At 46.8% G+C, this 72,089-nt stretch overlaps 1 protein-coding gene across 1 annotated transcript; it reads left to right on the top strand.

Annotated features, from left to right (window-relative positions):
• Nucleotides 1-16,866: 16,866 nt before the first annotated feature.
• On the top strand, nt 16,867-25,261 carry LOC123044568 (eukaryotic translation initiation factor 4G). The gene is made up of 12 exons (NM_001426747.1): nt 16,867-17,086; nt 17,241-17,443; nt 17,556-17,731; nt 17,838-17,981; nt 18,162-18,226; nt 18,336-18,395; nt 18,660-20,141; nt 20,235-20,436; nt 20,520-23,334; nt 23,891-24,085; nt 24,161-24,508; nt 24,669-25,261. Exons 2-11 carry the CDS (start codon nt 17,289-17,291, stop codon nt 24,492-24,494), a joined length of 5,628 nt encoding a protein of 1,875 aa, NP_001413676.1. The 5' UTR covers nt 16,867-17,086; nt 17,241-17,288; the 3' UTR covers nt 24,495-24,508; nt 24,669-25,261.
• Nucleotides 25,262-72,089: the final 46,828 nt, after the last annotated feature.

Genomic DNA, 72,089 nt, shown 5'->3' with positions numbered 1-72,089 from the left:
TCTTCGCACGCAAGGAAGTGCCTCCTTATGACGCACAAAAAAAATGAATACTCCCCCTGTTAGCTGGGACCCAATATAGTGGTAGGCTGACTTGTGGGCCTACTAAGTTGACAGGGACGGAGGGCTTTGTCAACTTAGTCAATATGCACGATTCTAGCTCAAGTGACCGTACGATGTCCATCCAACGGCCGTAGTGCTTCTTCAACCTCTGGTCTTCTTGCTCCAGCTGCCCAAACCAGCGCCGGTCGTGCCTCGTGCTCCTGCCTCCCGTGGCCGTCTGCGATGCGGCGGAGGCCTCACCGCCCCCTACTACTCCCACCGCTGGCCAGGCCATCCCTCTACTCACCCACACCCCCTGTTATTCTGCGGTGACGGCAGCCTCACACCGCAACGAACCAGTGAACCCTCGTACTCCTCTATGCGTGAGCATCCATTGTCGCGTCTTCCCCGGCTCCAGGTCATCCCCTTCCTAGGCCTCGTCATCGTCCACCGCCCTGGTGCTCTCGGCGCGGTGTGGTCAACGTGGTCAAGGAATGGCTTCCATCGGACGTGGACTGTACGTAGAGAGGCTGACAGCTGGGTCCACGGCCGCAGCAAGGAAGTGCCTCCTTATTACACGCAAAATAATTATTCCCCCACCTGACAGCAGGGACCCATCGGACGGGCCACCGTATTTTGCGAAAAAAACATTTCCCCTGACTGCTGGGACCCACCAGTTACATCTTCGCACGCAAGGAAGTGCGTTCGGGCAATAAAAAAACGATTCTCCCCCTGACTGCTAGGACCCACCAGCTACATCTTCGCAGGCAAGGAAGTGCCTGACAGTCGGGACCCACCTGGTCGAAGCGTACGTAGCGTTGTCATTCTGGTCGTGAACGTGTATGTATATACTGGTCGTTGTAGAGGCGCGCACGTGTCGTAGTAGAGGCGCGCACGTAGCATGTATACGTACGTACAGCTGCAAGGGTGCAAGAAAGAAAATACGGCCACGTACGTACATACGGGCAGGGTCTTGAATGCCTACTCGCGCATACGTACGGCCAGGGCTCGTGTACATGGCTGGGTCGGAACGGAGAAACAACATCGTCGTTGTGTTCATGGGGAGGCAACGAAATGCGTCGTGTTCATCGAGAGGCAACGGAATGCGTCGTGTTCATCGGGAGGCAATGAAATGTGTCGTGTTCATCGGGAGGCAACAGAACGCGTGGGAGCCAACCGGCTTGGATGGAACAAGCGATGGAAACGAGGCCTGGCGTACCGCACAACGGAGGAAACGGACCTCCTATGTTCGGAATGGGGTCATGTTGATCCGGAGGGGTGTGGCGTACCGCAAAACGGAGGAAACGGACCTCCTACGGTCGAAACGGGGGTCCTGTTGATCGGGAGGGGTGTGGCGTACCGCAAAACGGACGAAACGGACCTCCTACGGTCGAAACTGGGGTCTTGTTGATCGGGAGGGGTGTGGCGTACCGCAAAACGGACGAAACGGACTTGTGTTGGAGCGCTACGGTCAAAACGGGGGTCCTGTTCATCGGGAGGGGTGTGGCGTACCGCAAAACGGGACTCCACGGGATACTGTTCACCTCCACCGTCGACCTCCTCCAGCCTCCACGGGCTACCGTCGACCTCCTCCAGCCTTCACGGGCTCCTGTTCATTCAGCCTCCACCGCGCGCTACTCCACCGGCTCCTGTTCAACCACCCCTCCACGGGCACCCCTCCACCGTCTACTATTCATCCAGCCCTCCACACCACGGGGTCCTGTTCAACCACCCCTCCACGGGCACCCCTCCACCGTATACTGTTCATCCAGCCCTCCACACCACGGGGTCCTGTTCATCCAGAGGCAACGCCACCGCTCACTGTTCATCCACCCCCCCCCCCACGCAACGCTCACTGTTCATCCCAGAGGCAACATCGATCGGCTTCAGTTAGAACTAGTAGTGAAGGAATCGCTCGATCGGGCTCAGTTAACAGCCATCGATCAATCGCTCGGGTTCAGTAACGCAGAGCCTGCAGTGCAATCGCTCGGGTTCAGTTAGAGCCCAACGCCTCGCTCGGGTTCAGTTAGAGCCAACGCCTCGCATGTGTACGAGAGAAACGCGCATCGCTGGGCCCCCGACCTCCCACCGTAACCGGGAACTCCGCGAAATTTACCTCCCCCTCGCTTCTACCACGGGTTTTTTCGTCATGGACGGCCCAAAGAATGTCATGCAGCTGCGTCTCCGGCCCGCCCAGGATGAAAAGCCCATTTTCTGTCATGATTTTTTGTCATAGAAGTAGGAGCCCACCATATCTATGATGATACCGGGTTTTGTCACAATTATCATCATAGAAGTGTCATATGTATGACAGAAAAAAATTTCGTTCGGCCCAAAATGTCACGGATGTGTTTTTTTTGTAGTGTGAGACTCTACTAGAGGCAGAAAGAGATGGTGTGTCTGCCATGAATGAGGTAATCTTTATCTTGAGGCTGGAAATTATGAAATTAGCGGCATACATTATGCAAGCAACCCAAGAATTGGAGGAAGTAAGAATGTTGCATTTGAAGACGGAGGAGGTTCTGCTATTTCTGCTATCTGAAGCCCAGGGTAATCCCGGTTCTTCTTTAGATACCAGTTGAAATTGTCATTAGATTATTGTACTTGCATGTTGTGTCAGGTCTCTGAATGGATTATGTTGTAAGACCCCTTATGTTGTCCATGTGTTGTAATGGTACGAATTTTTTAGGCGAGGTAATCCTCAGTACTTGTATGATTGACATAAGGTGAACTATTTTTCATGTGAGCGTATTGTATTGTATGAAATAACTGTTTGACTCAAAGTGTATCCAACCTACTGAATTCGAAGATCATGGCATTTCTAAATCATAATCATATATAAAGGTGGAATAAATCTTTGTTGTGGTTTTGAAGAAATAAATAACAAAACGTAGAATTATCAGTGGATATTCGTAATCAAATACAAATTGGATTTGAATTTAGTTGCCAGGGCCCAGGGCAAACATGAATGCTAATTCTCCCAAGTTTTGAATGAAGCGGCTAAACACCCACTATAATTTGTGGGCTGCCCGAAGCAAGTGTTTGCGAGATGGAAATTACTGTCTACCCCTAACACTTGACATCCTTACGACCGAATTTACACTGCTGTCGATATGGGTAGACTAGTAACTTCAATCAGACGTGACACGATGGCCTCTGAGCCCATTCAGACACGGTGGGCGCCAAACGTGGGTGGCAAAACACATTTGATTCAAGCTCGTCTGAAAGACATGTGTCTCTCCCTCCATTTCCCCATTCATACACGGTGGGCGACAAAACAAACTCTCCTCGTCCGAAATCAATGTAGGCTAATATTTTAAATAGGGGCAGATGTGTAACTCCCCTCAGACGTGACACAACCGCCCTACCTGTTAACCCCGTTCATACACCATGGGCACCAACCATGGGCGGCAAAACACCCTCTCCTCGCCCGAAATAGTTACCGGCAAATATTTGGGAGATGCGAGATTACCGTCCTATCCCCAACGGACGTGATGTCCGAAATTTTAAACGGGGGATAAGTTCGTAACTTTCCCACATTTCAGAGAAGCGTGTCCCAAAGTTTGAGATCCCCCTCCCCTCCATTTCCCCATTCATACACCGTCGGCGCCACGACAACCTCCCCACTATGGCAAGCCTCCTCTGTCTGCCACACCATCCTCCACCTTGCCGGAGCCGCTACCCCTACCCTGTCGTCCACTTCAAGAGATGGACGTCTCTCATCCATGGTGCTGGACCAGGGTCCTTTCATCGCGTCCTCTCGCTTCATCGGCGCCGTCGTCCACCTTGTCGTTGCCACTCCTACAACCGCCTCGTCCACAGCAACAGGATTTATTCCCCGACCCGGCCGTCTGCCGTCTAAAGTCTTCTTCCCCGCTGCTGACAACCATCGCACCCGCATCACCCTCAACGTATCAGCAGAGGCCTACATGGCGTCGCAAGAGAGGTGGTACTCTTCCATATGTGCTTAAGTTATTGATCTCACCCGGAAAATAGATCGTAATTTGTTTACTGTACTTTTCTTGTCCGTACCAAATCGTAGTGGCTAGTTGAAAGCAAACATTGGTTGTGAAGTAGCTTTATCCGGTTTGCACCTTCAGATCCACCATGGCACGGGCACTATACTCGTAAAGCTTATGGTTTCCCCCCTTTATATTCACTACCATCATCGTAGGTGCTTCGTGTCGTGCTAGCACTGCTCCTCAAGACCTCAACCCAAAGCTTACGTGTTGAAATACGAATCTGATATGATGCTCATATCACTAAAACAGAGACATTTAATTGGCCACCTTTGCAAGTCTCTTCGAATTATCCTTTTTGGTTTGGCCAACTAGATTGGTAGTTCTTGCAATGGGAGAAGTGTTTAGCTTTGGGTTCAATCTTGCGGTGTCCTTACCCAGTGACAGAAAGGGTTGCAAGGCACGTATTGTATTGTTGCCATCGAGGATAATAAGATGGGATTTTTATCATATTGCATGAATTTATCCCTCTACATCATGTCATCTTGCTTAAGGCGTTACTCTGTTTTTAACTTAATACTCTAGATGCATGCTGGATAGCGGTCGATGAGTGGAGTAATAGTAGTAGATGCAGAATCGTTTCGATCTACTTGTTTTGGACGTGATGCCTATATACATTATCATTGCCTAGATATACTCATAACTATGCTCAATTCTGTCAATTGCTCAACAGTAATTTGTTCACCCACCGTAGATATCTATGCTCTTGAGGGAAGCCACTATTGAAACCTATGCCCCCCCCCCCGGGTCTATTCTCATCATATCAATCTCTATCACTTTATTTACTTGATTTGTTTTTACTTTTGTAACATCCCAAAATTCTAAATTTTGGAATGTTATAATAAATAGATAGATTTGTTTGTTTGTTTGAATTGTTGTGTGATTGATTGAGTGAAATTTGAAACTTTTTGAAAGTTAAATGAGAGGGAATAAAAGGACTTACCCAAACTTTCATTTTTGCTTTCTGATCTCCGTGAATTCAAATATTTCTCATCACAAAACCCTGGAGAGAGGATAACATGACTTCTTCCATTTAAATGAAAAAGGGGTGTTGAAAATATTTGAATTTCATTTGGAAATATTATCTAATTCATAAACTTCATGCAACTCAGTGATTTTCACGAGCGAAGATAAAATGACTTCTTCAAATTATATGAAATATGAGTTGGGAGTTTCAAAGAATTAAATTCAAAGTTCTTTTGAATTTATTTTCAATTTGGAGTTATTTGAGTTTTATTCAAATTATTTTTCTCCAAAAACAAAATATATGGAAAATAGGGTAACATGATTCCCTACATCAGAAAATTGGAGAGAAATTAATTTGAAGTCATTTTGGTATTTTAAAAATGATTTTTATTGGATTTTATTGGACCAGTAACACTGTGTGAATTATTAGAATTTTTGTGAATTTTATTTGAAGCTAAAATAATGTTCATGTTGTAGAAAATCTTTTTCTGCAAATTTTGGTATATTATATGCTTATATAAAAGTTTTAGTCATTTTTTTTAGTTCTCTGAAATTTTTTGTTTAAAAAAAAAATACCGCAGCGCCTTGGGCCAAAGGCCCAAGCCGCCAAAACCACCGGCCAGCCACAAGGCCATCACACGCGCCGCACCAAGGGAGCCAGGGAGCCGCTCCTTTTCCTTTTTCCTAATACTAGTAGGATTTGATCCCGTTTCGTTTATTCCGATTTGTTTCTAGATCTTTTCCCTTTTGTTTCCTAATCCTAATCTATTTCTTGTCCCCTACCCCAAGCAAAACCCTCCCTTCCCCAATATAAATACCCAAGCACCCCCCCTCTAGCACATCAAATCAACACCTCTCCTCTCCTCTCCTCACCCCACGTCGCTGCGCCACCTCGCCGGAGTTCGCCGGACCACCGCCGCCATTGCCGCCCCGCCCCACCACCTCCGGCCATCCTAGCCACCCACCGACCCTACCGTCCCTTCCCCGACGCCAGAGGGCCACCGGAGGACGTCACCGGAGCTCCACCAGAACCCCATCATCGGAACTGCTACAGTAAATCCCGACCTACTTTTTTTTTCGTTCTGTTTTTTTTCAGAATAGTTTCAATCTTGTAAAATCCATAGTTAATTATCTACGAGGTATTTTTGAGTGATTCCAACTGCCTTGGATCACAAATTTTATGAAGTTTCTGTTAGTTCAATTGTATTTCATATTTGAGCAGTTTAAATTTGTGTTTGTATGAATTTTCTCAAATCACTAGATTTGAGATATTTTGAGTTAGGAATATTATTTTCGACCGATTCTTTTTGCTCCTGGTCTCTAGGACCTTTGTTTATCCAGTAGTATTTAGTATTTTATTTTCAGGTTAATTTAAATTAGGTTTTTAGCAAAACAGTACTGTTTTAGTTATAGTTTTGGTTTAGTCTTTTCTTTATTGTTTTTATTAGTTTCAAATTATTTTTTTTTCACTCTTGAAAAATTTAGTTTTGTTTCTGTTAGTCAACAAAAGAAAATTTTGTTTTTATTTAAAAAAAATTTCTTAGTTTTGTATGAAAACTTGTTTAGGTCATAGTTAGTGTTTTATAAAAGCTTTTTATTTGTTTCTTTTTGCAAATAAAATTTTATGGAAAAAAATACTTTCTGTTAAATTAGTTATTTTACATTTTATTTTCTGTTAATTTATTAGTTTAGTATTTTAATTGTTGTTAAATTTTTACTTACGGCAAAACTATATTAGATGTTTGTAGCAAAGTCATAGATCTTCGTTAGTAGTTTTTCTTTGTAGTTTTATTTGAAGTTTCTTTTGATTTTTGTTTGAGTTTTATTATCGATTTTCCTTGCTGTTTTGATTTTTATTTCGAGTGCTAAAATTGTTTGCTAGGATGTTTGCTTATGTGAATGCTATGTTTGACTATATAGATTTTAAACGGAGTGACGATTAGTTCTACCAAGTCATTTTCTGACAGCGTTGTTATCTTCATCAAGTATTACCAGGCAAGTTCACTTTGACCATGCTTTCATACCTATGTTTTATTGCATTTAGTGTCATCTTCGCAACAATCCCTCCAGTAGTGATATTGAATTCTTGTAGTTGATTAGTATGCATGAGGTAGGAACCCATCACCCTGTTACCAAGCCCGGGACGTTATTTATTTTAATGCTACGCTATAGTAGACGGGGTTTGGTATGAGTGCTCGAGAGTGGTGTGAAGAAGGAGGACTCTACGTCAATGACGACAACTCCATGATGGCATCTGCAAGGACTGCATTTTCAAGGCCTCAAGACTTCAAGACTCGAGACAAGAATTCAATACACACTACTGGGTGAAGGACGGTTGACGGGCACCCTGGAGAAACCAGTGGTTGGCCGGGATGCATGGAGAAGCGCCATGACATCTTGCGGAAAGCTTCACCCAGACTCAAAGAGACGGAAGAATACTTCATGCCCGGAAGCTTACCTGTGCAACCGCAAGTCACTATGGGCTCTGGCTTGGTTGACCTTAGTTGTGACTCTGGCTGGGACGGTGCTAGCAGATGTAGAACTACGGTAGGATTGGATGAGCACCGGACAGTGGTCAGAGGAACTCTTCGGAAGACCATGTTTCGGTCATCTTGTTCTCAAACACCCTGAAGTGCGAGAACGTAAAGAGAGGGATCGAATCTTGCGGGTAAAGTGTACAAACCTCTGCAGAGGGTTTAAACCTAATCGATTAGCCGTGTCCCCGGTTACGGACAATTTGAGCATCTGGACTTGGATCTATCTCGGAACTCTCAACACCGGACTGATAACTTAATTGTGGGCAACTTATGATGATTTTGGGCTATGAGACATCGGTTGGCGGAACCATGTCATGATAGAAAACTCCATAGTACAGACTTCATTTATTCCTTTGATGTAGGGAAAACAAATCAGCTTTTACGCAAACAAAATTCAGATACAGAGCCACAAAGCCATAATGCATATAGTATAGTTTTATCATCTGTTCTTTTTATTGTGATCTTGCCGGTACATTCAATGTACTGACCTACACGGCTGCAACGTATCATGTTGCAGATATTTCCTCGACGAGTAAGAATTACGATACAGGGTTACGGTCTACACTCAACCTGCCGATGGCGTTGATGGGACTCCACACCCGTTTGATTGTTTCCGCTGAGTATTATGAGGTATATATCATTTTACGTTATTTATACATGTGATTGCACTTTGATATATACATTGATGTACTGTGTGTGCCAGCATACTGATCCAGGGATGGCACAGTAACACAGAGGCTTGACCGTCTGAGGTCGGGTCGCTACAGAAATGGTATCAGAGCACATGTTGACTGTAGGACGTGACCCTAGACATCGGAAAGCCCTAGGACAGGATATCTCAAAAACTCTATTTACAAAAAGACTCTTACTTCTCATCTCTTCTGACACTCTCACCTCAAATAGTTAGAATATACCCCTTTTCCCTTTTAATCAACCGGAGGATCAACTGAAGACGCTCCAAGAAGGAATTGATGACCCTTTCAGAGTAAAGAGGATTTCACCATGTATTAGAAGCTACAACAGTTGAAGACTCCGAAAACTTGAAGGATCTGAAGAGATTTGACCTTTAGAAGACCAAACCCCTGTTACACACTTACGTTAGATACAACGATTTGTGAGCTGTCATTTGTTTGATGTTTTCCGACAGCCACAAAGTAAAACTTGTTTCTTCAAAAACTATCGTTTGTATTGTGTGTATCCCTCCCCACCTCTCTCATATCTCATCCCAAAACTTTTGGACCCCATAGATGATGAATGAAGTTGGACTGATATTCTCTGGACCGAAGACTCAGCCGGAGGCAGAGCTATGGATTCAGAACATGGAGAATCACTTCGGGAGCAATTTGGTTTCAAGGAAGAATGAAGTATCGTACGCTCTTCAGTACTTTGAAGGAAGTGCTGCAACCTGGTGGAAATGCATCAAGCCATACAAGGATTTAATGGAGCAAGAACTTGGGAGGAATTCAGGAAGACCCTGTTGAGATCACGTCTCATCCGGAAGCACTATGATAACCCGAAGAAGAAACCTTGTGCCTGCAAGATTTGCGGAGAAATAGGACACACCCAGGAGGAACACAAGGATGGATGCCCTCATTGTGAGGAGAAACACCCAGCTGAGGAATGCCCAACTAGTCAGGTGACTTGTTTCTTGTGTGAAGGAACCACCCACTACCCGACTCAGTGTCACATTTACCCCATGGTGCAACAAACTATTCAGGAGCAGGAAGAAGGAATGAAAGAAGCCCTCCGAGAAGTTATGAAAGAACCTGTGATGAAGGAATGTGTTGAAGACCCTGATGGAGAAGGCCTCAACAGATTTTACTCCAATGCCTGCTATTCATGTGGAGAAGAAGGACATTTTTCACAGTATTGCACCAAGGAAAGAAAAGAGTATCTGGGATACTTCCCGACGGAAGCAATAGAGTTTGATCCACAGGGAATAAAAGGTTTGATCAGAACGAAGAAACCCCGGAAGAGAAAAAAACAAAGACACCCTCAGAACAACCCAATTTTTGCAAAGAGGGACAAGAGTCATATTACCTGTTTTGAATGTAAGGACGTCGGGCATTATGCCAATCATTGTCTTGAAAGGAAGCAAGGAACTCAAGGAGCAGGCACCATCTCCAAGAAGCCCAAAGACTTATCGAAAGTTATGTGTTTTCATTGCAAGGAAGCAGGACATTATGCTACTAAATGTTCCTACAAGAAGGAAGCTGGAGTTGAGTAGTTGGAATTTTGATATGGATAATAAGAGTGGTAGAAACCAATTTTTCTTTTCATGATTACAATAAGTTGAGTTATGTAATGGGTGCTCAGAGTTTGTAATGGATTCATGAAATCAATAAAGTTAAGGTGACATGTTTTCATATGTTTAATTGTATGAGTTGTTACTCTATGAACACGGATTTTGACCATTTTCGAGGATATGAGAAATATGGTCTATGGATGGATTTGTGAATTTCATTTTAAGGGTGATAGTACCCTATGAAGAACACTAGACCAATGGAAATGGAAATGTGTCCCACAGGTTGGAGTTTGGAAAAAAAATGAGTTGAAGTTTTATCTTTGATATGATGGTATTAAGAAATGAAATGTTATTGGATTTAAAGTGGTGTAATGTTGGAAAATGGAGCAATTGTAACTCCAAGGATGAGTGAAAGTGGTACAAGTGTTGAAGTGGGCTCATAACCCACAGGCCCAGGAATTAATAAGGATCAAGTACCCACTGGAGAAAGAAATTTTGGGAATAGACTACGATTTGATCAACCGACGATTCTATAGGAGTTTACGCAAAACCTGAGAGTTGTTAAGGAACGATAGATGTTTGTTTGGCCTGCAGAATCAATGGATTTTTCCGAACTTGGTTCGTCGACAAGAGAAATTCTGCAATGCTTGTGAGGATGACCGAGTGTTAGAATGCGAGATTCGCTAAACCATGTACAAGGTAATGATTTGGGTGCGGGATGGATTGATCACCATGCCGACTTACTCTTATTATTCGCCTTGCTATATGGGATGGTAAACCTGAGTGACTTACCTATAGTAGAGAGACAACGATCAAAACCTTGTTTAAACCTTAGAATGGTATAGGTATTTCTTTTCCCCTTGTACAAGGCAGTTGTTGCCAACCGTAGAAAATACGGTGAGGTTCAAACCAGACCCGTTTTCTGCAGGAGAAACCATAAATCGTTGACCACCATGAGATATCGATAGTTGTTTAGAATTGGCGCCAGACCTATCGGCTATGAAGACCCAATCTCGGAATAACCTTACCAAGATGAAAGGACAAAAGAATTGAGGAAAAGCTTATGCCACTACCGAAAGAGCCCAGAGAAGGATTTATCCTTACAATCTGAGAAGACCAACACTGTCAACGATAAGGATGGAGTATATGAGTTTTGATGGAATTGTAACGATGCTTCTAAGGGTGGTAGCACCCGAGACCCCGGAGATGATCGATGGATTTTTGAAGACCCCCAAACCCTAACCTATTTCTTGCTAGCCTCTCCGAATCTCGAGGACGAGATTCATTTTAAGGGTGGTAGATTTGTAACATCCCAAAATTCTAAATTTTGGAATGTTATAATAAATAGATAGATTTGTTTGTTTGTTTGAATTGTTGTGTGATTGATTGAGTGAAATTTGAAACTTTTTGAAAGTTAAATGAGAGGGAATAAAAGGACTTTCCCAAACTTTCATTTTTGCTTTCTGATCTCCGTGAATTCAAATATTTCTCATCACAAAACCCTGGAGAGAGGATAACATGACTTCTTCCATTTAAATGAAAAAGGGGTGTTGAAAATATTTGAATTTCATTTGGAAATATTTTCTAATTCATAAACTTCATGCAACTCAGTGATTTTCACGAGCGAAGATAAAATGACTTCTTCAAATTATATGAAATATGAGTTGGGAGTTTCAAAGAATTAAATTCAAAGTTCTTTTGAATTTATTTTCAATTTGGAGTTATTTGAGTTTTATTCAAATTATTTTTCTCCAAAAACAAAATATATGGAAAATAGGGTAACATGATTCCCTACATCAGAAAATTGGAGAGAAATTAATTTGAAGTCATTTTGGTATTTTAAAAATGATTTTTATTGGATTTTATTGGACCAGTAACACTGTGTGAATTATTAGAATTTTTGTGAATTTTATTTGAAGCTAAAATAATGTTCATGTTGTAGAAAATCTTTTTCTGCAAATTTTGGTATATTATATGCTTATATAAAAGTTTTAGTCATTTTTTTTAGTTCTCTGAAATTTTTGTTTAAAAAAAAAATACCGCAGCGCCTTGGGCCAAAGGCCCAAGCCGCCAAAACCACCGGCCAGCCACAAGGCCATCACACGCGCCGCACCAAGGGAGCCAGGGAGCCGCTCCTTTTCCTTTTTCCTAATACTAGTAGGATTTGATCCCGTTTCGTTTATTCCGATTTGTTTCTAGATCTTTTCCCTTTTGTTTCCTAATCCTAATCTATTTCTTGTCCCCTACCCCAAGCAAAACCCTCCCTTCCCCAATATAAATACCCAAGCACCCCCCCTCTAGCACATCAAATCAACACCTCTCCTCTCCTCTCCTCACCCCACGTCGCTGCGCCACCTCGCCGGAGTTCGCCGGACCACCGCCGCCATTGCCGCCCCGCCCCACCACCTCCGGCCATCCTAGCCACCCACCGACCCTACCGTCCCTTCCCCGACGCCAGAGGGCCACCGGAGGACGTCACCGGAGCTCCACCAGAACCCCATCATCGGAACTGCTACAGTAAATCCCGACCTACTTTTTTTTTCGTTCTGTTTTTTTTCAGAATAGTTTCAATCTTGTAAAATCCATAGTTAATTATCTACGAGGTATTTTTGAGTGATTCCAACTGCCTTGGATCACAAATTTTATGAAGTTTCTGTTAGTTCAATTGTATTTCATATTTGAGCAGTTTAAATTTGTGTTTGTATGAATTTTCTCAAATCACTAGATTTGAGATATTTTGAGTTAGGAATATTATTTTCGACCGATTCTTTTTGCTCCTGGTCTCTAGGACCTTTGTTTATCCAGTAGTATTTAGTATTTTATTTTCAGGTTAATTTAAATTAGGTTTTTAGCAAAACAGTACTGTTTTAGTTATAGTTTTGGTTTAGTCTTTTCTTTATTGTTTTTATTAGTTTCAAATTATTTCTTTTTTTCACTCTTGAAAAATTTAGTTTTGTTTCTGTTAGTCAACAAAAGAAAATTTTGTTTTTATTTAAAAAAATTTTTCTTAGTTTTGTATGAAAACTTGTTTAGGTCATAGTTAGTGTTTTATAAAAGCTTTTTATTTGTTTCTTTTTGCAAATAAAATTTTATGGAAAAAAATACTTTCTGTTAAATTAGTTATTTTACATTTTATTTTCTGTTAATTTATTAGTTTAGTATTTTAATTGTTGTTAAATTTTTACTTACGGCAAAACTATATTAGATGTTTGTAGCAAAGTCATAGATCTTCGTTAGTAGTTTTTCTTTGTAGTTTTATTTGAAGTTTCTTTTGATTTTTGTTTGAGTTTTATTATCGATTTTCCTTGCTGTTTTGATTTTTATTTCGAGTGCTAAAATTGTTTGCTAGGATGTTTGCTTATGTGAATGCTATGTTTGACTATATAGATTTTAAACGGAGTGACGATTAGTTCTACCAAGTCATTTTCTGACAGCGTTGTTATCTTCATCAAGTATTACCAGGCAAGTTCACTTTGACCATGCTTTCATACCTATGTTTTATTGCATTTAGTGTCATCTTCGCAACAATCCCTCCAGTAGTGATATTGAATTCTTGTAGTTGATTAGTATGCATGAGGTAGGAACCCATCACCCTGTTACCAAGCCCGGGACGTTATTTATTTTAATGCTACGCTATAGTAGACGGGGTTTGGTATGAGTGCTCGAGAGTGGTGTGAAGAAGGAGGACTCTACGTCAATGACGACAACTCCATGATGGCATCTGCAAGGACTGCATTTTCAAGGCCTCAAGACTTCAAGACTCGAGACAAGAATTCAATACACACTACTGGGTGAAGGACGGTTGACGGGCACCCTGGAGAAACCAGTGGTTGGCCGGGATGCATGGAGAAGCGCCATGACATCTTGCGGAAAGCTTCACCCAGACTCAAAGAGACGGAAGAATACTTCATGCCCGGAAGCTTACCTGTGCAACCGCAAGTCACTATGGGCTCTGGCTTGGTTGACCTTAGTTGTGACTCTGGCTGGGACGGTGCTAGCAGATGTAGAACTACGGTAGGATTGGATGAGCACCGGACAGTGGTCAGAGGAACTCTTCGGAAGACCATGTTTCGGTCATCTTGTTCTCAAACACCCTGAAGTGCGAGAACGTAAAGAGAGGGATCGAATCTTGCGGGTAAAGTGTACAAACCTCTGCAGAGGGTTTAAACCTAATCGATTAGCCGTGTCCCCGGTTACGGACAATTTGAGCATCTGGACTTGGATCTATCTCGGAACTCTCAACACCGGACTGATAACTTAATTGTGGGCAACTTATGATGATTTTGGGCTATGAGACATCGGTTGGCGGAACCATGTCATGATAGAAAACTCCATAGTACAGACTTCATTTATTCCTTTGATGTAGGGAAAACAAATCAGCTTTTACGCAAACAAAATTCAGATACAGAGCCACAAAGCCATAATGCATATAGTATAGTTTTATCATCTGTTCTTTTTATTGTGATCTTGCCGGTACATTCAATGTACTGACCTACACGGCTGCAACGTATCATGTTGCAGATATTTCCTCGACGAGTAAGAATTACGATACAGGGTTACGGTCTACACTCAACCTGCCGATGGCGTTGATGGGACTCCACACCCGTTTGATTGTTTTCGCTGAGTATTATGAGGTATATATCATTTTACGTTATTTATACATGTGATTGCACTTTGATATATACATTGATGTACTGTGTGTGCCAGCATACTGATCCAGGGATGGCACAGTAACACAGAGGCTTGACCGTCTGAGGTCGGGTCGCTACAACTTTGCCTTTTATTTTTTACTTTGCATCTATCTATCAAAAATACCAAAAATATTATTTATCATCTCTATCAGATCTCACTATCGTAAGTGACCGTGAAGGGATTGACAACCCCTAACCGTGTTGGTTTTGTGTAGGTACGAGGGACTTGTGCGTGGTCTCCTACTGGATTGATACCTTGGTTCTCAAAAACTGAGGGAAATACTTACGCTACTTTGCTGTATCATCCTCTCCTCTTCGGGGAAATCCAACGCAGTGCTCAAGAGGTAGCACCCACCCGCTCCCGTCACGCGTCGCCTGGCATGCAGCCTCCCCGCCGCCCCGCTGGGGCTATAAAAGGCGACCCCCTCCCCACTGGTGAACGCCACAACCTCCCCCTGCATCCGCCTCACAAAAGCAGCCCTCTCCCCCCTTCCCGCCGACGAGCAAATATGACCAAGAGGTTTTAGGCGACGGCGCGGCGGCGAACGGCTTCGGCCACCGCCACCTCCAAGAGCCGGAGGCGCGCCTCCTCTATGAGGCCGAGTACCCGGCGCCGCCAGACATGCGCGTGCCTGGGGCGTGGAGGCTGAGCGCCGGCGGCGTCCCGGTGCCACAGGTGCCCGAAGGGGTGGCACGGTAGTCGGAGATCGCCCGCATCCGCTCTTCCCTGATGGAGGAACTGCGGGACGAGCTGAGGCATGTGACCGACAGTGAAACACTGTGGACGATGTACTTCGAGCGCCGCCGCGAAGAGCAGATCACCTCCATCAACAGTGTCATTCCCTGCGGCCGCCTCAACGCCGAAGGACATCGCGAGTGGTGGGGCGTCCCCGGCCGCACCCTCGAGGCTGTCCTCGACCACATCGAGACCGGCAACGTGCCGCGCCTCAAGTACCCGGCGCGACCGTCCTTCTTTCGCCGCCGCGGTAGTTCCTGGACGCCGCAGCGAATGGAGCCGACATCCCCGTCGTTGGGCTCCGGCTCGCTCTCCTTCGGCTCGCCGGCTCTCCGTCCCGTCAAGCCAGAGCCGGAGGAGACACCGAAGCGGCGCCCTCGTCATCAACGAGGGTGCCCGCTCCTCCCCGCGCTCCCTTCGCCTGGTCCGGTTGAAGCCCGAGCTGGTCCTGCTCCCCGTGAAGCCGGAGCACGTCGACATGGTGGCCCTCGACAACGAGGCCGCCCTAAAATGGGCGAAGGAGGACTACGTCCACGAGCAGGTGCGCCGCCAGCGCCAGGCGTACGCGGAGCTCCAGGCCCGGCGACGCGGCCGCGAGGAGGGCGGCGTCATCGTCCTCGACAGCGACGAGGAGGGCGAGGCCGGGCCGTCCAGTGCTCCGCGCGCGTCGGTGACCCTGGGCAGGGGTGCAGCAGGGACGGGGGTGGCTCCGGCGGGGAACGCGACAACAACGACGACGGCGGCGGCGGCGACTACATCCGCTTCTACAGGCTTCTCGGCATGTAGATGGCGGGCGGTGGACGCGGCGTAGTGGCTAGCGTAGCTTGGCGTAGTTTGCCGTAATTTGCATGTTTTACTTTTTTTTTACAAATTTTGATGAAATTTCGCCGAGTTCGTACCAGATCACCAAGTTTGCACGTAATTTCGCCGAACTCGCGGCGACCTGGTGGGCGACGACTGGGGACGGAGTCGTCCCCAAGCGCCAAACTTGCGCCGGTTCGCCCCCAGGCGGCTTTTTTCGCCGCCCTGGAGGGCCGAAGGGCCGGAGATGCTCTAAGTCCTCATGCTAGCGCATCTGACGTGACAATTTCAGGACAAGTCCATTGAAGGATAATGTTGGAGATGCCCTTATATGATTATTATAAATGTTTTTTTGCGAACCAACCTGTTGTTGGATGGTTAGAGAGACTGTGGTAACCCAGCCCACCAGGGTTCAAGTCTTTCGGAGGTGCTCATAGAGGTATGTTGTGCGTGCGTGCATTCATAGGGGGTGAGTGTATGCACTTGTATATGAGCGCTTGGGTCTGTGTTATGTTCAAAAATGTTTTTGTCGAGGGAAATATAGTTAAACGCTTTACGTAACCGTAAGGAGCACGAGCAGGAGAAAAGAGTGTCCGGAGCGCACACGCGTGCCTAGCCTACAACTCCAGCGAGTACACGGGCGGCTAGTAGAGTCCTAGAGGCCAAGGCGAGCGACCAAAGCGGCGCCCCGGACGAACGCCAGCCATCCAATCGCATCTGATCTGGCCTCCTTGACCTGACCGCTCAAGGGTCTTTCTCTCTCTCTCTCCTAGTCGGAACTAAATCAAATTAAATTAAATCGGAATCGGTTGGGGATTAGCAGTCGAGATTTCCGGTTGCTTATTTCGTCGGTAATTCCAACTCGTATCGCCCCCGATTTGCTGCCCTGCCCTACTACTTGTGCCCGACGTGTCGCCTCTCCCCCTTCGCTTCGCTCCCACTTCTCCCCCCACCCCTCCAACCCAAACCCATCTCAGCTCGTCCGTCCCCCTCGTCTTCGCCACTGGACACGACCGCAAACCCTAGGCGCCGCCGCCCTCCGAGGCCCCAAGGTACGCCCGCCGCCGACCACCTAGACAGGCCGCGCCGCGCCGCGCCGCGCCATGTGGCGGCCCCGAGCCAGGGTTGTTCCTTTTCGTTTCGTTTTCGTGCGCGGGCGGATTTCCCGGCGATTTATTTCTGGGTGGTTCGTTGTGATTGGATCAGGGGAATTAAACTAGGAGGAGGAGGAAATCGAAAGGGAAGAGCGGATTTATGTCCCAGCGAGGGGACAGGGGCGAGGGGCACGCGAGGAGACCCGGCGGCCGCTCTAACAGCTTCGGCGGCCACCGCGGAGGCGGAGTCGGCGGCGCGGGCAAGGGCGCTGGGGGCCCCTCCGGCGGCCAGCCCCCCCTCTCATCCAACCGCAGGTACCTGCCGTTCGACCCCCTTTTCTCCTGATGATTCCGTGATGCTATCTGATTTGATCCTATGATGACGGAGAAGCTAGGGTTTTAATGTGACCTTGGATCTCGATTGCAGCTTCAGGAAGCCTGGCAATGGCCATGGCGCTCACCAGAGGGTGGTGAACCAGCCAGACACCACTGGCTTCCAGCCCGCCCCGGCACCTGGGCCCCTGCAGACGCCTCCGCGCCCTCCTGCGCCTCAGAACGCGCCTGTCCATGTTCCTGTCTCTGCGCCACGGCCCCAGCATCATGGTGATTCCATGCTCCATTCTGCTGTGTTGTTGCATTGCAATTGGAACGAAGCAAAACTGCTAATTGACGTGTTTTTGTTGTTTGCATGCATGTTCTCAATGGGCAGATTCACCCGGATTGCAAGCACCCTCCATGTCACCTCCCAGTGAAAATCCAACATATATACCCCTGCCAAAGAATATTCCTCGGGCTGGCCCCAAGGCACCACCAAAGAGCTCCAATGCACCGGCTCCTCAGGGTGCGCCAAAAGGTTTGGTTCACTTCTCCTTTTGCACTTTAGAAATTGTATATGTGATGACTAATATGTGCTGTGACCATCTGCGGTGGTGGTGCGCACCTTTTCTGTAGGTCATTGTTCGGATAGTAGACATGCATGTTGAACTGCCTGGTAACGTTCTGCTGCTTTTTTTGTGTTCTTTTTTTGTTTCAGGAGAATCATCAAAGGGATTTAACTTGCAGTTTGGTAGTATAAACATGAACATGAATGGTCTCCCGGTATGTTGTGTTCCCTATCTTTTCCAGCTTGCATCTCGAGGTTCAAATTTCTTCAGTTTCTGGTTCTTTTCTGACTTACGGTTCTAATTTACAAAAAACTTCTATGTAGCAATTTCCTGCTAGGACAAGCTCAGCTCCTCCCAATTTGGATGAGCAGAAACGTAATCAGGTATCTTGTACTTATTCCCTGCGTAATTATTTCTTATTTTATGTTAGCTAGATGCATAGCTGTTCTTTAGAGGTAGTCAATCTTTGCTGGATGTAACGTGTTGTGGAAAATTATCTTTGTTCCTGTGAATTATCCAGTTTCTGGAGCCTTTAAACAAGCGTTTTTCTTGTTTATGTTTATTTAATATATATTGTAATAGTAGTCTTGTTAGGTTTCAACATTTGAAAAGAATCTATTATCACGTTATCTTTCCATGCTCTTCAGGTACTTTCAGATGGACCTAAGGTTGCACCATCTATGCCTGTACCACCAGCTCTAAAACAGCCACATCCCACACCACAGCAGCAGCTGCAGCAACAGCAGCATCCCCTGCCGCCGCAGCAGCATCATCCCCCACCGCCGCAGCAGCACCATCCCCCGCCGCCGCAGCAGCACCATCCCACGCCGCCGCAGCAGCAGCAACAGCCCCCATCACAGCAGCAACCACTGCCACAGCAACAGCAAACGAGGAAGGATGCTCTTGGTCCTAGCCAACCTAACACCCTGAACACTCATGTTCCATCCCAAGTGAAGAGAGATGTGCATGTTGCTCCTTCAATTCAGAATTTTGCACCACAGAGACCCTCTGTTCAATCTTTACCGGGGATGGGCATGCCGATGCATTTTCACCATCAACCACAAACAGTCCCATTACAGTTTGGTGGTCACAATCAGGGAGTTGTCCCAAGCTCAATGCAGGTGTCCATGGGATTGCCTGGTGGCAATGCATCCCAGGTTCAGCAGCAGATGTATGTCCAAAATATGCAGCAACAAATGCATCAGCAAATGATGCATCAAGGACAAACCATGATGTATCCGTCTGTTGCTCATCCAATCCCTCCTCAACTGGGCAATGTTAATTTGAACATGGCTTCACAGTATCCTCAGCAACAGCAGAATAAGCTTGTTGCTCCTCGAAAGAGCAGTAATATCAAAATTACTGATCCAAACACTAACAAAGAAGTGGTTCTTGGGCGGCCTTCACCTAATGTAGCAGCACAACCGCAGCAAGTCAGTGGTGTTGCAACTCAGCCTATGGTTTACTATACTAATCCACAGCAGACCTCGTATAACCAGTCAGGCACGTATTACTCCGGCACTGCTGGTGTTGTTCCCACTGGATCACAGGGCAGGTTTGGTTATCCTGCCACTCAAGCTGGTCAATCAATTCCTTTCATGAACCCTTCTATGTCAAATACTGTTCCTGCCAGCCACAAGGACAACATAGCTGGGCCTGCACCATCTGGTCAGTCCCAACTCATAGGCAAACCACAAGGTGGGTTGCACATGGAGAAACCTGTTCCCTCGGTCAAGATAAGTATGCCTGCAGGTAGATCAGACGCTTCTAAATTCAGGGTCGCTGACCATGCGGTACAACATCGACAAAAGGATAATGAAGTTATTTCTGGTGCTATGGTTTCGAATAAACCAGTTAGTGAGAAGGAGAGCAAGGCACCATCTATCCCAGAGAAGCACTCCAAGGAAAGTAAAGCACCATCTGCCGTGGAGAAGCATCCCACTGCGGTGACTCAACCCTTACCGATTCAAGCTGCAAAGCCAGAAACTGATGCAGCGACTGCAAATTCACCCTCATTCTTGACCGGAGCTGATGAAAAGAAAGAATCCCTTCCAATGACTGATTCACTTAAGGATAACAAGAAAAATGCAACTAGAAATGACACAAAGAATTTGCCGCAACAACCACAGGTACACTATTCTCGTTTCCTATTCCTAGCACTGGTTTTGCATTTTAGCATATGTTTTCTTTGCTTAACATACTCACATATTGCATCCATTCAGTCTGCTTCCCCTGCCGAAGAGTTGAAGGGGCAAACTTCTGTGAAGCTTGGTGATGATGTGGTTGGTCACATGGAAACCAAGAGCTTCGATAGTGAAAAGGTGGATTTAACCAGCAAGGTTTCAGGCTTAACATCAGCAACATCTGAAAGTAGTATTTCTCCTATTCTTGGTAAAAGTGAAGCTGACAGCACATCAGTAAATGGTATGCACTCTATTTTTTGAAAGGTTAATGAAAGAATCAATGAATTGCGTCTTTTTGATTTTCTAACATGTTTGCATTGCCAGCTGCTGATGTTCCTGCCATGGTAATCAGCTCTGCAAAATTGTCCTCTGCGAGCACTGGGGAGCCCCAAGCAGTAGAAAGCTTAGGTGTTGCTGCTGTTAAATCTAAGGAGATTGAAATAACTCACCAAATTTCACCTGAATCTAGTGATGGCAAAATTATGTCTGATTCTACTGAAAATGAATCACATGACTTCACGGTGGACTTGGCTGAGCAGGCATCATTGGCAACTTCAAAGCCTGGTAATTCAGATGCAACATCTTTTGTAACTGACCCGCAAGAGCTACCCAAGGAGTGCACAACATCTGTACCGGAGGACCACAGTTTGATGAATACATCACATAATAAGGATACCCAAACTTTATCAGCTTCTGTGGATGCCAGCGATGTGTCTGAGGTCAATTCTGGAACCTCATCAGAGTCTACCAGCCAAAGTACCAACGATAAAGATATCAGAAGTAGCATTCAGGAAACTGGATTAGCTGTTTCTGGTATTACTCCTGGCATGTTGCCTGTGAATCATTCAGTTGCATCTGAGGGGCAAGTCAAACATGCAGATGGAGCGAAGGATGAGTCTAGTACTGAGCAATCAAGTGCCGTACCAACAGGTTCTGTTAGACCCTTATCAAGGGAAAAACCTACTGCAGAGCTTGCCCGAACAAAGTCTACAGCTGGGAGAAAGAAGAAACGGAAGGAAATGCTTTCAAAAGCTGATGCTGCTGGGAGCTCAGATCTGTACAATGCATACAAAGGACCACAAGAACAGTCTGAGAGTGTTGCCACATCAGAGGGTGCTGATAGTTCTTCAACAGTCGACGGGACACATGTGCTGCCTGAGGAATCAGAAAGGGAGGCGATGTGCGAGGATGATGGAAAGAAAAAAGTTGAGCCGGATGATTGGGAAGATGCAGCAGACATGTCTACTCCAAAGCTGCAAAGTTCGGACTCTGGAAACCAGGCTAGTGCAGTTCAATTGCCAGATTCTGATATGACTGAAGCTAATGGCCGAAAGAAATATTCTCGTGATTTTCTGCTAACTTTTGCACATCAGTATTCTAGTCTTCCTGTTGGCATCCGGATGGATACTGTCACTAGTACGCTATTCAAAGATTTGGCAGGAAAATCCTATGTTATTGATCGGGAACCTCACCCAAGTTCTGCAAGGGGATCTGATAGACCAACATCTCGTGGTGATCGCCGTGGTCCTGCTATGGATGATGATAAGTGGTTAAAATCAGGTGTTCCTTACAGTCCTAACCGTGATGCCCACATGGACTTGACAAACGGCCCAGCAATGAATTACCGTGGCGGCCCAGGAGGCACTCATGGTGTTTTGAGGAATCCACGTGCTGCACTCCTTGTGGGACCACAATCCAATGCTCCTCAAGTACCCCGCAGTGGCTCTGATGCAGATAGATGGCAGCAAAAGGGTCTGATCCCATCTCCTGTTACACCCATGCAAGTAATGCACAAAGCCGAGAAAAAGTATGTTGTCGGCAAAGTTTCTGATGAGGAGCAGGCAAAGCAGAGGCAGCTGAAAGCCATTCTGAATAAACTGACCCCACAAAACTTTGACAAGCTTTTTGAACAAGTGAAAGAGGTGAACATTGACAATGTATCAACTCTTACTGGGGTGATTTCACAGATATTTGACAAAGCTTTGATGGAACCAACTTTCTGTGAAATGTATGCCAACTTCTGTTCCCATTTGGCTGGTGCCCTGCCAGACTTTAGTGAGGACAATGAAAAGATTACATTCAAGAGACTGCTATTGAACAAGTGCCAAGAGGAGTTTGAGAGGGGAGAAAGAGAAGAAGCTGAAGCAGATAAAACGGAGGAGGAAGGTGAGATTAAGCAAACGAAAGAGGAAAGGGAAGAAAAGAGAGTTAAAGCTCGAAGGCGCATGCTGGGTAATATTAGATTGATTGGAGAATTGTACAAAAAGAGGATGTTGACAGAGCGCATCATGCATGAATGCATCAAAAAATTGTTGGGAAATTATCAGAATCCAGATGAGGAGAACATTGAAGCACTATGCAAATTGATGAGTACAATTGGAGAGATGATAGATCATCCAAAGGCTAAGGAACATATGGATGCATATTTTGATAGAATGCGCAACCTGTCAACCAGTCAACTGATATCTTCCCGTGTTAGATTCCTGCTCAGAGATTCAATCGATCTCAGGAAGAACAAATGGCAGCAAAGGCGTAAAGTGGATGGCCCCAAGAAGATTGATGAGGTTCACAGGGATGCAGCTCAGGAAAGACATGCTCAATCGAGTAGGTCTCGTGGTCCAGTCGTTAGTTCTCTTCCAAGAAGAGGGGCACCCTCTATGGATTACGGCTCCCGTGGCTCAGCAGCACCATTGGTATCTCCAGGTCCTCAGCAACGAGGGCGTGGATTTGGTAATCAAGATATTCGGTATGAGCAGGAAAGGCATCAGTTTGATAGAACTGTTCCCCTTCCCCAGCGTTCTGTAAAGGACGAAGCTATCACTCTTGGACCACAAGGTGGCCTAGCTAGGGGTATGTCTTTAAGAGGGCAGCCACCGGTATCAAATTCTGAACTTCCTAGTGTTGTTGACCAGCGCAGGATTTTATCTGGTCCTAATGGGTACAATTCTGTGCCTTCAACAACAAGAGAAGACACTAGCTCTAGAATTCCAGATCGATTTTCTGGGAGAATAGCAACTGCTGCACAATCTGCTAGTTCTTCACACAGACCTGCCAGCCAGGAGGGTCGTTCAGGAAATAAATCATACTCTGAGGAGGAATTGAGAGAGAAATCTATTGCAACCATCCGGGAATATTATAGGTAATATACTTTCTAACTAAGTGTTCGCATAAGATATTTCTTCAGCACACACCTGACTTGAGCTTAGATATTATAGGTTATACTTTCAAGGTGATGCCTGTCTTACTATTTAAGTCTATTATATTTCTTTGGAACACATGTATGATAATAATGTGCTACTATCGGCAACTGGTAATTTGTTGTAGTACTACTGCTGTGAGACTATGGAGTCATGATTTGTTGTTATTAGACTCTTAGTACTTCGTGCCTTTCAGAGTTTATTGTTGTGAAATTCTCGTGTGCGAGTTGGTAACTTTTTGCCAAGGGTCCAAATTCAACACCTTAGAATCAGAAAGGATACAACTTTACTTTTCATAAAATATATAGACCCTACCACAAAATGGAGGGTATGTAACCACTTCCTAATAGTTTACTTCAACTTGTAAGTCTATTTTATTTATGAATGACTATTTGGGATTTTTTTTTTGTTGACTAGTGGCCTCTGTTTTCTTCTGAAAAAGTATGAACGTGCCAAGTTTCCATTATGTCGTGTGCTAACATGTTATTGTTTTGGCAGTGCGAAAGATGAAAAGGAAGTTGCATTGTGTATTGAGGAGTTGAATGCTCCGAGCTTCTATCCTTCTCTTGTATCACTTTGGGTAAATGATTCCTTTGAGAGGAAAGATATGGAAAGAGAGTTGTTGGCAAAGCTCTTTGTCGGGCTTTACAATGGTGGATATAATTTATTGAGCAAGCCTCAGCTCATTGAGGGGTGAGTCCCTTTGTCCTTGCATTTGCCCATTGATGCTCACTGGCGAGTGCTGGCTAACTTTGACCATATTTGTAGGCTTTCATCCGTTCTTGCTTCATTGGAGGATGCTCTAAGTGATTCTCCAAGAGCGGCAGAGTATCTTGGACGTCTTCTTGCAAGGTTTGTGGTGGAGAAGATACTGGTTTTGCAAGACGTAGGTAAATTGATTGAAGAAGGCGGAGAGGAGCCTGGACACCTTGTGCAGGAAGGCATCGCAGCTGATGTCCTTGGCGCAGTCTTGGAGTGGATCAGAACAGAAAAGGGGGATTCCTTCTTGAAGGAGGCCAAGACAAGCTCCAATCTCAAGTTGGAGGATTTCAGACCGCAGCATCTTAAGAGGTCAAAGTTGGATGCCTTCATGTTGACTTAAGTGTTTGTTGCTAGGTAAGCCGTTCTAGTACAGGCAGGCGTCTTAGAATTGCATACCAGTTAGCTCTTTTTTCTGTTGGTGATAGAGTAATAATCAGCTAGAGTACATGCATGAATGTGAATGAATATCGTGGGTGTCAAATTACAAAGATCTAACTTGATGTCTTATCCTCAGCTTATTACCAATTCATGGGTGTTGTCGCCAAGGAGTTGGTCCCATGTCTTTGCACCCAGCCACCCCACCTTTTTGATCGAAACAACTGCAAATATACCCATCAGATGCTTGCTAGGCGACCATTGTATTCGAGGAGCCCCTTCCTACTGTGAAGTGAAGAAGAAGATGATGTATTCCGTTCTACTGTTGAGACTTGTTAGTGGTGGTAATTTATTGTTGCGGATGGACACTGGTTGTTGCAGGCAGCTGGGTGCTATTTCGAGTTGGCTCCCGTGCGCGTCTGTCTGGGAATATTTTGTGATCATGGAGGGGTAGAGGTTAGTTAACCAAATATTTGTCGGGACTAGGAGGAACACTAGGGTTCGACTTGATGCCTCCCGTGGCTTCTGGCCAATATCCTTTGTGATCAGACTTTAATACTCGGTTAACTTGGCGGCATTTTCCTCATGTCATATTATCATCTTGTTTATATATATTCTTGCAAGTCGCTGCTATTTTTTGTATCGTTTTACTTTTTTGGGCTCGCGCGTCTAGCTTGGTTGCGCACTCCCTTCTGTTGTTTCTCAACTTGCTTTCTTCTCGCATGTGATGCATTCCTAAATATAAGTCTTTCAAGAGATTTCACTATAGACTACATGCGGAGCAAAATGAGTGGCTTATACTTTAAAAGGCGTCTATATACATCTGAATGTAGTTTCTACAGTGGAATCTCTAAAAAGACTTATATTTAGGAATGGAGGCAGTATATGTGATAAAAAAATGATCGTGGCACTATAAAAAAACAAATAAGAACTTGGGACTGCTGGACCATTTGGCTCACTTTTTGCGGTAGTTATTGTTTACCCCATTGTTATTCTAGCAATCTTAAACAACAACAAATTTCTTGCAAATTTTCATCACGAAATAACATTCGTGGAGGTTGTGGCAACAACAGAATCAACACTAAGAACATTTTCTGGAGCATCATTTTTGTATTTTTTTGCCAAGACTTGCACGAGTGTCATTTTATGATTTTTTTTAACAAATAAGCGCTTATATAAACGTTCATGCACACACATGCTACTCCTATGAGTAAATGCGAGCATCATGGTGGGCAACCATCCTAACTAACCTGAGCACCAAAATGGCAGGCCCTAATATGGCGAAGTTCAGGTAACCTGAACACTGAAAGTTATACAAGATTTGGCGAAGGTGAAAAGATGCATGATGATTCATATATAATTTGTTTCCAAGTAGAAAGAAGGGTTTACAATAGCGCGTTGAGTTTGGTTCCAATTAGTGGACATATCTTCAGGAATTGTATGAGGATACTGGAAGCAGTACAGGTTGTACTAACTGAAAAGATAATCTTCTGCCATTTGCGCGTGAGTTGTACTACCAATGCTTTTTTAGCGTCTGCAGTTAGTCTGAAACCCTCGACTTGTTTTCTGATTCATTTAGTTTTTGGATTCATAATGAAAATAAATCTGGGTTTGTCCTCATACCCAATCTGGGATTTTGATATCCTACTACCACACATTTCCACACGCTATCGTAGTGATGAAAATGGCAGGCACGAATTTTTGCAAGTATTTAAAAGATTTGTCAAATGCAGCCACAATATATTTTAATTTTTTTTATGATATTTTCCATCTTTTTTGAGCTTGAGCTCAGTTTATCCATTTCCTATCACTTTCTCGTTCTACCACCGTGACCTTAAAGCGGCTAAGCTAGGGCTGCTACTGTGCATTTGAAGTGCCTCGCGTGAGTTTAGCTGACACGTATTTCATTTTTCAGTTGGTTCAATTTTTTCTTTTCTTTTATGTTTTGCTACTGGTTTTTCAACATAATACAACGCTGATCCCCATATACATGTACATACACTCATCCCTATGAGAGTATACACGCACATTGTATCTTTATGAGCACCTCCGAGATACCGAGCTGACACAACATCTTGAAATTGACGAAGTCAATCGAGGCTTCTTGATAGTCAACTTTGATACGCACATAAACACATGCACTCACCGTCGTGAGCGCATGCACACACAGGGAAAAAATTATATGAGACCAGGTCTTACGGTTAGCAGGTGAGACCCGCCCTGATGGATGACACGTGACATTCACAAATCACAAAGCATCTAATCTCTCCCCCCTGATTTCAGGTGGGGGGTGGGGTAGATGCTTTGTGATTTGTGAATGCCACGTGTCATCCATCAGGATGAGTCTCACCTGCTAACCCGTGAGACCTGGTCTCATAGAATTCTTTTCTGCACGCGCACCCTATCTCTCTGAGCACGTCCGAGATATTGAGTCAGTACAACATCTTAAGATCGATGAAGTCATTGCAGACGTCTTTGTAGTTGACATTGATGCCACATACACACATACATTCACCACTACGAACGCATAAACGCACATCCTATCTCTACGAGCACCTTCGAGATATTAAGTCGACACAACATCTTAACATTGACGAAGGCATCACAAGCATCTTCTTAGTCGACGTTGATGCCCACGTACACATAGATACTCTCACCCTATGAATGCATGCACGCACACCCTACCTCTCTGAGCACCTTTGAGATTCTGAGCCGACACAACATCTTGAGATTGACGAAGTCACATAGGCGTCTTCGTAGACGATGTTGATGCCCACGTTCACGCACATACATGCATCCTACGAACGCACACACGCACACCTTACCTCTATGAGCACCTCTGAGATACTGGGTCGGCACAACATTTTGAGATTGATGAAGTCACCACAGGCGCCTTCGTAGTCGACGGGAACGTCTCCTCCACTGAACAAACATCGCTGAAAAGCCTGAAATAAATCCATGAAAATACAAGTACTAGCCTCAGTCTAGGACTTGAAGGCTGATGGGCCAATACAACCACAAGAAAGCTAACCATGTGAGCTACGCGCAGATCACGCTACAGGTTTTTTAATGAGTGTTGGTTTGGTTGGTTCACTGCATTGACTTAGTGTCAAAAAGGAATACACCACTTAGACCGAACCTCCCTCCTCTTCCGAGAACGTCACACATTTATTCTTCCCCGCATCCAATCTCTCTTATTTTCTTCTCAACCTGCACATGTTCCCTCCTCTACTGTCGCCACCTATCCTCACGATGTAGGCCTCGTTCTCCCTGCTGCCGCCAACGGCTCCCTCCCCCTCTGTTGCCTTCCCATGGCTCCCCTTTCCCTCTCCTCTTATGGGAGAGGTGTGTCTACGGAGGTGGCGCCTGAATCAACGGGATATAGGAAGAAATGCACTCATACTGGATCGATGACCAGGATGATGGTTCCCTAGGAGATGCACATCGGCAACCTTGACCAATGGAGCCGCACCACTGTTGGAACCGTGGCCTCTCCCCCGAACCCTAGCTAGCCCTAGCTCTCCCTCTCTCGCTCTCTCTGCGCACGAACGACAGAAGCAGGAGGAGGAAGATGATCAGAGGAGACAGTGGACACAGGGGTTTTTCCGGCGCACGTACGCCTTCTCCTTTCCTCGAGCACGAACTCGACCGTGTCAACAAGATACAGAGAGGATCCAGGGCTTTATACCCGCGAGCACCGGCCTGCGCCACGCCTCGCACCAACTCGCACACCCACTCCCCCACGTCCCGCACGCTCTGGCTGCGCCCGCGCATCGCGCCCGACGCGGTCCACACCTCCCCTTTGCTCGCTAACAACACTGCGTGGCCCCGCGCACGCACACGTGAGCTCACGCACACACACACACCTACGCTCGGTCGCGCACACACGCACCCGAGCCCTGCCGCGGGCCGAACCCGACGCGGCCACTGCACGCACGCACGCGCACACCGCGCCTCGGGCACGCCACGGCTTATTGCCAACACACCCCCCCTAAGCCGTGGCCTAGAGGAGGCCGTTGTCCTCGACGTCGGCGTTCACCAGCATCGCCTGCTCCGCCGCCGGCGCCCTCCGCAGCTCCGGGCAGTCGCGCTTGAAGTGGCCGCGCTCGTCACACTTGTAGCAGCGGCCCTTCTTGTTGCCGCCGTCCCGCGTCGCCACACTGCGCGCGTCATCGTCATCGTCCCGAGCCCCGCCGTGACGCCGCTCCCGCGCCCGCCACTGCGCCGCAGTGTACAGGAGCTGGTCGTCCTGGCGCTCGCCGCTGCTTTGCCCGTGGCGCCGCACGCGCTCGTCAAATGCGCGCAGCCGCCCGAGCGCCTCATCGTAGGTGAGCTCCTCCAGCACGCAAAATTGCTCGATGCCGGCGACGACGGGGAAGAGGCGGTCCGGGACAGTGTCCAGGAGCTTCTTCACCAGCTCCGTGTCCCCCAGCGTCTCCCCCAGCCCCGCGAACCGCGCCGCCATGCCTGCAAGCCTTCCTGCGTACGCGTCCAGCTGCTCGCCCTCCTCCATCTTCATCCGGTCCAGCTCGCCGCGCAGCGTCGCCCTCCTCGCCGCGCGCACCCGCTCGGCGCCGACGAACCGCACCGACAGGGAGTCCCATACCTCCCTGGCAGTGGGTTTCGTCGCCACCGAGAGCAATACGTCCTCCGGCAGCCCCTGCAAGATCAGTGCCCGCGCCGTCTTGCACTTCTTGTTGTTCACCGGCGAGTCGCCCGGCACCACTGCTTCCCACAGCGCGTGGGCATCAAGGATGGCCTGCGCCTTGATCGCCCACACGGTGTAGCCGTCCGGCAAGAGCATCGGCATCCCCATGGGCACCGACCCGCCCGTGCCGCCGCCGTGTGGAACCAGCGCCATCACCGCCGGCGAGCTCCCTCACCTATCGCTCTGATGCCAATTGTTGGAACCGTGGCCTCTCCCCCGAACCCTAGCTAGCCCTAGTTCTCCCTCTCTCGCTCTCTCTGCGCATGAACGACAGAAGTAGGAGGAGGAAGATGATCAGAGGAGACAGTGGACACATGGGTTTTTCCGGCGCACGTACGCCTTCTCCTTTCCTCGAGCACGAACTCGACCGTGTCAACAAGATACAGGGAGGATCGAGGGCTTTATACCCGCGAGCACCGGCCTGCCAGGCCACGCCTCGCACCAACTCGCACACCCACTCCCCCACGTCCCGCGCGCTCTGGCCGTGCCCGCGCATCGCGCCCGAACGCGATCGCCACGGCCACCCCGCGCGCCCGACGCGGTCCACACCTCCCCTTTGCTCGCTAACAACACCGCGTGGCCCCGCGCACGCACACGTGAGCTCACGCACACACACACACCTACGCTCGGTCGCGCACACACGCACCCGAGCCCTGCCGCGGGCCCAACCCGACGCGGCCACTGCACGCACGCACGCGCACACCGCGCCCCGGGCACGCCGCGGCTTATTGCCAACAACCACAACATCGTCTTCTTGAACCTCTTCTCTAGGAAAGACGCGCATCGACGGTGGCTGTGTAACGGTGACAGCGGCTAGCGCCCTCTTCCCAGCATCTTCTCCCACCGGATGGCTATGTCAACTGGATTTTGGTTGCCTTGGTCACGAGTATCCGGCAACCCACTGCTTGTTGTTTGGTCGATATCCGCTTTACTTGATCTAACTTCGCATCGAGCACCAGTTCTTCTTGCTCCAATACAAGAACTAAAAGTAATACTTTGGTTTTTTGTATTAGATGGTTTGAGTGGTCTTCTTCTTTGAGTTCAATGTAAAATAGCTAAGGTTGCAAGTGAATGAGTGGATCCAGCATCTTGCAGTGAGTAGCGGCTTCAGGTGTGATTTCAATTCAACCTTTTGCATCTACCCAAATAATATTTCTTGAATATTTTATACACTATTTGCATGCCATTTTAGTGGGTTTAGATTACCATGGGTACGTCTGCTTTACACACATCATTCTTCTTCTTTCATTTATACAGATTAGAGGAGGGAGGAAAGGTACTATATTTAAAGTTGATTAGGCAACAAGAATCCTATTTGATTTAACCAATGCCTTCAAATGTTGCCCATATTTCATTTTCAGATACTCTCTCTCTCTCTCTCTCTCAACATTGATTTATAATTTCCCATTGAAGTGTATCTACCCTTATATACTCCTTCAACGGTCTTTTTGAATTAATTAGGATTTTTGGGTTGATTGGTGGCTAAACTTAGAGATGAATTGTCTGCGTGCTTGCTTGGCACTCTTCCTAGCCTCAAGACATCACGAAGTAGGCGATCTCCTTGCCCTTACAAACTCCTTGGTTCAACTCCACAATCTTGTCGAAGGCTCCCAAGTGACACCTAGCCAATCTAGGAGACACCACTCTCCAAGAAGTAACAAATGGTGCGTTGATGATGAACTCCTTGCTCTTGTGCTTCGAATGATAGTCTCCCCAACACTCAACTCTCTCATAGGTTTTGGATCTGGTAGAAAGAAGATTTGAGTGGAAAGCAACTTGGGGAAGGCTAGAGATCAAGATTCATATGGTAGGAATGGAATATCTTGGCCTCAACACATGAGTAGGTGGTTCTCTCTCAGAAATGGTAAGTTGGAAGTGTAGGTTCATTCTGATGGCTCTCTCCACGAATGAAGAGGAGGTGGAGGGGTATATATATCCTCCACACAAAATCTAACCGTTACACACAATTAACAAAACTCGGTGGGACCGAATCGTTAAACTCGGTCGGACCGATTTAGTAAACCTAGTGACCGTTAGTGATTTTCGGTGGGACTGACATGCATCTCGGTGAGACCGATTCGGTTAGGGTTAGGGCATAACGTAATCTCGGTAAGACCGATTACACAAACTCGGTGAGACCGATTGGTAATAAGCTTTCCAGAGAGTTGGTCAGGTAAACTCGGTGGGACCGATTTGCTCTTTTCGGTGAGACCGAAATGTTACAAAAAGGAAACAGAGAGTTTACATTGCAATCTCGGTGGGACCGATCGCTCACTTCGGTTAGACCAAAACGTTACGAAGGGAAACAGAGAGATTACAACCCCATCTCGGTGAGACCGAGATCCCTATCGGTAAGACCGATTTGCTTAGGGTTTGTGGCAGTGGCTATGACTTTTGGAATCGGTGGCGCCGGATAGGAAGAATCGGTGAGACCGATTTTGGCTTTGGGTTTAGGCCATTTGTGGATGTGGGAAAGTAGTTGAGGGTTTTGGAGCATATCACTAAGCACATGAAGCAAGAGGCTCATTAAGCAACACCTCATCCCTCCTTGATAGTATTGGCTTTTCCTATAGACTCAATGTGATCTTGGATCACTAAAATGTAAAATGAAGAGTCTTGAGCTTTTGAGCTTGAGCCAATCCTTTGTCCTTAGTATTTTGAGGGATCCACTTTCATCATCCATGCCATGCCATTCATTGAGCTTTCCTGAAATAATAGTCTTGGAATAGCATTAGCTCAATGAGCTATATGTTGTTATGAATTACCAAAACCACCTCGGAATAGTTGCATTTTCAATCTCCCCCTTTTTGGTAATTGATGACAACATATAGATCAAAGCTTCGACAAATGATAATAAGATTGAATAACATAGTCGCTTTGAGAAGTATGTGATAAGCAAGAGCTCTCCCTAAATCTGTGCATGGGTTAAGATTTGCTTTGGACTGCAAATGCATGATGGATTAGGCTCATGGGTTACTCTTCCATGTCACATACATCTTGGTGGAGCACTCAAAATAATAAACAATGAATACATGCACTCATCACCAAGCATAGTGAGTGATCACATAAGATAGATAGGATAATATCAAGCATGCATAAGTGTAGCTTATGATCAAACACATGATCATCAATGTCTCACAAGCATAGTATCTCAACCAAAAGCAAACAAAGTTTAAAAAACACCAAATAAAGCAAGAGAGAACAAAAGCAACACACACTCTCTCTCTCGAAGCCTATGATATATACATTTTTCTCCCCCTTTGGCAACAAGTTACCAAAAAGTTCATAGAAAATGCATAGTTCTAGATCGACTCTCGGGCTTGATCTTCTGGTGGTGGTGTTCTGATGACTCCTTGGACGAAGGCTTCAGTTGAAGTAGAGGGTGCTGGAGTGGATGCTGGAGCTGGTTACACTGGAACTGTAGGGGCAGTAGCTGGTGCTGAAGTTGTTGCTCTAGTGTCTGTCACTGGCACTGCAACTAACCTCTGGGCTCTGGGCACTCTGGCAAACACATTGGTGGTAGTCTTGCCCTGCTTCTCCTGCATGTCCTCCTGCAACTGCTCTACAACTGACTGAATCTCAGTTACTTTAACATCAAGGTCATGGAATTTGAGTTCCATGATTCTCTCAAGGCTCTCCTGATTCTGAGTAAGGGTGGCCAGTCCTTTCTCAATCCTTAGTGTAGATGCTATCAAGTAACCAAGCTGCTCCTGTTTGGTTTTCAAGAAATATTCAGATGCCTCCTCTTGAGTTGGCATCTTGGCAGCCTTCTCCTTCTTTGCCTTCTCCTTCTTCTCCTGAGCTTGAACTGATTGTGGATCATCTTCATTCATGACAACCTCATTGTCCTCAAAGTCTGGGTAAAGTGGAAAATGTTCCTTATCCAACTGATATTTCCCTGTGCCCATCTTTGAGTTGATCAATTCCTGAATCTGAGGTGCATATCCACAGCTCCTCTTCTGATCTGCTGCAGTCCTCTTGATTGTTTCAATTATTAGGCTCATGACTTTGAACTTCTGTGGCACATCAAACACATGTAGCATGTTGATGGCATGCCCTCTGATCATGTTATGGTCACCAGACTTGGGCAACAGAGTGTGCCTCAGAATCCAATTGATGGTTGGCAACCCTGACAGCAGAAAGTGAACTGATCCAAACTTGTGAGTCTCTACTGCCTTGTCTGGAATCTCCTTGTACATGTGAGCCATTGAATTGTGACCCAACTTCTTATTTGCATAAATGTCCAGGTCATCCTCATTTTACTTGGGGGCATTTATTAGACTTGCCCATTCTTCAACAGTGGATTGGTACCTTGTACCTTCAGACATCCAAACAATTCTACCATCTGGGTAAAAATGTGCTGTGGAGTAGAACTGCATGATAAGCTCATCATTCCAGTTGGTGAACTTCTGTCCAACAAAATCAGCAACTCCACAAGCAACAAAGCTTTTTTGTACTCCAGGATAGTGCTGCTCATTGTCCTTGATGTAGGTCCAGTCGACCCACCTCATGTCACAGACTATAGGCTTCTTGTCCAACAGAATTGTTTCATAAAAGTCCTGCTGTTCCTTTGTATGGAACCTGTAGTCAACAACAGTTCTTCTTCTTGAAGCATATGGATCTTCCATCCTCCACAGTCTCGGCCCTGAATCCTTCCTGATTCTCATGTCCTCAGCCATAGGATGGGCATCATTGTGATCTGGTATCTTGGGCTTAAGCTTTCTTAGGACCTGTCCTTCATCCTCATCTTCAGCAACATTGGGCACTGTGGCCTTGTTCTTCTCAGCAGCTGGAATACTCCTACTATTCCTCTTTGGAACTTGCTTGGCCTTGGAGGCAGCTTTGGGTGCTTCCTTGGGATTGGATGTTGCAGCCCCTGATCTGATTGCATCACCCATAAGCTTAGGTGCCTTAGGTGCTGGTGCAGCATCCTCTTCCTCTTCATCAGAACCCCTTCTCATAGAGGGCTTTCCAAGGACCTTGGCAGTTGTGGTTCTTGCTCTCTTCTTTTTCTTGTCCTGATCACCATCATCCTCTGATTCAATTGTGAACTTCATAGTTTCACCAGTGGGGACTTTCTGAGGTTTGGAAGAAGTGACTTTCTTCTCAGGTGCTTCTTTGGGTTGAGCCTGAGCTGGCACTTGAGTGGACTTTCTGGCCTTTGGCATTGGTGTCCTCTTGGCAGGAACTTTCTTCTTCAGACCTGGTTTAGTGCTATGTGCAGAGCCATATTCCTTCTTGAGCACCACTTTCTTGGAAGTGGCCTCATCTTCCTCAACTTTGTAATCTTCATCCTCTGAATCTGAGGTTCTTTTCCTCCTTTGCCTAGTTGCAGCCTTAGGCAAATTGCTAGGAGTACTTCTGCTCCCTTCATCTGTAGTTGAGGGACTAGTGCCCTCACTCAAGTCCATCTGCTCTTCTGACCTTTTCTGGCTGTCACTCTGATCTGACATACTGCAAAAGCTGACTGCTGACCCTGTGAAGAGTTATAGATGAGATAGAATAGATGAGCATCACAAAATGCAGAGTTTTTTCCAGAAGAATGATTCAAAAGTTCAGTTTTAATTTTCCACAGAAAGCATTTCGGATCAACCGATTTTCAAACTCGGTGATATCAAAGCAGTTTTGGAACCTAAATTGATGATCTTGGTTGGACCGAGTCACAGTTCGGTGGCACCAAGACTGCTAGGGTTTCACAGAATCCTCAAATCGGTCGCACCGATTAGTAATTTTCGGTCAGACCGAGAGTCACTAGTGCAATGGCATAAGCTAAATCGGTGAGACCGAGTTTTTCAACTCGGTGGGTCCGAGATGGTTTCAGCGGAAACCTAACCCTAAAAATTTGAATCTCATCTAATCTATGAACTACTTTGGCTGGATAGAAGAGTTTCAATCGTGGTAAGATTCAATAAAAATACAATGTGCTAGGAATCAGACGTGGATAGCACAAAGATCAAGTCCATACCCTAACTTGGCGGTGGACTTGCTACGGCGGCAACGGTGGGGACGAAATCTGTTGACGGCGGCGGAGACCAGTGACAGGAGGCTGCTAGCGACGAGGAGACGATCCGGAGACCTCCGATGGCAGAGTGAGCTGTTGCGCGGGCAAAGGGTTTTGGAGAAATTTTCAAAATTTTGCCCGTGGCTATATATAGCCCGACCCTGTCAGTGTGACCGAGTGGAACAACTCGGTGGCACCGAGATGCATAACTGTGTTCAGTTACAGCAAATCGGTGAGACCGAGAAGTTCAAATCAGTTGCACCAAGATTGAAAACTCAGATCAACTTGGTGATCTCGGTAGGACCGAAATGGAGGAATCGGTCAGACCGAGAATCACAAAGTGGTTTTGGAAGTTTAAGTCTATGACGAATCGGGGACTCCGAGTGCTCCTCACACAGAGTGGTTCGAATCTGACTTGATCAAATTTTGTGATGTAGCAGGAACAGAGTTTGAGATGAGAAAAACATAGATAGCTAAAGAAGGTTCTTAGGCATTCTTGTCCATCCACTTGGCAAAAAGAAAATAACCAAACAATCAAAACAACAAGTGGATGTCCTTGAATGAGTAAAATATGCACCAACATGCTCACACAATAAGATGTCAAATGAAATATGTGGCAAAGCATGCACAACCAATTCTAGCATCTATCAAACAATTGGCGATGACTAGGTCATCTATATATGAGTATATTGACTTAGAGTCAAATGAGAACATTTGATCATAGGTCATACTCATCGTTTAAGCTCAAGTGGGGTTACCACTTTTACATAATGCATTGATGTGTTCACACCATTAGAGTTGCTTTGACTCAATTCTTAGAGTTAAGCTCCCCCTAGATGTGAGATCCCCCCTTAGAGGGATGAACTAACCTTGGGTTTTGTCGATGATGACTTCATGTAGGTGTTGAAGATGTGGATGCTCAATGTTGGTGTAGATCATTTGGAGCAATCCTTTGGAGTGAGTTGCACTTTCAACTTACCTACATGGGTTAGTCCCACAAGGAACAAACAAGAATATCCATAGACATAGAGTGATGCACACACAAGATGATGTCCATGAAATCATTAGGTTACCTTGTCCCTTGCCTTACCAACATGAGGGTTTGTGACTCCTTGAACTAGTGCAAGATGTGGAAGTTGATTGCACTTGTTCTTGCCAAAATGATATGAGTGAAGAATGTTGGCGGAGTCACCCTCAAGAACTCTCTAGTTCTTCTTCTTCGGGATCCACATCATCTTGATGGGAATCCTTGGAGTTGTAGTTGTACTTGATGAAGTAGAACTTGACGTAGTCTTGGGGACCCACTTGAACGAGGCTTTAGGTGCTTCTTCAAATGCATCAATCTCTTCTTGAAGCTTGTCCTTGCCTTTGTTCTTGTGGTCTTGTGGTGGAAGATCATCTTGAGCTTGTGTTCCCTTGAAGGAAGTAGGATCATACTTCTCTTGTTGAGGAACAAACTTCGTCTTGGGGTATTGATCTTCTTCCCACTCAACTCCATTGGCATTGAACTTTCGTTCAAAACCAACACCTTGATTCTTCCGGTGCCTTCCTTGCTTGCGTACAATTTCCTCGAATTGCTTACTCCCGGCAAGGCTCTTGTAAACACCTTTCTCTATAATTCCCTTCAATAAGCTATTTTCTTGCTCAAGTGTAACTTGGCTAAGAGAATCATTAGTGGAATCAAGAGAACTACTAGAAGCAACAATATTGGATTTGACATTATTATTGTTACTACTAGAGGAAGTATCTTTCTTGTACTTGTTACTAGACTTGACTTGAGGCATGTAAGTAGATAAGAGTAAACGCTTGGCAATGTAAGAAGAACTTTTCTTGCGGAGATCATCATTGATTGCTTTTAAGAACTCATGCTCTTGCTCAAGATTGAGCTTTTCAAAGCGTAACTTCTCATGAGCCCTTAAAAGTTCTCGATGATCTTCGTAGATAGTTTCATGAGCTAACTTAAGAGAGTTTAGTTCTTTAGTTAGAAGCTCAATCTTCTCCTTATCATTGTCATTCGTTTTATCTTGATTAGCATGATTAATTGACGTTTCATCATAGTATTCATCACTAGAGTTGTCAACAAGTAAATCATCATCCACAAGCAAGTCATCTTCATCACTATTGAAATCAACATACTCAGGATGTGTTACCTTTGGACCTTTGGCCATGAAGCATCTTCCAACACCTTCATTTGGTGAGTCAAATATGTCGTAGGAGTTGGTTGACACAAGTGCTAGACCGGCAACACCTTCATCTTGAGTATATTCGGAGTCGGAGTGATAGCTTCTCTCGGAGTGATTGTCGGAGTCGGAGCCGGATACCCATTCACCAACATGAGCTTGATGTCTTCGTTTTGTGTAGCTCCTTGATGACTTGTCCTTCCTTTCCGAATCCTTGCTTCTCCGTGAGGGTCTTCGTTCATAACGATCATCTCTACTCCTCCTCTCTCTTGGTGGTGATTCTTCTCTTTTGCTCCTTCTTCTTGGAGAATCTTCTCTTCTTTTGTAGGGTGCCGTACACTCATTGGAGTAGTGTCCGGGTCTCCCACAATTGTAGCAATTGCGCTCACGACTAGAAGATCTCTTGTCATTGTAAGACCTTGACTTGGAGCTTCTTTCTTTGCTTCTACTCTTGTAGAATTTGTTGAAGTTCTTCACCATTAAGCTCAATTCTTCATTGAAGGTTGGTTTCTCACTTGATGATGTGGGGGCTTCACTTGAGGCTTTGTAAGCACCACTTGACTTGTTGTGAAGTTCCTCCTTATCCTTGAGTGACATCTCATGAGCAACAATTCTTCCAATGACTTCCGTTGGCTTGAGATCTTTGTAGTTTGGCATCATTTGAATCAATGTGCACACGGTATCATACTTTCCATCCAATGCTCTTAGAATCTTCTTGATGATGAATTTGTCGGTCATCTCTTCACTCCCTAAGCCGGCAATCTCATTTGTGATAAGAGCAAGCCTAGAGTACATTTCAGCGACACCTTCACCATCCTTCATTTTGAACTTGTCAAGCTGACTTTGGAGCACATCCAACTTGGATTCCTTGACGGACTCGGTACCTTCATGCATATCAATCAAAGTATCCCAAATTTCCTTTGCATTCTCAAGACGGCTGATTTTGTTGAATTCTTCGGGGCACAATCCGTTGAAGATGATATCACAAGCTTGAGCGTTGTATTGCAGCATCTTCAATTCTTCCGCATTAGCTTCACGGTTCGGTTCTCTCCCATCAAAAATTCACCTTGCAAGCCAATACAAATAATTGCCCAAACGGCGGGGTTATGTCCAAGAATATGCATTTTCATCTTATGCTTCCAACTAGCAAAATTAGTACCATCAAAGTAAGGACCTCTACGGTGATAATTTCCCTCGCTAGACGCCATACTCTCCTAGGTTGTGAAACCAAGGCTATGACCACCAAAAGCTATGGAAATCAAAGCAAATGGAGACCAAAGCTCTGATACCACTTGTAGGACCTTGAAGTATGTCTAGAGGGGGGGGTGATTAGACTACTTGACCAATAAAAACTTAACCTTTTCCCAATTTTAGAGTTTGGCAGATTTTAGCTATTTTAGGACAAGTCAAGCAATCATCACACAATTCAAGCAAGCATGCAAAGAGTATATAGGCAGCGGAAATTAAAGCATGCAACTTGCAAGAAAGTAAAGGGAAGGGTTTGGAGGATTCAAACGCAATTGGAGACACGGATGTTTTTGGCGTGGTTCCGATAGGTGGTGCTATCGTACATCCACGTTGATGGAGACTTCAACCCACGAAGGGTAACGGCTGCGCGAGTCCACGGAGGGCTCCACCCACGAAGGGTCCACGAAGAAGCAACCTTGTCTATCCCACCATGGCCGTCGCCCACGAAGGACTTGCCTCACTAGCGGTAGATCTTCACGAAGTAGGCGATCTCCTTGCCCTTACAAACTCCTTGGTTCAACTCCACAATCTTGTCGGAGGCTCCCAAGTGACACCTAGCCAATCTAGGAGACACCACTCTCCAAGAAGTAACAAATGGTGCGTTGATGATGAACTCCTTGCTCTTGTGCTTCAAATGATAGTCTCCCCAACACTCAACTCTCTCTCATAGGTTTTGGATCTGGTGGAAAGAAGATTTGAGTGGAAAGCAACTTGGGGAAGGCTAGAGATCAAGATTCATATGGTAGGAATGGAATATCTTGGCCTCAACACATGAGTAGGTGGTTCTCTCTCAGAAATGGTAAGTTGGAAGTGTAGGTTCGTTCTGATGGCTCTCTCCACGAATGAAGAGGAGGTGGAGGGGTATATATAGCCTCCACACAAAATCTAACCGTTACACACAATTTACCAAACTCGGTGGGACCGAATCGTTAAACTCGGTCGGACCGATTTAGTAAACCTAGTGACCGTTAGTGATTTTCGGTGGGACTGACATGCATCTCGGTGAGACCGATTCGGTTAGGGTTAGGGCATAACGTAATCTCGGTAAGACCGATTACACAAACTCGGTGAGACCGATTTGGTAATAAGCTTTCCAGAGAGTTGGTCAGGTAAACTCGGTGGGACCGATTTGCTCTTTTCGGTGAGACCGAAATGTTACAAAAAGGAAACAGAGAGTTTACATTGCAATCTCGGTGGGACCGATCACTCACTTCGGTTAGACCCAAACGTTACGAAGGGAAACAGAGAGATTACAACCCCATCTCGGTGAGACCGAGATCCCTATCGGTAAGACCGATTTGCTTAGGGTTTGTGGCAGTGGCTATGACTTTTGGAATCGGTGGCGCCGGATAGGAAGAATCGGTGAGACCGATTTTGGCTTTGGGTTTAGGTCATTTGTGGATGTGGGAAAGTAGTTGAGTGTTTTGGAGCATATCACTAAGCACATGAAGCAAGAGGCTCATTAAGCAACACCTAATCCCTCCTTGATAGTATTGGCTTTTCCTATAGACTCAATGTCATCTTGGATCACTAAAATGTAAAATGAAGAGTCTTGAGCTTTTGAGCTTGAGCCAATCCTTTGTACTTAGTATTTTGAGGGATCCACTTTCATCATCCATGCCATGCCATTCATTGAGCTTTCCTGAAATAATAGTCTTGGAATAGCATTAGCTCAATGAGCTATATGTTGTTATGAATTACCAAAACCACCTCGGGATAGTTGCACTTTCACCAAGCCTCCCTCTAACTTGGTATTTTCTTGGTGAAATTTATTCTTTCTTTTTCAAAGAAAGAATAATAGCAAGATGCTTTGAGTTGTGAAGCAAACCCCTTCTACACCCTTCTGAAAATGCCCAAACAATTCTCATATTTTTTTGCACCCTTAGACAACCAGAAATGAACTCAAGATCCCCTAGCACTTTCCCATTTGAGACCCTCTTCCTCAAATGCATTTCTGACCCAAACCCTAGGTTGAATAGCAAGTACCCTAATGCTTGATATGTCATGACTCAAACTTGGTGAAGGTGATCACCCTAGTGACTAACAACACTCACCCAAAAATCAGCCCTAAACATCACTTCCTCCTCTCTCAACACAGCACAAACACCTTGCCGTGAGAAAAGCTCACAACTCACTTGTGCTGGCACCCAACTGCAGCCACACTTAGCACCTACTCACCACCCCTCTAGCTCCAAGACACGGCCAAATCCCTCCAGGGCCACCCAAGGGCTCACTAGCTAGGTGACCACAGGCTTGTCATGCCAAACACGCGTGCTACGTCGTGCCAAGCCACTAGCCATGAGGCCACCCCACCACTGCGCATCCTCGGCACTAAGAGCCATGTGCAGCAGCTCCAGCACGCGTCCCCACCCTCCCTAACCTCCAGCCCGCGCCACCCTGGACGACCCCCAGCGCCCGTGGCTCCGTCCACTGTTCGGCCGTGACCTGCATGATGTCACGATGCATAGGCCGACGCAAAGAGCTTTGGCGGCTTCCTTGTGGCCTCCTGAGGCCCGCCTGAGTCCCCACCAAGCTAGCCTTAGTTCGGCGCAGGCCTGGCTAGCCATCAACCCTGATCGTGGCGGCGCCAGGGCCCCTCCCTCATCCCAACCTATAAATAGAGACCCCTGGCCTCCATTTCAGCTCGCACCTTCTCCTCTCCCCCTCTTACCCATTACTGGGTGATACCCTCATGCCATCACGCCCTCCGCCCTTCTCCAAGACAATGTTCTCCCGCTGGTGAGCCTAGATTCATTTGGTCCACCCACTGCTCCCCAAGCCAAACTACCACCACAGTTCGTCTCCCCTTGCTCCACTAAGCACGCCCAACACCAGAGCCAGCTCAATTGAAGCCCCCTCACTGGAGTTCGAGCTCGACCAGAGATCACGCCGCCCGCGAGGAAGGAATGTTCGCCATCTGGCCACCTCGGAGAAGCTACGGGTACAAGAAGACCTGCCAGAGAGTGCTCGTTCCAGTGGGCCAACCCACAAAGGATACCATTCCCTCTCCTTGCCAGTGAGCCCTCGTCGGAGTTCCCCCGTGCCTCGGTCGGTTATTCTAAAAGAAAAGCTGATGGGTGGACCCCACCCATCAGTGACTCACTTACGACCCAAAGCGGTACGCTGGCCGTGGCGTATTTGGAAAATACGCCTTCGATGTGGCATGCCCTAGTTTTTTCTATTTTTAGTTTAAATCAATTTTAAATGCTTCTATTGACTTCACTATGACCATTAATAACTCCTAAACTATAGGTCCAAATCAATTGATTATTTTTGCATTATTTGTCGGATTTCAGGTTTCGCAAACCCTTGAGAGGTTCAAACTCTGGGGTGCGTGTGGAGATCTCAACCTGCCCAGCCTACCTACTCACTAATCTCACAGCCTATCGCGTCAAGCTCGAGAGGAAAGGAAGACACAACAGTTTACCCAGGTTCGGGCCACCTTGCGGTGTAAAACCCTACTCCCGCTTTGTGGTGGATTTGCCCCGAGGGGCTGAGGAAGAACTAGTACAATGGAGAACAGCCTCAGGAGGCATGTTCTTGAGCTCAAGTGAGCTGGTGAGGTGGTGAGGGTGGAATGGATCTGATCTGCCCGATCCCTTCCCCTTGGTGGAGGCTAGGTCCTATTTATAATGGCCTCGATCCTCTTCCCAAATGTAGGCGGGAAGTGATCCCACAATGGCCAATTTTGAAGGGAGACAACAAGTACGTCCTATCCTAACTAAAGTGGTCTTCGCCTGCAAAAGCCTCCGGTCATGACGCTGCGGTGGGCTCGGCAATGACCTCCATCCTGCCACCCTGGCGGTCTTGGTCTTGTTGCACCAGAACGGAAACCTTTGATTGATTCCTCGGGACTTTGCGCCTGCTGCTTGCCTCCTTTGCACCAAAGAGGAAACTGGTACTCTGCACTCTCCTGGTGCCCGCCTGGCCTTGGTCGTCATGGCTCACGTCAGCCAAACCTCGCGAGGTGAGCCTTGCATAGAAATCTCCGCTCCCCGGGAGCCAGCCTGAGGGGGCCGGTCCCCTTGGAGGTCTTGGCGTCATCCGCCTCGCGAGGGTCTTGAGTTGTTGATGCTAAAGTGGGCCATACCAGGCCGCCGATGGAGCCACGCCGTGGGCCACAGGCAGGCAAGTCTGTGTACCATCATATCCAGAACGCCGACGGTAGCCCCCAGGCCCAAGGCACGCTCGGGCTTGGCTTATGGCGGAAGCCAAAGGGCAAGTGCAGAGCGCCGTGGACCCTAACCACCTGCGGCCTTGGATAGTGCGTGGCGATTGATGGGATGTGGGCGTCTCCACTTCCCCATGCTGCCTTGAAATTCGTCCAACTTGACGATTCGATGCTGCATGCAGAAAAACATCATTGCGCGAGATCATGGAGGCTGGTGGTTGGCCTCCCTCTGGCTATAAATGAGGGGAGGGGTGGAGCCCCCCTCGCTCATCTCTTTCTTCGTCTTCTCGCTGTTTGTCCCTTCTTCTTCTCCACCTTGTCGTAGCATCCATGGTGCTGACGAGGAGATTCTTGGCTGCCGATAAGGGGAAGGCTCCTAAGGAAGGACCAGCTTTGCCACCACCCAAGAGGGGTCGCGGCCGTCCCCGTAAGCATGCTGCGACCTCGGCGGCGGCCCCCAAGGGGCACAGGCGCACTTCTCCAGGGGCCGGCGTCTCCCTTGGCATTTGTGGCGGAGCTTCTTCTCGCGGCGGGGGCCACCGGCCATGGGGCAGGCCCAGCGATGAGGGGAGGCATGCTATGGTCGCTCGCCCTCCTCAACCGTGCTTCTCCTCGATTGATGTGCTCCCGGAGTTCGTGGTGTGGTCGGAGAGGCCCGCCGGCACCTCGTTCCAGCTCCCGTGCTTCTTCACCGGTGAGCTGCCGACCTCGGGGCTCGACGGCCTCTGGCTGCAGGCCGGCTGTTGCTGCAGCAGGGCCTCATGGGTGGGGATTGAGGTCGTCGCTGCGGGCAGCGTGGTCCTAACCCGTGGCTGGCAGGCATTTTTCCGCGCACGAGGCCTAAGCGGGAGGTGCACCCTCCACTTCAAGTACGATGGCCTTGCGACCCTCTTCGTGAGGGTGTTCAGGGAAGACGGCCGCCGCGCGGGGTGTTGCCCAGAAGACGACAGCGACAATGAGCTTGGCCTTGAGGTCGGCCACACCGGCAACGAGGGCGAGCTTGGCCTTGACGACATCCACACTTCCTCCCGCAGCGGCAGCTCTTCCTCAGGTGAGAGCTCAAGCAGCGGCGGCTACGACCAGCCTCCGCGCCGCCGAGCCCGCATCGAAGAAGGCGGCGGATCGTCTCGTCGCCATGCCCCAGTGAAGTAGGAGGAAGGCCCAGTCTGAGCTCGGGGCTGGCGAACTTGGCCTCAAGACCAGCTGCGGCCTTGCGGGCCGCTTTTGTTTAACCTTTCCTTTCTTCTGCAATTTTAAAAAAAGTAGGATGCCCCACTGGGGTGTGTAATGAACTATGGCAGTTATGCCCTTTATGCTATGCTTATTATCTTAATGCTGTGCTGTGATGTTTGTATTCTGGGTAGGCACGGGTAGGGTAACTTAGCTTTACATGTTTGCGGCAGTTTCCCACCTTGCGGGGGCACGACCCTTGATGCCTGACGGAGTCCCTCCTTCCTGATGGACCGGGGGCCACCAGCCTCGGGAGGCTCTAGAGGCCTTGGGAGACGCCGTAGAGCCGTTGCAGATCTATTTTAAAGGAAAGGAAAAGAAACCTTAGTGGGCACCTCATTCTTCCTTACGTGAGCCCCCTGCCATGTGTTTAGCTGTGGCTTGATGCATCGCGTCGTGCTGCGTGAGGAGCACGGACATGAGAGGGCTCCTCGCGAGGATCATAAAGCCGAAGCACTGGGGCAACGGGGTTCGACAAGGTGTGCTTGTGCGAGGGCGGACCCGTGCGCTCACACCTGCCTAGCCCCCACGCGCGAGGCATGCGAGGAAGAGGGACGGGCAACTGTCGCCCTTTCCCGGCACAGGCTAAGAACGAGTGAAAGGAGAGGAGAGAAAATCCAACTTGGCGAACCAAAGCACGAAAACTCCAAATTCCTTTAAAGATTGCGAAACAACTTTGGAAAGCAAGCAAATGAACAGCCGCGTCCGGCACCTAGTCTAGTCTTCTCACCAGCACGGAGCTAAGTGCTACCACTAGGACGTGGGAGGGAGCCCCCGTGAGGCCCCAGGGCGGCGCTCAGGAGACTCCAGGGCGTGTACAACCCCACCCATTATTACGTGAGAGTGTCACGAGCGGAGACCTTCACAGGCCGGAGCCTTGCTTCATGGGTAGAACTTTCAGAGGTGCTGGATGTTCCAGGCGTTCTGGATGGGGATCCCGTCCTGTGTCTCCAGGCGCGTGGAGCCAGACCTGGAGACACAGACAATCCTAAGTGGGCCCTCCCACATGGGAGAGAGCTTATGCAGCCCTTCCCTAGAGAGCACCCGCCTCAGGACGAGATCACCCACCTCGAGCGTCCTGGGGCGGATGCTGCGGCAGTGGTACCGCTGCAGCACCTGCTGGTACCTTGCCACTCGGAGCGAGGCTTGACGGCGACATTCCTCCCCCAACACGAGATCCATCCCCGTGTGGCGTCCTGGCGTGCCTCATCGAACGCCAGGACCCGCGTGGAGAGATGCTTGACCTCATGTGGGAGAACCGCTTCAGCTCCATTGACGAGGAAGAACGGTGTCTCACCCGTTGGCTTGGTCGCGGTGGTGCGGATGGACCACAACACGGACTGGAGCTCGTCGAGCCAGCCCCTGCCACAGGCCTCGAGCTTCTTCTTGAATGTCCTTGCCTTGAGGCCTCTCAAGACCTCTGCATTGGCGCTCTCGGCCTGGCTGTTGCTCCTAGGGTGTGCCACTGAGGCGTAGCATATCTGCATTCTAAGGTTAGCACAATATGTTTTAAAAAGGTTGCTAGTGAACTGCGAGCCATTGTCGGTGATGATGCAATTAGGAACCCCAAACCGGCTCACGAGGCCCTTGATGAACTTGACGGCTGACCCGGCTGGGATGGTCCGAACAACTTCTACCTCCGCCACTTGGTGAACTTGTCGACAGCGACATAGAGGTAGCAGTAGCCCCCTGGCGCTCGAGGAAATGGCCCCAAGATGTCCAACCCCCAGATCGCGAACGACCACATAAGCGGGATAGTCTGGAGGCCTTGCGCGGGCTGGTGGATCTGCTTGGCTTGGAACTGGCAGATTTCACATGAGCGCACCAGCTCGGTGGTGTAGTTGAGTGCTATGGTTGTAGGATCGAAAGTATGTCTAGGGGGGGGGGGGAGGTGATTAGACTACTTGACCAAATAAAACTTAACCTTTTCCCAATTTTAGTTCTTGGCAGATTTTAGCAACTTAGCACAAGTCAAGCAATCTCAATACAATTCAAGCAAGCATGCAAAGAGTACATGCGAAGCAGAAAGTAAAGCATGCAACTTTCAATAAAGTAAATGGGAGGAGTTTGGAGGGAGCAAACGCAATGTTGACACGGAGATTTTTGGCGTGGTTCCCATAGGTGGTGCTATCGTACATCCACGTTGATGGAGACTTCAACCCACAAAGGGTAACGACTGCGCGAGTCCATGGAGGGCTCCACCCACGAAGGGTCCATGAAGAAGCAACCTTGTCTATCCCACCATGGTCATCTCCCACGAAGGACTTGCCTCGCTAGGGTAGATCTTCACGAAGTAGGCGATCTCCTTGCCCTTACAAACTCCTTGGTTCAACTCCACACTCTTGATGGAGGCTCCCAAGTGACACCTAACCAATCTAGGAGACACCACTCTCCAAAAAGTAATAGATGGCATGTTGATGATGAACTCCTTGCTCTTGTGCTTCAAATGATAGTCTCCCCAACATTCAACTCTCTCTCACAGTTTTGGCTATGGTGGAAAGATGATTTGAGTGGAAAGCAACTTGGGGAAGACTAGAGATCAAGATTCTTGTGGTTGGATTGGAATATCTTGGTCTCAACACATGAGTAGGTGGTTCTCTCTCAGAAAATGAATGCAGGAAGTGTAGGCACGTTAGGATGGCTCTCCTCACGAATGAAGAATGGGTGGAGGGGTATATATAGCCTGCACACAAAATCTAACCGTTACACATAGATTCCCAAACTCGATGGGACTGATTCGCTCATTTCGGTGTGACCGAAATGTTACAAAAAGGAAACAGGGAGTTTGCAATCCCATCTCGGTGAGACCGAAATCCCTATCGGTGAGACAGAAGTGACTAGGGTTTGTGGCAGTGGCTATGTCAAATGAAACTCGGTGGTGCCAGATAGATCAAATTGGTGGGGCAAAATTTGACTTTTAGGTTTAGGACATTTGTGGAAATGAGAAAGTGGTTGAGGGTTTTGGAGAATATCACTAAGCATTTTGAGCAAGTAAGCCATTAAGTAACACCTCATCCCCTTTTAATAGTATTGGCTTTCCTATGGACTCAATGTGATCTTGGATCACTAAATGAAAATGTAGAGTCTTGAGCTTGTTGCCAATATGTGTCCTTAGCATTTTGAGGGGTCCACATCTCTAGTCCATGCCATGCCAATCACTAAACTTTCTGAAATGATCATATTGAAAGAGCATTAGTTCAATGAACTATATGTTGTTAAGAATTACCAAAACCACCTAGGGATTAGTTGCACTTTCAATCTCCCCCTTTTTGGTAATTGATGACAACATATAGATCAAAGCTTCGACAAATGATAATAAAAATGAAATACATCATCGCTTTGAGAAGTATGTGATAAGTAAGAGCTCCCCCTAAATTTGTGCATTATTTAAGATTTTCTTTTGAATGCAAATGCACAGATAAATAGGATCATGGGTTACTCTTCCATGTCACATACATCTTGGTGGAGCGCTCAAAAAGATTAGAAATAAGAACAAGCACTCATCACCAAGGAAAAGTGAATGATCATACAAGAGATAGATAATGTCACCATTCAAGCACAAGCATTAAGCATAGTATGATCAAACACATGATCATATAAAGTATCTCACACAAGCAAACAAAGCAAATGAGTAGCAAAAAGAAGCAAATCTCTCTCTCTCTGAAGCCTATGATCTATACACTTTCTCCCCCGTTGGCAACAAGTTATCAAAAAGCTCAAAAATGCATAGTGCTATGCGTCTCTCTAGGCTTGATCTTCGGAAGGATGTGTTGAGATGACTCCAAGGAACAAAAGCACCAGTGGAAGATGTTGGAGCTTGTGGAGTTGCCATTGGAGGGGCAACTGGAGCTGTAGGAGCTGTGGCTGCAGGTGCTGACGCTATTGCTCTTGTGTTTGGCACTGGCACTGCTGCAGACCTCTGTCCTTTAGGCACTATATGGTACACCTGTGTAGTTGCTTTTACCTTCCTCTCCTCTGCTTCTTCCTGGAGCTCTTCAACTACTGTCTGAATCTCAGTCACCTTCAAGTCAAGATCATAGAATTTGGTTTCAATGATCCTCTCCAAGCTCTCCTGGTTCTGAGTCAGGGTGGCCAGTCCTTTCTCAATCCTCAAGGTAGATTGAATCAGAAATCCAAGCTGGTCTTGCTTTGACTTGAGGAATACTTCTGAAGCTTCTGCATCACTGGGCATCTTTGCTACTTTCTCTGCTTTGGCTTTCTGTCTCTTTTCTTGTGCCTCTAGGGAAGTTGGATCCTCAGTTGCCATGACAACAGAGTTGTCCTCAAAGTCTGGCTGCAAAGCCAGATGCTCTTTGTCTAACAAGTAAACTCCCTTGGGCATCTTGGAATTGATCAACATTTGAATGTGTGGTGCAAACCCACATGAACTCTCCTGGTCAGCAGCTGTCCTCTTGATTGTCTCTACAATCAGGCTCATGACCTTAAACCTCTGTGGCAAATCAAACATCTAAAGAAGATTGATGGAATGGCCTCTGATCATCCTGTGATCTCCTGATTTGGGCAACAAAGTGTGCCTCAATATAGTATTCATAGTGGCCAGACCAGACATCAAGTAGTACACTGACCCAAGCTTGTGAGTCTCCAAAGCTTTGTTAGGTATTTCCTTGTACATGTTTGCCGTAGAGTTGTGGTCTTCCTTCTTTTCAGCATAGACATCAATGTCCTTTTCATGCTCCTTGGGTGCCTTGATGAGCTTTGCCCACTCATCCACTGCTGACTGGCATCTTGTTCCCTCAGTCATCCACGCAATCTTCCCATCTGGATAAAAATGAGCTGTTGAGTAGAATTGCATTATGAGCTCATCATTCCACTTGGTCAACTTCTGACCCACAAATTTGTCAACTCCGTTGAGCTTGAAGCTCTCATGCACTCCTGGGAAGTGGTCTTCATTAGCATCACTGTACTTCCAGTCAACCCACTTCATGTCACTGACAACGGGTTTCTTTCAAGCAGAACCGTTTCATATAAATCTTGTTGTTCTTTGGTGTGGAATCTGTAATCCACAACTGTCCTTCTCCTCACTGCATATGGATCAACTTGTCTCCACAGTCTGAGTCCTGCATCTTTCCTTTCCTTCATATTCTCAGCCAATGGATGATTGTCATCACGGTCTGGAATTTTTGGTTTCAGCTTCCTAAGTACTTGGGCTTCAACATCTTCTTCCTCAACTTCAGGCACTGGGGCCTTGTTCTTTTTTGCAGCTGGTATGTTCCTGGTGCTTCTCTTTGGAGCTGTCTTGGAGGCTTGAGCTAGAGCTTTGGGGGTTGTCTTGGGCTTTGAAGGAGCTTCCCCAAACTTGATGGCATCCCCCATCAGCTTCTGTGACTTAGCAGGAGGTGCTTGAGCAGCAACCTCTTTTTCTTCCTCCTCACTAGCAGAGTCTCTCCTCATGGAAGGATTTCCAAGCACTCTAGCAGTGGTTTTCCTGACCCTCTACTTGCCTTCTTCACCTGGATTTTGCTTAAGAGTGAATGTCATGGTCTCTTGTGTTGTTCCCCTAGCCTTAGACATAGGCAATATCCTGGCAGGTGACTTTTTGTTCTGCCCTATCTTGGTGGAAGCAGCATCACCATATTCTTTCTTTAGCACTTTCTTCTTTGAGCTGACTTCCTCAGTCTCAAAATCTTCATCCTCAGAGTCTGATGTTTTCTTCTTTCTCTGCCTAGTCTGAGCCTTAGGCAGATTGCTTGGTGTGCTCTTGCTACCTTCATCATAGCTTCCAGAGGGACTAGTGCCCTCACTCAAGTCCATCTGCTCCTATGACTTGGTCTGACTATCACTTTGATTAGACATTCTGCACAGCAATCTGAGAGCTGAACCTGTGAATAGTTGTAGATGAGATAGAGTAGATGAGCATCACAAAGTGCAGAGTTTTTGCAAAAAGAGTGAGTTAAAAACTTAGTTTTAGTTTTCTATAGGAAGCATTTCGGAGCTACCGATTTGTAAAACTCGGTGGCACAGAAGCAACTTTGGAGTCTAAACATGTGGAATCGGTCAGACTAAGACACAGTTTGGTGACTTCGAGTTTGCTAGGGTTTCAGAAAGTCCTGGTATCAGTCACACCGATTTGCAACTTTCGGTCAGACCGAAAATCACATGTCCACTGGCCTAAGCTAAATCGGTGGGACAGATTCCTACAATTCGGTCGGTCCGAGATGAGTCCGGCGGAAACCTAACCCTAAATTTTCAACTCAAATCTAATCTAGAGGATGATTTCTGTGGATGGATCAATCTCATACTTGTTAAGAAACATGGCCTTGCCTTTGTGCTAGGAATCAGAGTTAAAAGAAAGCACAAAGAGTTGAGTTCATACCCTAGCTTGGCGATGAGCTTGCTACGGTGGCAACAGAGGGGAGGATTTCCATTGACGGCGGCGGAGACTAGCGGTGGGAGGTCGCTGATGACAAGAAGACGATCCGGAGACCCAAGGCAGCAGAGCAAGACATGCGCGGGCGAATAGGTTTTGGAGAAATTTCCAAAATTTGACCCATCGGTATATATATCCTGGCACTGTCGGTGTAACCGAGTGGAACAACTCGGTGGCACCGAGATGCAGAATCGCAAGCGGTTACTGCAACTCGGTGAGACCGAAAAGTTCTAATCGGTTGCACCGAGATTGAAAACTTGATCAACCCAGTGAACTTGGTGTGACCGAGATGGAGGAGTCGGTCAGACCGAAATACACAAAGAGGTTTTGGAAGTTTTAAGTCTATGACAAATCCGGACTCCGAGTGCTCCTCACACAAAAGGTTTGAATTTGACTTAGATCAAACTTTGTGATGTAGCATGGATAGAGTTTGAGAAGAGAAAAGCATAGATAGCTAGAGGGAGTTCTTAGGCATTCTTGGCCATCCATTTGGCAAAATAAGAAAATCCAAACAATCAAAGCAACAAATGGATGTCCTGGAATGAGAAAAGTATGCAACCAACATGCTCAGATAATGAAATGGCAAATGAAATATGTGGCAAAGCATGCACAATCACTCTAGAATCTATCAAGCAATTGGCGATGACTAGGTTATCTATATATGAGTATATTGACTTAGGAGTCAAATGAGAACATTTGATCATAGGTCATACTCATTGTTTAAGAACAAGTGGGGCTACTACTTTTACATAAAGCATTGCTGTGTTCACACCATTAGAGTTGCTTTAGCTCAATTCTTAGAGTAAAGCTCCCCCTAGATGTGATATCCCCCCTAAGAGGGATGAACTAACCTTGGGTTTTGTCGATGATGACTTCATGTAGATGTTGAAGATGTGGATGCTCATCGTTGATGTAGATCATTTTAAGCAATCCATTGGAGTGAGTTGCACTTTCAATACCTACATGGGTTAGTCCCACAAGGAACAAACAAGGATATCCATAGACATAGAGTGAAGCAAACACATGATGATGTCCATGAAAGCATTAGGTTACCTTGTCCCTTGTCTTACTAACAAGAGGGTTTCTGACTCCTTGAACTAGTGCAAGATGTGGAAGTTGTTTGTACTTGTTCTTGCCAAAATGAATATGAGTGAAGTATGTTGGCGGAGTCACCCTCAAGAACTCTCTAGTTCTTCTTCTTTGGATCCACATCATCTTGATGGGAATCCTTGGAGTAGTAGATGAACTTGATGAATTAGAACTTGATGTAGTCTTGGGAACCCACTTGACCAAGGCCTTTGGAGCATCTTCAAATGCATCAATCTCTTCTTGAAGCTTGTCCTTGCCTTTTAGCTTGTGGTCTTGTGGTGGAAGATCATCTTGAGCTTGTGTTCCCTTGAGGGAATTAGGGTCATACTTGTTGAGGAACAAACTTAGTCTTGGGGTATTGATCTTCTTCCCACTCAACTCCATTGGCATTGAACTTCTGTTCAAAACCAACACCTTGATTCTTCCGGTGCCTTCCTTGCTTGCGTACAATTTTCTCAAATTGCTTACTTCCGGCAAGGCTCTTGTAAACACTTTTCTCTATAATTCCCTTCAATAAGCTATTTTCTTGATCAAGTATAACTTGGCTAAGAGAATCATTAGTGGAATCAAGAGAACTACTAGAAGCAACAATATTGGATTTAGCATGGTTATTGTTACTACTAGAAGAAGAATCTTTCTTGTTCTTGTTGCTAGATTTTACTTGTGGCATGTAAGTAGACAAGAGTAAACGCTTGGCAATGTAAGAAGAACTTCTCTTCCGAAGATCATCATTGATGGCCTTTAAGAACCCATGTTCTTGCTCAAGATTGAGCATTTCAAAGCGTAACTTCTCATGAGTTTTTAAAAGTTCTCGATGATCTTCTAAAGTAGTTTCATGAGCTAACTTAAGAGTGTTTAGTTTTTTAGTTAGACGCTCAATCTCCTTCTTATCATTGTCATTCGTTTCATCTTGATTAGCATGATTAATAGCATTTTCATCATAGTATTCATCACTAGAGTTGTTAACAAGTAAATCATCATCACCTAGCAAGTCATGTTCATAACTATTGAAATCAACATACTCGGGGTGTGTTACCTTGGGTCCTTTAGTTTAGCCATGAAGCATCTCCCAATCCCTTCATTCGATGAATCAAATATGTCATAGGAGTTGGTTGACACAAGTGCTAGACCGGCAACACCTTCATCTTGAGTGTATTCGGAGTCGGAGTGATAACTTCTCTCGAAGTGATGGTCGGAGTCAGAGCCGGATACCCATTCACCAACATGAGCTTGATGTCTTCGTTTTGTGTAGCTCCTTGATGACTTGTCCTTCCTTTCCGAATCCTTGCTTCTTCGAGAGGTTCTTCGTTCATGACAATCATCTCTAGTCCTCTCTCTTGGAGGTGATTTTTCCCTTTTGCCTCTCCTTTTAGGTGAGTCTTCTCTTCTTTTGTAGGGAGCTGTAAACTCATTGGAGTAGTGTCCGGGTCTTCCACAGTTATAGAACACTCACGACTAGAAGATCTTTTGTCATTGTAGAACCTTGACTTGGAACTTCTTTCCTTGCTTCTACTCTTGTAGAATTCTTTGAAGTTCTTCACCATTAAGCTCAATTCTTCATTGAATGCTTGTTTCTCATTTGATGATGTAGGAGCATCACATGAGGCTTTGTAAGCACCACTAGACTTGTTGTGAAGCTCTTCTTTGTCCTCGAGTGACATCTCATGAGCAACAATTCTTCCAATGACTTCGGTTGGTTTGAGATCTTTGTAGTTTGGCATCATTTGGATCAAAGTGCACACGGTATCATATTTTCCATACAAGGCTCTCAAGATCTTCTTTATGATGAATTTGTCAGTCATCTCTTCACTTCCTAAGCTGGCGATCTCATTTGTGATGAGAGCAAACCTAGAGTACATTTCAGCGACACCTTCACCATCCTTCATTTTGAATTTTCAAGTTGACTTTGAAGCACATCCAACTTGGATTCCTTGATGGAGTCGGTACCTTCGCACATATCAATCAAAGTACCCCAAATTTCTTTTGCACTCTCAAGACGGCTGATTTTGTTGAATTCTTCGGGGCACAATCCGTTGAAGAGGATATCGCAAGCTTGAGCATTGTATTGAAACATCTTCAATTCTTCCGCGGTAGCTTCACGATTTGGTTCTCTCCCATCAAAGAATTCACCTTGCAAACCAATACACACAATGGCCCAAACGGCAGGGTTATGTCCAAGAATATGCATTTTCATCTTATGTTTCCAACTAGCAAAATTTGTACCATCAAAGTAAAGACCTCTACAGTGGTAATTTCCCTCGCTGGACGCCATACTTTCCTAGGTTGTGAAACCAAGGCTATGATCACCAAAGCTATGGAAATCAAGGCAAATGGAGACAAAAGCTCTGATACCACTTGTATGATTGAAAGTATGTCTAGAGGGGGGTGATTAGACTAGTTGACCAAATAGAACTTAACCTTTTCCCAATTTTAGTTCTTGGCAGATTTTAGCAACTTAGCACAAGTCAAGCAATCTCAATACAATTCAAGCAAGCATGCAAAGAGTATATGGGCAGCGGAAAGTAAAGCATGCAACTTGCAAGAAAGTAAATGAGAGGAGTTTGGAGGGAGCAAACGCAATATTGACACAGAGATTTTTGGCGTGGTTCCGATAGGTGGTGTTATCGTACATCCAGTTGATGGAGACTTTAACCCACGAAGGGTAATGGCTGTGCGAGTCCACAGAGGGCTCCACTCATGAAGGGTCCATGAAGAAGCAACCTTGTCTATCCCACCATTGCCATCGCCCATGAAGAAGTTCCCTCACTAGGGTAGATCTTCACGAAGTAGGCGATCTCCTTGCCCTTACAAACTCCTTGGTTCAACTCCACAATCTTGACGGAGGCTCCCAAGTGACACCTAACCAGTCTAGGAGACACCACTCACCAAAAGGTAATAGATGGTGTGTTGATGATGAACTCCTTGCTCTTGTGCTTCAAATTATAGTCTCCCCAACGCTCAACTCTCTCTCACAGTTTTGGCTATGGTGGAAAGATGATTTGAGTGGGAAGCAACTTGGGAAGGCTAGAGATCAAGATTCTTGTGGTTGGATTGGAATATCTAGGTCTCAACACATGAGTAGGTGGTTCTCTCTCAGAAAATGAATGCTGGAAGTCTAGGCATGTTCTGATGGCTCTCCTCACGAATGAAGAATGGGTTGAGGGGTATATATAGCCTCCACACAAAATCTAACTGTTACACACAGATTCCCAAACTCGATGGGACCAATTCGCTCATTTCGGTGTGACCGAAATGTTACAAAAAGGAAATAGGGATTTTGCAATCCCATCTCGGTGAGACCGAAATCCCTACCGGTGAGAACAAAGTGACTAGGGTTTGTGGCAGTGGCTATGTCAAATGAAACTCGGTGGCGTCGGATAGATCAAATCAGTGGGGCCGAATTTGACTTTTAGGTTTAGGACATATGTGGAAATGAGAAAGTGGTTGAGGGTTTTGGAGCATATCACTAAGCATTTTGAGCAAGTAAGCCATTAAGCAACACCGCATACCCTCTTAATTGTATTAGCTTTCCTATGGACTCAATGTGATCTTGGATCACTAAAATGAAAATGTAGAGTCTTGATCTTGTTGCCAATATGTGTCCTTAGCATTTTGAGGGGTCCACATCTCTAGTCCATGCCATGCCAATCATTGAACTTTCTGAAATGATCATCTTGAAAGAGCATTAGTTCAATGAACTATATGTTGTTAAGAATTACCAAAACCACCTAGGGATTAGTTGAACATTCATGTGGGCCAATGGAACCCACTGCAGAACGCCTTGCCCACGAGGGTGCGCGATGAAGAGTGGTGTCCGCAGTCCCCACCATGTATGTCGGTCAGCACCTCGAGCCCCTGCTCCCTGGAGATGCATCGCAAAGAAACATCATTGGGCCTTTTGTGGTACAGCTCACCGTCCAGAATGTAGCACGCGGTGGCCTGGCGAGCCACACGCTCGGCGTCCTCTTCCTTCTCCGGCAAGGTCCCCTGAAGCAGGTACATCTTGAATTCCTTAGTCCAGCACCCCTCCTGAGGCTCGAGCGCGAGGAGCAAGCGGACCCCTGAGCATGCCGGGGCGCTTGTGGCTGGGGCTCGGGGTAGGTCTTCCTGAGTTGGTGCGGATGGCACAACGGGGGGAGCCGCTGATGGCTTGAAGAGCCGTTCATCAAACACTCCTGGCTCCTAAGGTAGCCGCCTGGATGCCCTCTTGGAAATGTCATCCGCCTCCTTGTTCGTGCCTCGTGGCACGTGCTGTAATTCCAAGCCCATGAACCGTTTCTCCATTTTGTGTACCTCTTCCAAATATGCTTCCATGTGCTCATCCTTGGGGACGTACTCTTTGTTGGAGAAGTTGATGAGGAGCTGGGAATCGCCCCTGATGGTTAGACGCTTCACCCCCAGCGCCGCTGCGGCCCTGAGGCCAGCGAGTAGGCCTTTGTATTCCGCAATGTTGTTGGAGACCTTTTCACCCTACTGGAAACAGAGTTGTACATCATAGTAGAGCTTGTCCTTGGCAGTGAGATGAGAACAACTCCAGCCCCCATGCCCTGTCGTGCGAACATGCCGTCGAAGTACATGATCCACCCGTCTGGCGCCTCGTCTCCGGGCGAGAGGGAGCAATCCTCGCATATTCCGCGGTCAGGGATGTCGCACCACTCTGCCATGAAATCTGCGAGGGCCACGCCCTTGATGACGCTGGTGGTGCTGAACTCGAGCTGGAATGCCTAAAGCTCGATGTTCCACTCTACGACCCTCCCGGCGGTGTTAGGGCTCCGGAGTACCCTCTCCAGTGGGTAGGCTGAAACAGCCTTGATGGGGTGGCCCTAGAAGTAGTGGCACACCTTTCGGGAGGCGATGAGGAGTGCGAGCAAAAGCTTCTGGGGCATGGGGTAGCGTGCTTGTGCCTCCCGTAGCACCGTGCTGACGAAGTAGACCAGATGCTCGACGAGGGAGGAGGTATTGATGAGGTCTTGTGTCTCTTGAGGATGCTGACCTTCAGATCTCTCATCACCTGTCGCATCAGCCGCGGCCTCGCGAGCTTTATCCTCAGGAGCCCCTTCGACTGAAGGGTCAGCTTGAGCCTTAGGAGGGACATTGGCTGTTGGGTTAGCTGAAGCCTTAGGAGCACCATCCTGAGGCTGCTGCGCCTTGCTTGATGACAAGACGCCCTGCTGAGGGCCCTTGATCGGGCGCCCTTCCCTTAACGCCACCAGAGCAGCGCTGGCGGAGTGAGGGGTGGCGGCCAAATAGAGCACCAACGGCTCGAGAGGGCACAACACCACCATCACAGGTGGGCTGGTTAGGTATCTCTTGAGATCTTGAAAGGCCGTGTCAGCTTTAGGGGTCCACTCAAACGACCCTTTTCTCTTCATCAGCTTGAAGAACGGGAGGGTGCGTTCCCCCATCTTGGAGATGAAACGCCCCAGCGAGGTCATGCAGCCCGCTAGCTTCTGCATCTCCTTGAGTGTCTGTGGTGGGCTCATGTCTTCTATGGCCTTGACTTTCTGCGGGTTGGCCTCAATTCCTTTGTGCGACACTAGGAAACCCAACAGCTTGCGAGAGGGCACTCCGAACACACACTTCTCGGGATTAAGCCGCAGGTCCACCTTGCATAGGCTGGCAAATGTTTCCTTCAGGTCTTCAATCAGGGTCTTCGCCTCCCGAGACTTTACCACTATGTCATCAACGTAGGCCTCAGCGTTTCTCCCGAGCTGCCGGCCCAAGGCAATGTGCATTGGCTGCTGGAAGGTAGCCCCAACATTACACAGTTCGAAAGGCATGCAGGTGTAGCAGTACACCCCACAGGGGGCCAGGAACGCTATCTTCTCCACATCTTGCACAACCATCTTGATCTGGTGGTAGCTCGAAAAGGCATCCAGAAAGCACAACAGGTCACACTCGGCAGTGGAGTCGACGATCTAGTCGATGCGCGGGAGCAGGAAAGGATCCTGAGGGCAAGCCTTGTTGAGTTTCATGAAGTCGACGCACATGTGCTCCTTCCCCCCTTTCCTGGGGATGATAACTGGGTTCGCCAGCCACTCCGGGTACCATACTTCCCGGATGACACCAACATCTACAACTTGCGGGTTTCTTGGATGACGAACGCCTGCTTCTCGGTGGACTATCGCCGGGCCTTCTGCTTCAATGGGTGCACATTTGGTCACACCCTCAAGTGGTGCTCGATTACTCCCCTTGGGATCCCGATCAGGTCCTTGGGCTCCCATGCGAACACTTCCTTGTTGGCGCGCAAGAAGCTGACCAACGCTTTTTCTTGGTCAGGGGGAGGCCAGCCCCTATGGTGAAGGTGGCGCCTGATGCCCCATCCTCATCAACTGGCACTTGCTTCGTCTCAGCTCGGTCTGGGGAAAACAACTGCTTCTTCTTGGCTGGCGCTACCTCCGGAGCCTTAGAGCCCCTTTCTCGCTCGACTGCACGGACACCGCAGTCCTGAAGGCGAGCTTAAGGGCCTGCAGCGCGTCCTTGGTGTCCCCCACTACCGTGAGGACACCGTTGCTACCCGGCATATTCATGAGGTTGTAGGCTGGATGGGTTGCTGCCATGAGCTTGGCCATGGCTGGGTACCCAAAGGATGGCGTTGTATGGTAGGTCGATCCGGGCGATGTTGAAGTCTATGAGCTTGGTGCGGTAGTTATCGCGGGTGCCAAAAGTGACGAGAAGCCGGATTTGCCCCAGGGGGCTGGTAGATCCATCACCGACTCCGGAGAAAGGCTTGGTGGGGCGGAGTCGGCCGTGGGGCACGTGAAGCAAGCCGAATGCCTCCACGGAGAGCAATTTTAGGCCGGATCCACCATCGATGAGGGTGCTGGTGACCGCCATGTTGCAGATGGTGGGAGTGCAGAGCATCTGGAGCGCGCCTGCTCCCGTCGTGGTAGCGGGGTGATCTTCTAGGCCGAAGGTGAGGTCGGCCTTGGGCGTCGCCCAGCCCGGGGGAGCCCCCGACTGCACTTGGGCGGCACCCACCTGCCGGTAGAACTGCTTGATGTGGAGGTCGGAGGGTGGCACCTGCGAACCACCCAGGAGAGCTGCGACGGCGGGAGGCACCGGTGCCACGAAGTGCATGATGAAGAGGCCGCGCAGCTCCTCCCAGGAGGCAACAGAAGACTCCAGCAAGTGTAGCAGCCAGGCGCGTGGCACGCCCACGAGGGCCATGGGGAGCCAGTTGGCCATCACCTTGTCGTCCCCGCCGGCTGCCCAAACTGCCTCCTCGTACGCCTGGAGGAAGCCAGCTGGATCCGCCGCGCCGTCGTAGCGGGGCGGCATCTCTGGCTTGAACTTGGGCGGCGACTGCACCCGTTGCAAGGCGGGGGTGAAAGCACAGAGGCCCATGGCTCCCCCAAAGGTGCGCGATGGCCCAGTCAACGAAGGAGCGCCAACCATCAGAGTGCGGTGGACGAAGCGGCGGATCTCCGACGCACCCCTACCTGGCGCGCCAGATTACAGGTTCCGCAAACCCTTTGAGAGGTTCGAACTCTAGGGTGCGTGCGGAGATCTCAACCTGCCCAGCCTACCTACTCGCTAATCTCACAGCCTATCGCGTCGAGCTCGAGAGGAAAGGAAGACACAACAGTTTACCCAGGTTCGAGCCACCTTGTGGTGTAAAACCCTACTACTGCTTTGTGGTGGATTTGCCTCGAGGGGCTTAGGAAGAACTAGTACAGTGGAGAACAACCTCAGGAGGCGTGTTCTTGAGCTCAAGTGAGCTGGTGAGGTGGTGAGGGTGGAATCAATCTGATCTACCTGATCCCTTTCCCTTGGTGGTGTCTAGGTCCTATTATAGTGGCCTTGGTCCTCTTTCCAAATGTAGGCAGGAAGGGATCCCACAATGGCCAATTTTGAAGGGAGACAACATGTACGTCCTATCCTAACTAAAGTGGTCTTCGCCTGCAAAATCCTCCGGTTGTGTTGCCGCGGTGGGCTCGGCGATGACCTCCATCCTGCCGCCTTGGCGGTCTTGGTCTTGTTTCACCAGAACGGAAACCTTTGGTTGATTCCTTGGGACTCTACGCCTGCTGCTTGCCTCCTTTGCACCGAAGAGGAAACTGGTACTCTGCGCTCGCCGGCGCCCGCCTGGCTTGGTTGTCATGGCTCACATCAACTGAACCTAGCGAGGTGAGCCTTGCATAGAAATCTCTGCTCCTCGGGAGCCATCCTGAGGGGGCCGGTCCCCTTGGAGGTCTTGGCGTCGTCCACCTCGCGAGGCTTGGCCCCTCGCGAGGGTCTTGAGTTGTTGATGCTGAAGCTGGGCCATACCAGGCCACCGATGGAGCCACGCCATGGGCCACAGGCAAGCAAGTCTGGGTACCCTCTATCCAGAATGCCGACATTATTTTTATATTCAATTTCCTTTCTGTTGGCAAAGTTTGAGATTTTTATTTAAGCTGTCTAGAATTTTTGGACAGAGTTATAGTAATGTGCTCTTATCGAAAATGCTTTGAAAATTATTTCCAGAGAGAAATAATTTAGGGGTGAAGACATGAGTTTTGTGACCCTCCACTAGTTCAGGCAAGCCATTTCATCCATTTTTTTGATGGCATTTGCAAGGCCGTGGGTTCAAACTTGCTCGGTATCAGTTATTTTACTGTTATGCTTGCTTTACTTTTATGCTCTAATTTATTTGTTTTAGTAGAGCTTAGTAAAAGTATGGTAGAATACTAGTAGAGTAATAGATAGATCCACCTCATTACCGTTGAATCTAGTAGTCACTTTGTAACCGGAAATTTCTTTCAAACACATAAACCCTAACAACTAAAATGAAAATGACGAGACCTTTTGGGGAAAGACTTTACTTAATACAATAGTCTCCTTCGGGCACTTTAAGTTGAGATTAGTATGATTTGAGATGATTAGATAAGAGTTGGAGTATTGTAGACCCCCCCATTATACTCCAACCTTAATAACCGGTCAATCCCGTTGTACAACCACATTTGCCCGAATGGGAGGGCCCTATTTTAGTTGTAGTTATATCTCTTCCGCGTATCTCAAAAGAGGGAAACTGTGATGTGTAGACTTCCTTTTGCCGGGAAGTTGCCATCTTGTCAAGATAGCCTGGGTCGGGAGATGTGCAGTAGAAAGTTGACTGATCCCCGAGGGGGGACAAGTGGCACCACGAGGTGTCAAGGACCCAGATCCTCTCTCCGAGGGCTAGCCTGTGGGAGGTCGGGGATATGGTTAGAGGGCCATGCTACGAGTGGGGTTTGTTGGACTAATAGTCCATGGTGTGGGTAACGTGCACGACCTCTACAGAGTGTGTGTTTAAACTATTCGAATAGCCGAGTCCCTAGCAATGGGTCCCCGTTCGTGTTAAGTCACACTATTTTGACTAGACACCCATCTACATTTACTTCAAGTTTAATGTTGTGATAGTGTAGTAGTCACCCCAGTATGCCAGATGATCGAGGATCATGCCGGAGAGAGAGGTCCATTGGATGTTAAACCTTAAATGAGTAATTTATTTTTATACAGTTGTTTATGCTAGTTGCACCTATTCTTGTCTTTATTTTTGTGGCTTTACTTGTGTACCTTGTTTCTTGCTTGCTTGCCTTTGGATTGTTTCTAAGCTTGCGAGTACATTCAAAGTACTCCTGGCTTAGCATGCCAGATGCAAGAGAAGCCACATAGAAGGACGTTGAGGGTGAGAGCTAGATTGTGTCAGCAGTGTCCCTTTGGTTTGGAGTCCCACCTTCCGCTGTGTCATAACCCCTTCCCTACTAATGCTTCATTAGCCACTAGGCCCTAGGCTTAATAATCGAGCACTACCGCCCGGATTGTATTACCTTGCTAAACAAGAATATTGTATTATAACTCAGTTTACATGTGAGTACTCTATTTGAATGGTGGTTCTATACCAAGCTATAGTCATGTTCCTGAAGACATGGATCTCTGGGCTGGAACATGAAGGCCTCTAGTTCTCTGAACCGGGGTGTCGCCGCCGACCACAATGATGACTTCTTCGGTGGCTCATTCTACATTGCAGATGGTTTCTTCGGAGCGCACCGTCGTGTTGGAGATCTTGTATGCCGCCTCAATCTCCACTTAGGCGATGGCACGGTGGAGCTCCTGCAATCTTCGGCCAAGTTCGTCGATCTTGCGGTGCATGTCTACCAGTTGGCAGCGGGCTGCCTCCTGGAGCTCGTCAACTCACTCCGAGAGGCAGTCGCACTCACGGGCTACCTCATCTACTTGATGGAGGACCTCGACGGTGCAAACCTCCTCTTTGTCCACGAGGCATCATTGCTGTGGGTCCCATTCACGGGCGCTGTGGCCCATCTCCTTGACCACGGGTTTTCTCTTCCCCGAGGTCGAGTCTAGTGCCTGACCCGATGCTGTCACCGGGGGGGGGGGGGGGTGGATTGGACGCATCACCGAATGGTGCCAGGTCAGAGGCGGGAAGGGGTGGGTTTGGTCAGGTTCGTGATTGGGGTATTGAGGTGACCTATGTGACATATCGCCGATCATGGAGATGTAGGGGTGGGAGTGGTGCATGCACACCATCTCGATGTAAAGGGGGTTGTGGGGTTTTCTGTAGGATTCACTGGTACTGTAGATGGAACCGCTCCTTATATTGTGTGGTTGCCTAGTGTGAACTGGTGCAAACTTGAACTAGTGGGAACGCAGTGGAGGTGGTTGACAAGGGATGCAAGGAGGCAGATGTAGGTGAGGCGTCCATCATGCATCCAAAGGTTGAAAGGGTACTGCATTAGCTACTTCTTTAATATACATTACAATCCCAGAAAATCAACACCTCGAATGTATAGCGTGGATAGCAGTGGAACTAATGCTACAACCGTTATGATCATGGGTTCGATATCCCAGTGCCTCATTTTTTCACTTTTGTATTTTTGATCAATTTTATTTAATCTCTCTATTGATTAGTAAGAATTTTGTAACGTGAAAAATTAGTGGCACAATGCTGGATCAATAGCACAATTCAAACTGAAATGCGAATTGAGGTTTTTTCACCAAATGCATGTACCTGTACCATCCATAATGTCAAAGTTTACCTTATTTTTTACAATGCAGAGGTTCATTTATTTTTCCTTCAAAGATGATTTGCATGCACCCATAACATGACACCATGGCACTACATGTACATTTCAGTAAATAAAAAATAAAGAAAAAACATGTTTACTCCCCTTCTTCACTCTAGCACAATACTCTCATTGATCAAACAATAGATTTCATTCAATCATGGTGTGACTTTACATTCATACGGTCGAACTACAATGTATAAACGAACAAACTAATTGCAACGGCGGTCGCGTCTTGCATCGGTGTTGGCGTAGTCTAGGATGTCGGGCCAAGCTTCAAGTAAGACCAGAATATTCTGGACTTCCACCTCCAGTAGTCGGTTCCATGCTGCCTGCTGGAGCCAGTCCCATGCCGTCGAGGACGATGTAGTGGCGACTAGCATCGCTAGAAGGAAGCAACGCTAAGGTGGGCACTAGCACTATCGCGGGATAGGTGCATGCGCGGGCACAGGTGATGCAAGTTAGCAATCAAGGGCGGCGTCCCATGCAGCTGAGGCGGGCACTGGCACTACCGCAGGATGCTGCTAACGCGACACTATGATCAGAGACCCTTCAAGAAACTATGTGTGATGCAATAATCACAAAAGGTGGTGTCAGAGAACCGTCTAAAATGTGCAAAATATTTGCGATGACGTCTACATCAAACACGGTTCAGATTTTAGTTGCGTGTGCGATGCAGGGCATACAGTTCAGTTCAATTAACTGTTTGCGATGAGGAGGAACAAAAGAAGCGGGCAACCAGATGAAGGCGTGTGCGATACATAGCATACAGTTTACTGAGATGAACTGTTTGTGATTAGGCAACACAAAAGAAACGGTCAGCCAGATCAAGGTGTGTGTGCGATATACATCATGAGGTTCACTCGGATGAACTGCATTGACACAAGAGAACATAAATGGTTCAACATAACAAGGTGTGTGTGATACCCGGCAAACATGTCTGTAATCAGAAATGTGTGCGAAGACCGATAATAACACACACACGATTGCTTCTAATAAGACGTATGTGATATGCTCTGTCTACACAACATGTATTGGCCATTGGGGGATTGGCGGTCATCCGGATACGCCGTAAGGATGCGAAGAGGCATCCTATATAACCAAGGACTAGTTGTTCCACCATCAGCTCATCTAAGAGAACTCTCAAGTTAAGTATGCTCAGGCTGGACCAGCCATCAGATGGGTGACTGGATGGGGAGTTGTATTGATGTTAAATTAACTGATAGGATGGGTCATATAGGTCAAATGACCGAAATGACCCATTCCCTCAGCTAATTTAACCTCGAGGTCCTTGTTTTTTATTTTATTTTTTAACATAAGTTAAAGAAGGTCTACCACATTACTTTTTGACAATGTGTATACGTGGCATACAGTTGATCCATTTGACATGTTTGTGATGGAATAAGCCGTGTGTGTTGTGGGCAAATGCTTGCTAGTGTACAACCATTTGCGATTGATGAATTCATCACAGACGAGTTCCCTAGTGTGGTCCGTGTTCATCTCATCATCATCTACTTCTTGTGCTAGCTCGATGTTCTTTTATATTGTAAGTTTCCATTAATTGATGGTGTTATATGAAAACGCCACCGTTTCCTGCCATTTCCTCACCTGTTTCCCGCCACCCAACGATATTGCACATAAACCTAGGCATGGCACGATGCACGGAGGCAACAAGCACAGCCTATAGCACATCCACCTTTTCCAAGCATGCAGACGCACCAAAGCGCTACCTCTGGCATCAACCTCGTCGACGAGGAAAACCAGAAGGCGCCATGGCCCATCGAGGCCGCGGCACTCCCCGGCAATGTGATGGAAGACGCCGTGATGCGCATCATCGCCAGGGTTGAGCAGACCTTTGGCGCATGGCGCTTCAGCGCCGCGGATCAAGATAGGCATGTCAGCGCCGAGAGGCTGCAGCTCGCCGCACAACATGATCGATGGCGCGCCGCAGAGCAAGCTAGGCGCGTTCGCGCCGATAGGCTGCGGCTCATCGAACGGCGAGAGCGTTGGAGCGTCGCAGAGTGAGAGGCGTGGCGCGCCGCACAGCAAGAGCGGATCCATCGGCGCTTGCCTGCCGTCGACAGGGCGTCGCAGCTGGGTACATGTCCCGTCAGTACCCCCATTCCTCGCCAGGAGTGGGCACATGCCCTCTGCGCCGTACTTGCACCAGAGGCCGTCCGCGCCATACTTGCACCGGACGCCCGCCGCGCCATTTGCTTGGTTCGCACCGTTCGCCTTGTCCGCGGCCCGCTCAATGCCAACGCGCTGGTCGGTAGGCTCGACTGCCTCCTTGGCCCAGGTGTCCACCTGGGCACAGTAGAGGAACATGGCCGTCGCATCCTCGAGGTGGTGATCTCCGATGAAATAGCCAACTTCGAGCTCAAGATCGCGCTCAAGATGTACCATGAGCGTGTCGACCGCTTGGACGAACGCCTGCACGAGTTCAGGCAGAGCCAAGAGCTACCATAGGCAAGGGCTGCTGGTCATGGTCTCATTGACGCGTTTTATTTTGTTGAGTCATTTCGACGTGGATAGCTATGTATTCACATCAATCATACTATTGCTCTGTTTATTCCTCCATTTCAATGTGTGTACTCTGTTTTCCGTTCTTATATGTTCTGTTTCAATGTGTGTACTCTGTTTTCCGTTCTTATATGTTCTGTTTCAATGTGTGTTTATACGCTTTCCATTTTGTATATGTGGATGATAACATATAGATTCAAATTAGTATACAAAAACAGATAGAAAATGGAATTCATAATATATATAATATTAATTGTTCATTAGTTCATCTTAGAATATATATAATATCATCACATATATGTGATGATACTTAACTACTAGGTACAATGCATAAAATTGAAAAAGAACAATACTAAACCTAATAATCCCTCCTGGGGCCAGTATTCAGCAGCCCCTCGCCAGCATCTCCCTGGTGTGTGGCATCTTCCCAGAGCGGAGGCAGTACTCCACCTCCTCCGCCTCGCAGCGCTTGACGTGTCGATATGCCTCTTGCAGGCGGACGCGCGCGAACGATCTTGCTATTTTGTTGGGCGCCCATCGGAGCTCCTCTTCAATGGAATGCTGGAGTTTATCGGCCCAGCTCCATGCAGCGACGAGGCACCTAGCGCCTCTGGCCTTCCTCGCGAAGTACCCCTTCATACACCTCCTCCGCATGATGACAAGCCCGCCCCCAAAGCTCCGCCGCCTCCTTTTTCCAGGCGGCATCACGGGCTTCACAGGCCGCCTGGTACCTGGCATCCTCCTCCGCCATCTCCTTCTTGAAAGCCACTTGCCTGGCTTTCTCAGCCGACGACAGCGACTTCCAAAGACAAAGATCATACTGGCACCAAAACCAATCCAAAGTTGGGGGGTCCAGCGCAACCTTGTCCGACGGCGCGTAGGTGTCCTCGTCGCTGCTCTTCGAGTGAGCCTCCTTGGGGGGTGGCGACTCCTCGTTGGCGCGTGGGCAGACCGACGACGCCATGGCAGAGATTTGAGTGAGATAGAGATAGAGAGAGGGCGAGCAAGGGGAGGATGTAGATGAGAATGCAGGCGGGACGACATTAGCAAGGTAGTATTTATTAGCGGCTGAAATCTAGATCGCCGGGAACAATACACACACAGGTTGCCGGAATTTACGAGTACTGTAGTGTGAATTACACACGATTCCCGTAGGAAAATCCGTGTGTGAACATAATAGCTGACGGTTCCCAATGCAGAACCGTGTCTGATTAATAAAGCCCGCCACTCACCTTCCAAAACTTGAGGCATGAAATAGAGTGCTAATCGTGTGGGGCCGGTTGTCTTGCCAGATTTTACATTTTCTTTTTTGAACACCAGATATTTACATCGTCTGATGATTTTTGAACTCGCACACAAGTACACAAATATGATTTTCAAACCGTTATGGTTAGCCATTGCATGTACATCTAGTTCAAATTTGAATTACAGTCATTAAATGGCTAGGAAATCACTTAAATGTTTTCAAAAGGTCAAATGACCCCTGAAATTTTCCAAATTTTCACATGACAGTTTGTATCAGTGCACATTACACATAGAAATTTTTTGAAGGTCGTAAGAGGAAACTATCTGCCGTTCATCATCAAACATGCATTGTTCCCTCTCGGAAGCACGCGCCTTCTAGTGAGTTTCTCGGGTTTGTGAGGGGTGTGTGTCCAAACTTTTGTCAAGCAAGCCAATTTTTGTACCACATCATCTTGGTGGAATGACATTACATCAAGCAAGGTTTCATGTTTTTTTGATCATTTTTTATTTTTTTTTGGAATAAAAATGCCATGGCAGTCCATGCATGTACATGTGTCCATGCCGTGAGACCAATATGTTTGAAAATTCCTTCTAATTTACTGCACATGGAATTAACTCGCACACAAGTACACAAATATGATTTTTCAAACCGTTATGATTAGCCGTTGCATGTACATCTAGTTCAAATTAGAATTACGATCATTAAATGGCTAGGAAATCACTTAAATGTCTTTAAAAGGTCAAATGACCCCTGAAATTTTCCAAATTTTCACACGACAGTTTATATCACTGCACATTACACGTACAAAAATTTTGAAGGCCGTAAGAGGAAGCTATCTGCCGTTCGTCATCAAACATGCATTGTTCCCTCTCGGAACCACGAGCCTTCTAGTGAGTTGCTCCGGTTTGTGAGGGGTGTGTGTCCAAACTTTCGTTAAACGGGCCAATTCTTGTACCACATCATCTTGGTGGCATGCCATTACATCAAGCAAGGTTTCATGTTTTCCTGATCATTTTTTAATTTTTTGGAATTAAAATGTCATGGCACTCCATGCATGTACATGTGTCCATGCCATGAGACCAATATGTTTGAAAATTCCTTATAATTTACTGCACATGGAATTAACTCGCACACAGGTACACAAATATGATTTTTAAACCGTTATGGTTAGCCGTTGCTTGTACATCTAGTTCAAATTAGAATTACGGTCATTAAATGGCTAGGAAATCACTTAAATGTCTTCAAAAGGTCAAATGACCCCTGGAATTTTCCAAATTTTCACATGACAGTTTGTATCAGTGTGATACGTCCATTTCGCATCATGCTTTTATATCGATATTTATTGCATTATGGGTAGTTATTACACGTTATGTCACAATACTTATGGCTATTCTCTCTTATTTTACAAGGTTTATCATGAAGAGGGAGAATGCCGGCAGCTGGGATTGTGGGCTGTAAAAGGAGCAAATATTGGAAACCTATTCTGCAAAGCTCCAAAAGTCCTGAAACTCCATGAAAGTCATTTTTGGAATTAATAAGAGTTATTGAGTGAAAGAAGTACCAAAGGGGGCCCACACCCTGGCCACGAGGATGGGGGGCGCGCCCACCCTTACAGGGCGCGCCCCCTGCCTCGTGGGCCCCCTGGTGGCCCTCCGATGCCCATCTTCTACTATACGAAGTCTTTTACCCTGTAAAAAAATCATAAGCAAGCTTACGGGAAGAAACTCCGCAGCCATGAGGCGGAACCTTGGCGGAACCAATCTAGGGCTCCGGCTGAGCTGTTCTGCCGGGGAAACTTCCCTCCGGGAGGGGGAAATCATCACCATCATCATCACCAATGATCCTCTCATCGGGAGGGGGTCAATCTCCATCAACATCTTCACCAGCACCATCTCCTCTCAAACCCTAGTTCATCTCTTGTATCCAATCTTTGTACCAAAACCTCAGATTGGTACCTCTGGGTTGCTAGTAGTGTTGATTACTCCTTGTAGTTGATGCTAGTTGGTTTATCCGGTGGAAGATCATTTGTGCAGATCCTTAATGCATATTAATACACCTATGATCGTAAACATGAATATGCTTTGTGAGTAGTTACGTTTGTTCCTGAGCACATGGGTGAAGCCTTGCTATTAGTAGTCATGTGAATTTGGTATTCGTTCGATATTTTGATGAGATGTATGTTGTCTCTCCTCTAGTGGTGTTATGTGAACGTCGACTACATGATACTTCACCATTATTTGGGCCTAGAGGAAGGCATTGTGAAGTAATAAGTAGATGATGGGTTGCTAGAGTGACAGAAGCTTAAACCCTAGTTTATGTGTTGCTTCGTAAGGGGCTGATTTGGATCCATATGTTTCATGCTATGGTTAGGTTTACCTTAATACTTCTTTTGTAGTTGCGGATGCTTGCAATAGGGGTTAATCATAAGTGGGATGCTTGTCCAATAAAGGACAACACCCAAGCACCGGTCCACCCACATATCAAATTATCAAAGTAACGAACGCGAATCATATGAGCATGATGAAAACTAGCTTGACGATAATTCCCATGTGTCCTCGGGAGCACTTTTCTCATTATAAGAATTCATCCAGGCTTGTCCTTTGCTACAAAAAGGATTGGGACACCTTGCTGCACCTTATTTACTTTCATTTCTTGTTACCCGTTACAAATTATCCTATCACAAAACTATCTGTTACCTACAATTTCAGTGCTTGCAGAGAATACCTTACTAAAAACCGCTTGTCATTTCCTTCTGCTCCTCGTTGGGTTCGACACTCTTACTTATCAAAAGGACTACGATGGATCCCCTATACTTGTGGGTCATCAAGACTCTTTTCTGGCACCGTTGCCGGGGAGTGAAGCGCTTTTGGTGAGTGGAACTTGGTAAGGAAACATTTATATACTGTGCTGAAATTTACTGTCACTTGTTACTATGGAAACTAATCCTTTGAGGGGCTTGTTCGGGGATCTTTGCCCCGACCAGTAGAGCAAAGAGTTGCTCCTCAACCTACTGAACCTATTGAAAATGTTTACTTTGAGATTCCTTCGGGTATGATAGAGAAACTGCTAGCTAATCCCTTTGCAGGAGATGGAACATTGCATCCCGATTTACACCTTATCTATGTGGATGAAGTTTGTGGATTATTTAAGCTTGCAGGTATTCCCGATGATGTTGTTAAGAGGAAGGTCTTCCCTTTATCTTTGAAGGGATACACATTGACATGGTATAGGCTATGTGATGATACAGGATCTTGGGACTATAAACAATTGAAATTGGAATTTCACCAGAGGTTTTATCCTATGCATCTTGTTCATCGTGATCGCAATTATACATATACTTTTTGGCCTCACGAAGGAGAAAGCATCGCTCAAGCTTGGGGAGGCTTAAGTCAATGTTATATTCATGCCCCAATCATGAGCTCTCAAGATAAATGATTATTCAAAATTTTTATGCTCGACTTTCTCTCAATGATCGCACCATGCTCGATACTTCCTGTGCTGGTTCTTATATGCTGAAGACTATTGAATTCAAGTGGGACTGATTGGAAAGAATTAAACGCAACTCTGAAGATTGTGGTTCCGACGACGGTAAGGAGTCAGGTATGACACCTAAGTTTGATTGTGTTAAGTCTTTTATGGATATCAACACTTTTCGTGGATTTAGCACTAAATATGGACCTCTGAGATAGTAGCTTCTTTCTTTGAATCTTTTGCTACTCACGTCAATCTCCCTAAGGAGAAGTGGTTTAAATATAATCCTCCCATTGAAGTAAAAGTAGTTGCACCTGTTACAGTTGAAGAAAAGATTATCACTTATAATGATCCTATTGTTCCTACTACTTATGTTGAGGAACCACCTTTCCCTGTTAGGATAAAGGATCATGCTAAAGCTTCAACTGTTGTTCGTAAGAGTAATACTAGAACTTATACACCTCCTGAGCAAATTAACGTTGAACCTAGTATTGCTATGGTTAAAGATCTCTTGGCTGATAATATTGATGGGCATGTTATTTATTTCTATGATGAAGCTGCTAATATTGCTAGACCCGATGCTAAGATACATAGACTTGTTGTAGGCATGCTTGTTATCTCTGTTAAAATAGGAGATCATTGTTATCATGGCTTATGTGATGTGGGTGCTAGTGCTAGTGCAATACCTATTTCCTTATATAAAGAAATTATGCATGATATTGCACCCGCTGAGTTAGAAGATATTGATGTTACAACTAAGCTTGCCAATAGAGATACTATTTCACCAATTGGGATTGTTAGAGATGTTGAAGTCTTGTGTGGGAAAGTTAAATACCCTGCTGATTTTCTTGTTCTTGGTTCCCCACAAGATGACTTTTGTCCCATTGTATTTGGTAGACCCTTCTTGAATACTGTTAATGGTAGGATAGATTGCGAAAAGGATGTTGTTACTATTGGTCTGGGGGATACAACACATGAGTTTAAGTTTGCTAAGTTTCATAGACAACCCCATGATAAAGAATTGCCTAGCAAGGATGAAATTATTGGTCTTGCTTCTATTGCCATGCCTCCTACTGATCCGTTAGAACCATATTTGCTAGACCATGAAGATGATATGTTTATGAATGAAAGAAGGCAGATAGATGAAGAATTCTTGACAGTTAGTATCAGTGCACATTACACGTAGAAATTTTTTGAAGGTCATAAGAGGAAGTTATCTGCCGTTCGTCAGCAAACATGCACTGTTCCCTCTCGGAACCACTAGCCTTCTAATGAGTTACTCCGGTTTGTGAGGGGTGTGTGTCCAAACTTTCGTCAAACATGCAAATTTTTCTACCACATCATCTTGGTGGTATGACATTACCTCAAGCAAGGTTTCATGTTTTTATTTTTTTTGGAATTTAAATGCCATGGCACTCCATGCTTAATTGTGTCATAGCCGTTAGACTAATATGTTTGAAAATTCCTTCCAATTTACTGCACGTGGAATTAAATCGCACACAAGTACACAAAATATGACTTTTCAAACCATTTTGGTTAGCTGCTGCATGTACATGTAGTTCAAATTTCAATTACGGTCATTAAATGGCTAGAAAATCACTTAAATGTCTTAAAAGGTCAAATGACCCCTGAATTTTTCCAAAATTTGACATGACAGTTGTATTAGTACTACAATTTTTCTCGTACATTTAAAACACCATCCGTTGCCACTTTACTCCAAATTCATCTTTCACAGCTAATAAAAAATATCTACAACATCACACAAAGTTGTTTTGTAGGAATCGTTTGCGATGAAAAATTCTGGGTCTATTTAAGTCTTCCTCCTTAAGCTTCACCGGCTCGTCTGCTCCAGTACCGGCAACCCCCGAATCCACAAATCCTGATCCCCATACCCGCACCCCCTTCTTGCAAAGATGACACCGTGGAAACGCTTCATGAAGGCCCGTACGATGGCCGTTCCCTCCTGAGCACCACTGCCTCCGCCGTGAGCACGGCCGCCTATGCCGAGAGTGCCGCTGCATCCACATTGAGCACGGCCGCTTCCGTTGAGAGGGTGTCTGTGACAGCCGACAGGGCAGCTACAGCAGCCGAGATGACTGCAGCTGCTGCTGCGATGGTGGTTGCAAACACCGAGAGTGCTCGAGCTGCCGTGCGTGCTGCCGATGTCGCCCTGGCCCGGGTCGAGGCCATCCACACCAAGATATTCCAGGCCACCTCAGAATCCAGCATGCAACCATCATCCGAAAAGGCGGTGGTG

This window comes from Triticum aestivum, chromosome 2B (assembly GCF_018294505.1).
Source record: "Triticum aestivum cultivar Chinese Spring chromosome 2B, IWGSC CS RefSeq v2.1, whole genome shotgun sequence".
Lineage (NCBI taxonomy): Eukaryota > Viridiplantae > Streptophyta > Magnoliopsida > Poales > Poaceae > Triticum > Triticum aestivum.
This window is presented reverse-complemented; position numbering and strand designations above follow the sequence as displayed.

What these genes read in the sequence shown, in the direction of transcription:
- LOC123044568 (NM_001426747.1), top strand. Translation starts at nt 17,289, where the DNA reads ATGTCCCAGCGAGGGGACAGGGGCGAGGGGCACGCGAGGAGACCCGGC. An exon ending in ACCATCCGGGAATATTATAG is followed by an intron (nt 23,335 to 23,890) that starts GTAATATACTTT and finishes TTGTTTTGGCAG; the next exon opens with TGCGAAAGATGAAAAGGAAG. An exon ending in AAGCCTCAGCTCATTGAGGG is followed by an intron (nt 24,086 to 24,160) that starts GTGAGTCCCTTT and finishes CCATATTTGTAG; the next exon opens with GCTTTCATCCGTTCTTGCTT.